Source organism: Sinohyriopsis cumingii, chromosome 14, assembly GCF_028554795.1.
Source record: "Sinohyriopsis cumingii isolate HCF-2022 chromosome 14, ASM2855479v2, whole genome shotgun sequence".
NCBI lineage: Eukaryota > Metazoa > Mollusca > Bivalvia > Unionida > Unionidae > Sinohyriopsis > Sinohyriopsis cumingii.
The window spans coordinates 37948393-38020481 of record NC_142974.1 but is presented as its reverse complement, the minus strand read 5'-3'; the positions used below and the strand labels follow the sequence as shown (position 1 = coordinate 38020481).

At 37.8% G+C, this 72089-nt stretch overlaps 1 protein-coding gene and 1 pseudogene across 2 annotated transcripts; both read left to right on the top strand.

Moving 5' to 3' along the window:
• The first annotated feature begins 35286 nt into the window (after positions 1-35286).
• Positions 35287-39842, top strand: LOC149783604 (E3 ubiquitin-protein ligase TRIM45-like). Its single transcript, XM_089931856.1, has one exon. The coding sequence runs from the start codon at positions 35397-35399 to the stop codon at positions 37359-37361; it is 1965 nt and encodes a 654-aa protein (XP_089787982.1). The 5' UTR covers positions 35287-35396; the 3' UTR covers positions 37362-39842.
• Positions 39843-41705: 1863 nt separating this feature from the next.
• On the top strand, positions 41706-45613 carry LOC149783603 (uncharacterized; annotated as a pseudogene). Its single transcript, XR_016413628.1, has 4 exons — positions 41706-42393; positions 43020-43250; positions 43631-43998; positions 44304-45613. The product of XR_016413628.1 is annotated as an uncharacterized LOC149783603 (transcript).
• The last annotated feature ends 26476 nt before the right edge of the window (positions 45614-72089 follow it).

The window sequence follows — 72089 nt, the reverse complement described above, 5'->3', positions numbered from 1 at the left end:
TCTAAATAATGATTAATTATTTATAAAATACATGATTATAAGCATTATGCACACCATAATTTTTTACTTTATAAATTGACTTCTGATGAAATATTGTACATTTATCAATAATATATAAGATATAATTTTTATTTTTTATTGTTTTCTTTTGTCATATAAATTTCTTTATTTTATTTTATTTATATTTTTTATATCTTTATTAAATGTGCATTATACATAATAAAAAAAAATATTGATAAAACTGTTTATTTCTGTTTATTCATAAATTTTAGATTGATTGAATGATTACTTGGATTTACGTCGAGTGAGCCCAAAAGTGCATGTGCAACGAGTTTATTCCCGCACAGCGGGATGCTAAATGTTCCTGGGGGAAGGAATTAGTGCCTCATCCCACATGCGTTTATGTGCTCAAGGAGCACTGCTAATTTAGCCGTAAGGTCGTACTATGTCTCTAACGAACTGATTGAAGGACTGTCATGAGTGGGAATGGGCCCAACACACACTCATGTAAACAAAGAGATGATTTCAGTCAGTTATTGACTGTACTAGGTGTCGACCCAAGCAGTATGTAACGTCCGTTGCGATTGGTCACAACGATGACGTCATATCGGGACACCTAGCTTTAGGCGGTTGGAAATTGTTCCACATCTCCGCCGTTATACGATGTCCGAGACATCAGCAGGCTTGGGTCCTAGATGTTTGCCAAAACTTCCTGCTAATTTTGTTTTTCTGGTTACGATGCGATTGATAATTTTTTGGTCCAGGCTGTTCACTTTGGGTGGTTTGATGGACCTATTGGTTTCTTTTATAATGGAGTAGAGTATCCTGCCTTTGGTAGTGATTTTCCAGTGCTCCTGCCATTTCTGGTTAATATAGTTTCTTGTTATGATTTGGGCTTCTGTTATGCTATATCTGAGTGGAGAAGGGTTAGGGTTCCCTAACATGTTTTTTTGCGACTTTGTCGGCTAGCTCATTACCAGGGATTCCTATATGCGAGGGTATCTACATGAGTTCAACTATCTGATCCGCTGTGGATAATTCCTTAAGCATATGGAAAGATCAAGCCAAATATTGCTCTCTTGATTTGGTGCTGTGAGGATTGAAAAAAATTGATAACACCAACACAGTTTCCATCAAATTGAAACAAAGGAAGTCATCTAACCTCTCAACTCCAACCACAACAAAAATAAATTCACCTCCACTAAAAACTAATCCGCCTCAAACTGTACCAAACTCTAAAACCAAATCAGCAGGAATAATATCAGGAAAAACTTAAAGCCATAACAATACCAACAACAACAAAAAAAAAAAAACAATCATACACCCACCCACCCCAAGGTTAGCAAAACATCATCACAAGGCAGATGTGGATTGAACTGTTTGAAGAGATAATTAAACCTAACAGCACCAGACCCCCACATTAGAAAACATAATAGAATACCTAAACCCAAGTGTTACCAAACAGTATCATGCTCAACTCACAATTACTCCTCAATCCACCATCATAACCACAACCTCCACTAATCTCAATGGATAACATAACTTAAAAAAAACTTACTATCTTGCAATTGAATTGCAGGGGCCTATAACAAAACCTACCTGAGCTAGTACACAAAGTTTATAACGCAATCAATAAACCTGACATAATCTGCCTCCAGGAAACACACTTACCAGAGAATCCGAAACATATACCCAAAATCTCCGGATACTCACCAGGCATATTCAAAAGTCATAGCAATGGGAAAAAGGGAGGATGACTTGCAATATTTCTAAGTGACTCCCTGCCCTACTCTGAAACATTAACAATCCCAATACCAATATACATCAATAACAAAACTGAAATTCAAACTGTATTAGTCAACATTGGAATGAATAATTTAATAATAACTAATATATCTGAGCCAGGGTGCAATGACAACCCAATCAACTTAGAATCGTATCGACAAATCTCGACTAACCAGTCTGAAAACCTAATCATTTGTGGCGACTTCAATGCTCACAATGAACTGCGGGGAGAATGTAGAAGGGATAAAAGAGGCAAATTAATTGAAGAATGGATTGCCAACCTAACCATACTCAATGGCGGGTCTAAAACTCGACTTAATTATGAGGATGGCTCCCTCTCAGCAATCGATCTTACTATATGTGCACACAAACTAGCCCAACTTACAAACTGGTGGGTTGATCAAGATAACACATTAGGTAGTGACCATTTCCCCATCATAATCTCCTTCCAAAGATCAGTTCATTACAACCACCATGAAGCCACACCCAAATGGAGATATGATAAAGCTGATTGGGATAACTTTAGAAACATACTAGCCGCTATTAATACCAAAGAGCTCGAAGACCCAGATATAACAATATTCCATGACAATGTTATTAATACTATACTTAATGCAGCTACGCGAAATATTCCCCAAAAAACAAACACTCAAACTAAAAAATCAGTACCATGGTGGGATGATCAATGTCAAAAAGCACAGAGATAAAAAAAGAACTTAACAAATATAAGCGAACAAGAGACTCAATAGATTTCATCCAATATAAAAACAAAGAAAAACACCTTAAAGGGATCATAAAACTAGCCAAAGAAACAATATGGCAACGCTTCTACAGCAAATTGAACCTCAAATCTAACTCTACACAAGTATGGGATAAAATAAAATCTAACACCTAAGCTGAAAAATGCTACAACTAACCATGATAAAGCTAACCTACTTGCTAACCATTTCTCGGCCATGAGCAGTAATAACAATTACACTGGGAACTTCCAAGAACAAAGACAGAAAGCTGACACCACAAGTAGTAAATGGGGGCACCCTAGCGACAATGGGAATTAGCATTACAAGACCCCTTGGGCAACTCTAGCGACAATGGAAAATTAACATGGAGAAAAATCGTGGGACAATCTGGCGACAAGGGAAATTAACATGGAGAAAAATCGTGGGTCACTCTAGCGACAAGGGGAATTTAACATGGAACTATAGTGTGGGTCTGTCTAGCGACAAGGGGAAATGAACATGGGAATAGAGTTTGGGTTTGTCTAGGGACAAGGGGAATTGAATATGGGATTTTTTTTAATTTAAATTTAAATTTAAATTTAAAAAAAGGGGTAGGCAATGGAAAGGCTATCTCTTTTCGAGAAATATGGCTGGCCCTGAAAAGGGCCTTTGGGTTTATGTTAATATTAATATTAACATAAATGGCATCTGTCACATCTTCTTCTTCTTCTTCTTAAACTCCTTCTAACTGTCGGTCCATACACAAGTACCCTCTTGAGACATCCTTGTCTTTCTATGCAAACTCTCCTCATCCATTGACTAGTATCTGTCCTATCAACAACAGTCCACTTGGACCTGACATACATGAGCATGTCCGTCCTAAACATCATGGAAGACACAAGGGTGGATGACTCAACTGTGGTCCACATCTTGAAGCGACGAGAATAGGTGAATCAATGCAGTGAACTGCGCTTATTTATAGGTACAGGAAGGATTGAAACGGATTGAATTCATTCACCAATCCGAACACGCGTTACAAAATTCAGTCAGCTCGCATCCAATCCGAAGACAGCAGTCTGTGACGTCACGTGGTCTATATAGATTCGTTAGCGCTTGTGTGCAGTCAATCTATGCGACAGTGATTCAACATGACGGAAATTCAGAAAACGATCCATTGGGGTGCACCAGCAGGGGAGACTGCCCAAGGGAACCAGGACTTACTTTCAGAAGAGGTACATTGGGATTTTGTGGATTTTCTTACCTCGCAAGAATTTGTTCCGGAACCTTCGTTACCTTCTTCATTACCACAAGTGGAGAATTTTAGACAGAGACAGAAAGAAGAATTGGAGAAATTTATGCAACGACAAAAGGAAGCGGAACAAGCTTTTCTCCTACAGCAACAGCAACAGCAACAAGAAGAGGTAAGAAAAAAACAACAGCAACAACAGCAAGAAGAAGTAGCAGCAAAGAAACAAGAGGGTGAAAATCAAACGGCTACGGTACTGTTGGACATTTTAGCAGAGTTAAGAAGTCTGAAACAAATGTATCAGACTTCTTTATCACGACCGAAGAGAATACGACCTTCCCGAGCTAAACACGCCAACCCTGTGACTAAGCCTATCGTACCACCCTTAGTGATTTCAACCCAATCATCAGAAGTAGGCCTTGGCCGTGGCAAAGGCTTAAGGCAGTTAAAGTTGATTGGTTAAACTCACCCCTACACCAAAATAAAAAGGCCCTTTTCAGGGCCACCCACATTTCTCGAAAAGAAATACAATTTCAATTTGACAATAACTCAAAAATAAACCCCACCCATTTTACCCTTATAGTACGTGTCTGTGTATGAGTGCGTGAGTGTAGCTTCTTATTTTAAAATCAAAACTCAAAGACACTTACCTTATATCATTCATGTATTCTTTTATCCATTTTTTACAATCCAATTCACAGCACAACACTTTAATTAAAAGTTCATTGACTTCTTCTTTCTCCTTGCTTAGTCTCTCTGTTTTTTGAATTTCTTCACCGTTTTTTCCTCATTTTCTTCCCTTCTTCTTTTCTTCTCCTGTTTCTTTGCTTCTTTTAAATAGAATTGTCTTCTTTCTTCCTCTGAAGAATCCCTCTCTTCTTTCGAAGAATCCCTCTCTTCTTCCGAAGAATCCCTCTCTTCTTCTGAAGAATCCTTCTTTTCTTCTGACTCCTCTTGTTTCTTTTTTGGGCAATCTGGAGACCAATGTCCTTTTTCTTGACAATAATAACAGGTATCTTGACTTTTGTCTTTTTTAGCCCCTGTTTTTTTTCTTTTTTGACGGTCTGGACACTCTGAAGACCAATGCCCTTTCTTCTGACAGATATAGCAAGTATCCTGACTCTTATCTCGAAAGGAAGGAGAGTAGTCTGTCGGCTGGTCTGAAGAGAATTTTCTAATGACCCCTCGCAAAGCTCTGACGAAACGTTCGATTTGGCTAGTCTCTTCCATCGTTCTCCTCGGTTTGAGAGTGAAATGAATAGTGAAAGGACAAGACACACCCTTTTTATATACGCTGGTTTGCCATGACTATACATTAGTCTATGGTGTTTGAACTTGAGTCATTTGACGTTTTGCACTCAAGATGAAACGATCCTATTCATTCGAGAAGAAAGAAGAAGAAGAAAGTAAGAGGCAGAAACGTGATCTATCGCCTCGTACCAGGGCTGAAATCTTGGCACAAATTCATGCCAGTGATTTTGAAGAGGACATGAGTGAACCAGAATCCGAACCCTCTAAACCAAGTTCACCACCCTTAGTCAACCCTGAAAAGTACTATTCCATTCGAGAGACGGAAAAGCGCTCCTCTAGAAAATTTAGAACCACGGCTTACACCTACACGGTGAAGTTTAAAGATTTCAAGGCCGACGTACCCTTGGAGAAAGCAGAAGGGTTTATCACCGAGATGTGGGATTCTTTGCTCACCGCACTCAAGCGACAATGTCAACCCAAAGAAGACGATCGTTTGACACTATCCATAGATCACGACGGTTTGAAATCCCCTGTTTGGATCGAGTTTAGCAGACCCGCAGAACTAACCCCTTCCAAAATCATGGACAAGATTCAACACGTACAACAATCTAATGACCAGTTTGACATCACCGATGGTAAAGCCACACTGAAAATGGCCCACGTCTCTCTTCCTCAAGGGACAGGACGCAAAAAGATGTTATTGGTGGACAACCTTCGCAACACCAAAACAAGTCTCGTCCTAATTCACAACCCTCAAGACCAGATGTATTTAGCCCGTGCCATCGTGGTGGGACGAACCTATGCCAACAAGAACGACACGGTAGAATGGAAAAGAACCTGGAAAACTATTCAACGATCCGATCGAGCCAAACAACGAAATGAAGCAGAACTCCTGTTACAACAAGCCGGACTGTCCAAAGACACACCCTGTGGCATTCCTGAGACGCAAAAATTGCAAGATGCCCTAGCTCCCCGCTACACCTTGAAAGTGCACCCTCAAGAAATGCGTGGAACTCTGTTGTTTCGAGGCCAATATTTTAAGGACGGAAAATACATTCATGTCTATTATCACGATGAACATTTCGATACCATTACCAGTATCACTGGATTCCTGGGATACAGTTATTATTGTGAGAAATGTGATTATGGTTATAACAATCGAGAGCAACACAAGTCTTGTGGATGGAAATGCCCAGGATGTTTGGCCTCTCCACCCTGTCTGAGCGAAGAACCAGTGCCTTGTTCAACTTGTCTGCGTACGTTTGTCAGCCCTACCTGTTACCAGCAACATTTGAAAACACAAGGTTCACAGAAGAAATGTGCTTGTCAACTCCTGAGATTGTGCCCTACGTGTGGACAATGCATACGTACCAATAGTACCAAGGCACACGTATGTCGAGGAAAGAAAAAATGTCACATTTGTCACCACATCGTGAACTTGGAACACGAATGTTACGTGCAAAAATACCAACCCCCACCAGAGGAAGAGGACGGTCACAAGAAGAAAGGCAATTTCATCTTTTTCGATTTCGAATGCATGCAAGAGACCTGCATTCACATTCCTAATTTCTGCGTGGCTCATCGAGCGTGCGAGAAGTGCATTCAAGAACCTATCTTCAGTCATTGCCCTCACTGCAGCAAGATTCCTGGAGGACGTGAAAAAATCTTTCGAGGACCAAACACGTTAGTCGATTTTGCCCAATAGGTCTTAGACCCCATCGACAAGACATGGAGCAAAGAGGACATCGAACGTTACGGAGATTGTCATCGTCATGCCACGGTGATGGCTCACAATTTCTCCGGATACGATGGACAGTTTCTTCTCAGATACTATACGGAACAAGGCACCGAACGTCCTAAAGTCACTTTGAACGGAGCCAAAATCATTTTCATGCAAGTGGGACAAGTACAGTTTAAAGATTCGATGAGTTACTTGGCCATGCCTTTGAGTCGAATGCCTAAAACGTTTGGAATGACAGAAATGGCTAAAGGGTACTTTCCACACTTTTTCAATACGGAAGCCAATCAACATGCCGTTCTACCCCATTTACCTGAGGCTCACTATTACGACCCCGACAACATGCGTACCGAACAACGAGAAGCTTTCTACGCTTGGTACCAGGCTCATGCCTCTGACCTCTTCGACTTTCAGGAAGAAATGTTATAGCATTGTCGTTCCGACGTGGACATTTTACGACGTTGCTGTGGAAAATTTCGAGAACTGTTCATGGAACACGGAGGGGTCGATCCTTTGAAAGAAGCTTGCACCATTGCCAAAGCGTGTTCCTTAGTGTACCGCCAACGATTCATGCCTGAAAACACCGTGGCTGTCATCAGTCCTCAAACGACCCACTATGTCAAGCGTCAATACTCGGTCAAAGCCCTACGTTGGTTACATTAATTGTGCGACAAGGAAGACAAATGGATTCAGCATGCCCGCAACGGAGGAGGCGAAAAGACCATCGGAACGTATTCGGTAGATGGCTGGGACTTAGAAAACCCCAAGATCGTGTACGAGTTTAACGGTTGCTTATTTCACGGATGTCCCATCTGTTACCCTGACCGTGACACTAAAAATCAGTTTTTGCAACGAACCATGGAAGACTTGTACCAGGACACTTGTCAGCGACGCCTAAAGTTAGAACAGCAAGGATACCAAGTGGTGGAAATGTGGGAACACGAGTACGATCACCGTTTGAAAACCGATCCCGAGTTTAAACGCCTCGTGGAAAGTTACCAGTTCATGGACCCGCTGAACCCGAGGGATAGTTTGTACGGAGGAAGGACCAATGCCACCTGTTTGCTGTACCAAGCCGACGAAGAGAAAGGAGAAGAAATCAGATACTTGGACGTGTGTTCGCTGTATCCCTACGTGTGCAAATATTGTCGCTTTCCTGTAGGGCACCCGCAATTGTTCACGGAACACATCGACCCGAAAAACATTCGACAATACGAAGGCTTGATCAAGTGTAAAGTTTTGCCTCCCACGAACCTATACCATCCCGTCTTACCTCACCATTGTCAAGGCAAACTGATGTTTCCCTTGTGCCGTACTTGTGCCGAAACGTGCAACCAGGACCAACCTTGCCATCACAGCCAGGAAGAACGTGCCTTGACGGGAACCTGGGTCAGCCTGGAATTGTTCAAAGCTCTGGACATGGGATACCAACTGTTAGAAGTGTACGAAATTTGCCACTTTCCCAAGACACAACAGTACCACAAGGGTGACCCTACTCAGAAAGGCATTTTCGCCGACTACGTGGATGCCTTTTTGAAACTGAAACAAGAAGCCAGCGGCTATCCTTCCTGGTGTCACACTCCCGAAGACCAAATACAATTCAAAGAGAAATACTACGCACAAGAAGGCATCTCTTTAGACCACATCGAAAAAAACGAAGGCAGGCGATCGTTTGCCAAAGTGATGTTAAATTGCTTGTGGGGTAAAATGGCACAACGACCGTGTTTACCCAAGACGGAATATTTGACAGAACCTTCCCGCTACTTCCAGATGATTCACGACAAAACCAAATACATGAAACACGTGGACGTCGTTCGAGAGGATTTGATCTTGGTCAATTACGAAGAAGATCTGGACTTTGTACAAGACGACCCTTTTGGAAATGTCATCATTGCGGCTTACGTGACAGCTCATGCTCGCTTAAAATTGTACGAAGCTTTAGAACTGTTAGAAGAACGCGTCCTGTACTTTGACACGGACAGTTGCATTTACATCCATCACCCGATTCAACAGCACCCTGACATCGAAGGAGACCGTTTAGGAGCCTGGACAGACGAGCATCTCGACGACAAGATTCTAAGTTTCGTCAGTGGTGGTCCCAAAAATTACGGCTACGAATACCGGGACAAACAAGGAGAAGTGCACACGACGTGCAAAGTGAAAGGACTGACTCTGAATCATCGTACCAGTCGAGTGGTCAATTTTGGGGTATTGAAAGAAGTCTTGCAATCGGGAGAGGATGGAAACTTTAAAGTGACCACTTATCAACCGAACAAGATTGTACGTTTACCCAATCACCACATCGTCAGTCGGCCCCTGGAAAAAATCTATCAAATCGTGTACCAGAAGCGAGTGAGACTTCCCAATCACTTTACGTTGCCGTACGGTCACATCGATATTGGTCAGCATATAAAAAGAGACAACGTCCAAGACCAATAGTTCATTGTTCATTGAAGTAACTTACCATGTCGTTGACGAATAAGAAACCAGATTGGTTAGGAGTCAAATGTTGGACATCACCGAGACCAGGGTTTTGAGGCTTGGACACAAGAGGTGGCCCAGTATGCACGAGAGTTATTCAAGGAAAAAAGTTACTTTTCAACTTGTGTTAGTGACGGTGCCAGAAGAACCCGTCACCCAGGACAGGACTGTCGTGGACAGGCCTGAAAGACCCTTTCGGGAGGACACTTGTGTGACCTTACCCCCTACTATAGAACTGGTTAGAACTTTACCCAAAACATGTGGTTGTTGTACAGACACTTGTTTCTTATTCCACGTTCATGTGCCTCTTATTCTTGTACTTAAGCCTTTGGCTTTTATGTATTTTTGTCTTTCGTATTCATGTTTGAAAAAAACATTCAATAAACGTGTTCTGAAAAAGTATATAAACTCTTGTCTTGTTTGTTTTTTCGTGTCACAAGTGACATTCCTCACACCATGGCTACCTCTACTGTCTCTGCTCCCTCTTCCTCTACTGTCAAAGTCATCGACGAACACTTAGATCGTGCCAGTTGGGAGGCTTTGTATCTTCGCCATCCCTTTAACATGCTCATTGCTGGACCTAGCGGTTCTGGCAAAACTGAATTCGTCAAACGTTTGATCGAACATAAACATCATTTGATCGATCGGCCCTCTCAACGGATCGTGTGGTGTTACAAAGAGTGGCAATCGGCGTACAGCCTCTTGCGAGAAAGTCAAGGCGATTCCATCGTGTTTGTGGAAGGCATTCCTAAAGAAGACGACGGCATCGTCTTTGACTCCCGTCAAACCCATTTGGTCATTTTCGACGACATGTTAGGAGAAGACGAAGAAGAAATTAAACTGTGGTTCACGCGCAAAGGGCATCACCGTAATGCCAGTGTCGTTTACATCACCCAAAATTTGTTTCAACAAAGTAAAGCCCATCGCACCATCAGTCTCAATGCGCATTACGTGGTCTTGTTTAAAAGCCCTCGAGATAAATCGCAAGTGCAAGTCTTAGCCAAACAGTTAGGAACGCCTTGGCTGACTCAGGCGTACGACGATGCCACTCAAACGCCACACGCCTATTTACTCGTCGATTTGAAACCTACGACTCCCGAGGATTTGCGATTTCGTACCCACTTGTTTCACCACTGGTGCCAAGACGGAGGGCCTGTCCTGTACACGTCTCCGTCCTCGACTTCTTTTCACTCCCCATAAAAAAATCTGGTTATGATCTAGGTAAGATCAATTTTATGTTTTAGGGGGATGTTTTCCATCACGTCCGCGCTTTCACTATAAATTGAAACTCGCTGGGCAGTCTAGCTACCCTTGTTGATAGATCAACACAAGAATGAATAGCAGAATAAGCAAACTTCTTGAACTCCAGATACATCTGGAATATGTCAGGCGCCTGTTAAATGAACTGGCCGCGGAGGCTATAGTAGAAGAGGAAAGAATGTAGAACGAAGAGGAGGAGAGAAGACAGAGGGAAGAGGAGGAAAAGAAACTAGAAGAGAGGATGTCGTACAATATTCCCGAAACAGAGGATTGGGGTGTTGAAGCGAATCATCCTCCCTCTGCGCTCCCCAGAAGAAAGGTGAAAGGAGACTGGGGAAGAAGATGCGTGTGTTGCGCCAGGCCAGGAAGGTGCAACCATTAGATAGGTGCATCTGGAGTTCAAAAAAAAAAACAGCCCTTTTAAGGGCTACCCAATACTCTAGAAAAGAAATAACTATCGATTTGCCAATGTGTGTGTGTGTGTGTGTGTGTGTGTGTGTGTGTAGGTAGAGTAGTGTGATTATAAACACTAACTCTTTTTTCATAGTGCGAGGGTATGTGTTTGTGTGTTTGTGTTTGTACCCGCTCACGTACGATTGTGTGAACAGTAGATTATGGATTTGTTTATTGTTCTTAGCGTATGTGAAGAGTATAGTTTGGGTTTTGTAAGCGCTCACGTAAGATTGTGTGGATAGTAGATTATGGATTAGTTTATTGTTCTTAGCGTATGTGTTTGTGTGTTTGTGTTTGTGTGTTTGTGTTTGTGTGTTTGTGTTTGTGTTTCTACCCGCTCACGTACGATTGTGTGAATAGTAGATTATGGATTTGTTTATTGTTCTTAGCGTATGTGAAGAGTATAGTTTGGGTTTTGTAAGCGCTCACGTAAGATTGTGTGGATAGTAGATTATGGATTTTGTTTATTGTTTCTTAGCGTATGTGGAGAGTATAGTTTGGGTTTTTATTATATGAAATGAGAAAGTATAGTTTGGGTTTTATTATATGAAATGAAAAAGTAGGGGGATGTTTTCCTTCACGTTCGCGCGTTGTTTGGTCATGATCTAGGTAAGATCAATTTTACGTTTTAGGGGGATGTTTTCCTTCACGTACGCGCTTTAAGTATAAGAACCCATAGTATTCGTCGTTCAAACCATTCTGCAAAGAATAAAAAAAGAAGATGGCTTCTAACCAAATGGACAAAATACAAACATTACAAGACGTTTTAGACAACTTAGGAATGATGGAGCAGATGTTAATAAGACTGGTTGAAGACTATTATTCCTATAGTCCCCATCGTGTAAAGATGGAAATTAATAACTTAAAAAAGGTAAAGGACAAGATTAGTGGTGTCATGAAAGAGATAAAGGAGGAGAAGGAGGATGAAGAGGAAAGAATAAGAATAAGCAAATGGAACGAAAAGATTGAAAAAGAAGAAGAAAATGAGAAGAGGAAGAAAGAAGAGGAGGAAGAGAAGAAGAAGAAAGAAGAGCAGGAGAAAAAGAAAGAGAAGAAGAGAAAGAGTGTTGGAGATAAAATAAGAACTTGGTGGAGAAAAAGAAGAAATTAGAAGCAGAAGAAGAAGAAAACCCAAAGGCCCTTTTCAGGGCCAGCCATATTTCTCGAAAAGAGATAGCCTTTCCATTGCCTACCCCTTTTTTTAAATTTAAATTTAAATTTAAATTTAAAAAAAAATCCCATATTCAATTCCCCTTGACCCTAGACAAACCCAAACTCTATTCCCATGTTCATTTCCCCTTGTCGCTAGACAGACTCACACTATAGTTCCATGTTAAATTCCCCTTGTCGCTAGAGTGACCCACGATTTTTCTCCATGTTAATTTCCCTTGTCGCCAGATTGTCCCACGATTTTTCTCCCTGTTAATTTTCCATTGTCGCTAGAGTTGCCCAAGGGGTCTTGTAATGCTAATTCCCATTGTCGCTAGGGTGCCCCCATTTACTACTACCACACTTCCTAACCTCTTTAAACACCTTTGGTTCAAGAACTCAGATTTAAATTCCGAAATCACCAAATACGAATGGAAAATAGCGCTAGGGTCTAAAAAAGAAACCTCACCTGGGAAAGATCAAATTGGATATATCATATACACAAATCTTCAAAACAACATTACAATAACCATTATAAAACTGCTCAATCAAATTTGGCGAAGTGGAAAACTACCACTCAGCTGGGAACAAGCAATTGTCATCACAATCCCTAAACCAAGCGGATATCAAACTTGCTCTCAACTCCAAAAGAAAATTAGACCGACAACATATAGCAGTCTTCCTTGACCTTGAAAAAGCGTTGAACCTTGTCTGGACCAAAGGATTGATTGCAAAACTCAACCACTTCGTTATTACTGGACGCATGTTTAACTGGATCGAAACTTCCTAACAGATCGCAGAATAATCACCAGAGTAGGAAATACCACCTCAAAAGAATACTCCCTTGAAAACGGTACTCCACAAGGGAGTGTACTCAGTCCTACGCTCTTTAACATCATGATTAACGACCTTGACCTCAACCTAGCGACAAAACGGGTTAACATTACTCAATTCGCTGATGACAGAGGTATCTGGAAGGCAGGAAACCCTGCTAGCAATCAAGTAGTGAAACGAATCCAGAAAAGCATAGATAACATAGGGAGATAGGCGGATAAATGGGGTTTTAAGATCTCACATGAAAAAAACGATAACAGTAATCTTCTCCCCTGAACGCAATAACCATATGATTTACCCCAACTTTTCTATATTCAAAACCAGTTAATCAAATATACTAAGGTAGTAAAATTCCTACGTATGTTCTTCAATAAGCATCTATCTTGGAAACACCAGACTGAACAACTAATTCAAAATTGCAATAAAGATATTAATCTCTTAAGAAATCTTAAAGGGACAACCTGGGGATCCAATCAAGAAACCCTATTAACCATCTATATATCATATATATGGTCGAAGCTAGATTATGGATGCCAAGTTTACAACTCTGCGAAACAAACGTTACTGAACAAACTGGATACCATCCAAAGGAAAGCATTATCTGTTTGCACTGGCACTCTACCATCGACAACTTCAAGTCCTCACCGGTGAACTGCCGATAAAAAATAAGAAGACAGAAAATGCTCCTCCGATACTCCAATCGATCAACAAATCACCCCGACTCTCATGATACAAAAGTAACCATTAGCAAATGCAAAAAAAACCCCAAAAAAAACGTTTAGCCGCAATCTAGTTCCTAATCCACCCGGTGGCAAACAAATCCTAGAACTCAGGGAGCCAACACTTGCTCCACTAGAAGAATACACTCACTCCCCTGACCTCGCACCTTGGACAAACTCTATCCCTAGGATCAACACTAGAGTCACCAATTATGGAAACAAATTGGAACAATAATCTAAACTCAAAACCATCGTAGCAATCGAAATACAAGACACCTAGTCTGGCTACGTAAATATTTTCACTGACGGCTCCAAAACAACCGAACACCCCAGAACAGCAGCTGCAGTGGTTATTCCCAAATTCAACATACAAATGGGATCCAGGTTACCAGACCACTGCTCGTCTTTTACCATAGAGTTCTGGGCAAAAATAGAATCAGAAATAAATTTCCACTAGCAGATGGGCACCTTTGAGAGGTCCTGGGGGACCTGAGTACTCAGCAAGGGTGTCCCTCTACCTTAAAAATAACAATCTGTAAAACATACATAACACACCCAAATACTCTCTAAAACCAAATAAATATACGTACAGACGGGCGCTTTTATACGTCCCTAAGGACCTCAGTACTCAGCAAAGGTTCCCGTGTTCTTAAATCCCAAATATATCCTTAAAAAGTAAACAAAAATAATATTTACAAAAAAATCTTCTCTGCTCTCTTCCTAACCCTAACATGAAAGACAGCCAAAGCAATACTGCGGCTTAGTTCTGTGATACAGACCATACTAACACTAAAACAGCACAGAGTGTTCCATCCAATGTAATCTAGCTCATCTTTAGAACAATTTCAGACACAAGAACCAAAACTCAAAATTCGTGTAAGTACATCCATTTAGACCAGTACCCTGGAATGAGCGGACTCCTGCCTGCAGATGGTCGCTTGCCTTCCTGGTCAGTACCTCCTTTGTCTGACTCAGACACAAATAAGCGTGCAACAGGCGCATTAAACACCTAACATAAATAAAAGCAAGAATAAATGAATAGCGAGTGGCACTATGGCGTCAGAAGCCTTAAACAATTCTATCAAGAGGCCTACAAGAAATACCCAGTACAGCAGATAGTAGAAGCAGCTAACTACAATTTTACGCTACACAGCTACCATTTCCCCGAAATTACCTGAGAGGAAAAAGGTCTGTGGAAAAATGCAAAGAAGCAGAAGAAAAACGGGGAACTTCTGCTTAAAAAAAAATGCCCTTCTAAGGGCTACAATTACTGCCTCTTATCCAGGGAAGCATTTTGGCTCGATAAACCTATTATGTACACTAACTTGATCAGTTAATCCACCGGTTCAAAATTCAAACCTTTTATGACCTAGCAGAGACCAACTTATGATATGTCGATCAAACATATTAGTTATAAAAATTTTGTAGGGCATCTACAAAGTACACTATGTACTAGAATTGTTACGATTGTTAGGACGTAGGAAAATTTAACAACTTGTTTTGATTTGACCCAGTTGCACACGTGGCTAACACATTACTGGCATTTTTTATTGTCCAATAGTACAACTAGACTAAATTTGACTAAGTACGGACTGACGTTCTTGGGAGCTCACGACATCCATGGTTGGCTTGCTGAGTTCCTTGCCCTCTTGCCTCTCTCGGACATTGTATAACGGCGGAGATGTGGAATAATTTCCACCCCCCTAAAGCTAGGTGTCCCGATGTGACGTCATCGTTGCGACCAATCGCAACGGGCGTTACTTACTGCTTGGGTCGACACCTAGTACCTAAAATACGGACTGAAATCAACTCATTGTTAACATGAGTGTGTGTTGGGCCAATTCCCACTCATGAAAGCCCTTCATTCAGTTCGTTAGAGACAAATAGTCCTACGATTTTACGGCTAAATTAGCAGTGCTCCTTGAGCAAATAAACTCCTGGGGGATGAGGCAATAATTCCTTCCCCCAGGAACATTTAGCATCCCGCTGTGAGAGAATAAACCCGTCGCACATGCCCTTCTGGGCGCACGCGACGTAAATCCAATCAATCAATCAATCAACTTTGAAACATAATATATTTAATGACGTATGCAATGATATTGAATTCAGTTTGAATTCAGTCTGAAGAAGCAATAAAGCGAAACTGGTCACGCATTATATGTGTTTATGTGTTTGTGTTGTTTATTTTATTAATATATATATATATATATATATATGAAATTAAAGAACCTATTTTAATACTTTATATTAAAAAATATATTAACAGAAACATTATATCAAGAGGTCTACAAGAACTACCCAGTCCAGCAGCTATTAGGAGCAGCTAACTACTATTTTACGCTACACAGCTACCATTTCCCCGAAATTGCCTCAAAGGAAAAAGGACTGTGGAGAAATTTAAAGAAGCAGAAGAAAAACAGGGAAGGTCTGCTTAAAAAGCCCATATAAGGGTTACCAATAGTGCCTCTTATCCAGGGAACCATCTTGGCTTGGTATCCTGTTTCGATAAAACTATTATGTACACTAACTTGACCCTTCAATCCACCAGTTCAAAATTCAAACCTTTTATGACCGAACAGCGACCAAACTTTTTATATGTCGTTGCGACCAATCGCAACGGGCGTTACTTACTGCTTGGGTCGACACCTAGCACAGTCAATAACGGACTGAAATCAACTCTTTGTTAACATGAGTGTGTGTTGGGCACGTTCCCACTCATGAAAGCCCTTCATTCAGTTCGTTAGGGGCATATAGTCTTACGACCTGACGGCTAAATTAGTAGTGCTCCTTGAGCACATAAACGCCTGAAGGATGTGGCACTAATTCCTTCCCCCAGGAACATTTAGCATCCCGCTGTGCGGGAATAAACCCTTCGCACATGCCCTTCTGGGCGCACGCGACGTAAATCCAATCAATCAATCAAGCAATCAACAAAAAAATTAAAAGGTATAACAACGGATAAACCTTGTTTAAAACTGGCCATTCAGGATCAATAATGTACTTAAATGATACATGGGGAATAGTGTGGAATGTCGTCTTTACGGTGGTATAAATTATGGGTGTGGAATGTCGTCTTTACAGTGGTATAAATTATGGGTGACTACATGTGCAGATAGTACAGAAAAACTTAGAACGAATCAACCTGGGGTCAGATTGTGACCTGCAAGAGTTAGTTACCTTGGGTTAACTGAAGAGGGTGTTTTTCGTTATTCCCCCTGAATCAATTATATGTGTGTTAAATAGTTTAAAAAGTGTCAAAAATGTAATTTACTGCGACAGAATAGGTCAACTCAGTTCTACCGCTCTCTGAAGTCACGTATAATGTTTGTATGATTAGCCTATGACAGTGAGGTGAATTCACAGAAAGGTGATTGTGGGTGAAGAATGTTTTGCCAAAGAGTGAGTTTAATGTTATTGTTGTTGGCAATCCGTCCATTATATCTGTAAATATAGATCATTCTAAATTACCGCTGAAAATTCACCAAGTTTATTTCATACGATGTTAGTTGCAAATACATCTGAGAAGGGTACACTTTTCTTGCTTTCCGTCCATGGAATCCTGGAGGTAGTTGGAATATGTGTGTGTGTGTATGTGTGTGTGTGTGTGTGTGTGTGTGTGATATTAAGTACATTTTGGTTTCACACGAGAAAGTATTTAATAAAATGTGTAGGGATTTACGACCCCAATCAAATGAAGTTGCACAGATAGCCTAGACTGACATACAACGCCTAAAAACTAATAATATACTTTAGTTCATTTAGTTTTATCTTGTGGGTTTTTAAAAAAAAAAATTTGATGCCTTTTATGTAAATCTCAATTACAACGCAGGAATGGTGTTTTTGTTAGCTGCTTTGTTGTAACAAATAATTATACCTACCTGAGAGAGAGAGAGAGAGAGAGAGAGAGAGAGAGATCATTTGGAGGTTTAGGTGAGCATGCTGGAACATATGGTGAACGTTGATAGTGAAGAATGGTTTTTCCGCAATGCTTCATCGTTAGAAGGAGCATTCATTAAAAGAAATACTCTGAAAGAAGAAAACATTTATATTGTCTTATTACTGAGTAAAAACTAGGCTGCTGTCAATACACGAATCTGTAGTTTAGTCCTCCATGATTAGTATGTAAAACAGGGATGGGTAAACTACGGCCCGCGGGCCGCATGCGGCCCACCAAGGGCTTCAAGGGCTTCCATACGACCCGCCATGGGTTTTCATGCGGCCTAGGAACAAGTCATCATTCGCGCTGACTCTGTTTATTTTACTCTGTTTATCAAATAAATGTGCTTCTTTTGAAGTGTAAGTTTAAGTTTTCAAATATTAACAACATATTAACAACTGAAAATTAATTAGATGTTATTTACAAAAACCTTTTGTTTTGCTATTTCAAATATTAATTATTTTACTTAATGAACTATGCGGCCCGCGACAAGGTGTAAATTTGTGTATGCGGCACTTGCACTGGAAAGTTTGCCCACCTCTGATGTAAAGCATCTCATTCGGTTATCACGATGCCATCTGATGTCGTAATGGGACATAATTTATTGCATACTTCGTCGTGTTAACATACAACATTGTAACTTTTAGAATATGAATGTTTTACGAGCATAATACTTAACAGTGCTATAAAATGAATCTCTCATTCGCAAACAGAAATTTTAGAGTTTGAAAGACAGAATTAGTAATGTTAAAGTGTACATTGCGTATACTATTAAAAATGTTCATAAGCAGCAGAGAGACTGAGCCCACCAACTATTCCGTCCAACAGAACCCGCTATCGAGAACACTTTTGATAGAGGGTCTTATTTCACAAAATAAACCCTCTATTCAGAAAACTATGATAAATAAGCCTTCTCTGCTGACTAGAAGAGTTATTTCATGAAAAATAACTAACTATAAAAATACTTCTTGACTCCGGGGTCTACTAGACGAAACACTTGGTGGCTCAGTCTCTCTGCTGCTAGAAATGTAAATATTTTTGATCCTTCAGGATTTCTAACTAAAAATTGTATCTAACCCAACTCGATACCGTGTCCGAGGATCATGTAAATTTATCGTTACAAATCCGTATGGTTTTCGTTGAGCACGACTAAAGAAATTTCTGAATTTATTTATGTCCATATCACCGCTGCACCAAGTCCGATGAATATTTTGTAACGTGTGTGCGTCAACACCGTTAAATACCGCGAGATCGTTACAGTTATCTCTGATCACTTTTGGTATTTGTGTATACCGTTGAGTTACATAAATCACATCGGTGTTTTTATGCCTGCCGCGGGAAAATATCCTGGCAGGGTTTGATTGTTTGCCCAGCATGATATCATCGTACACGACTAAATTATTAATACTCCCATCAATATCATCAATACTCGGTGCTTCATCAATATCAGTTATAAAATCAACAACATCTTCTTCACTTATCGATTTTGCACTTTCGTTAAAATCTTTTAATACCTGATAACATCGCTGATCGTCCACAGACGGGGCTATCAAATATAATTTATCCCACTTCATCCACTTCATTATTAAATTAAGTAACAACTGCGTCTTACCCGACCCAGATGGGCCTATAATAATCATTCGAATTGAATTTGGTAGCACTGAGTTATGTTTAATTGGCTCTCGTCGCTTTGACGCAGAAAAGTCAGTGATCTCCATTAGATATATCATAAAATAAATATGAATTTATATTGTGTGAAATGCCGAGCACATACCCCAACTGCGGATATGACAACAATTACAACAAAAAATAATCGACAAGCGCTTACAGGCAAGTGTGAACGATGCGGTATAAAAAAAGTTTAGATTTATTAAAAAAAAAGGGAGGTGATATCGCAGCCAAGTTAGCCATGCTACCAGGAACACCGTGGGCTAAATACCCAGGAGAAAAACATCTTCCAGGATATAATTATTGTGGTCCAGGAACCCGACTTGATATCAGGCTTGATGCTCAGGATCAACCAAATCCAGGTGAGTATCCGATAAATGCTATTGATAAGGCGTGTCATGCTCATGATGTAGCTTACCAAAGTAAGGATTTGCAACAGCGCCATCTCGCGGATGTGAAATTAATTCATGCGTTAAATGCCATCCCTGATAAATCTTTCAAAGAAAAGTTAGCTAGTTGGTTAATAAAATCCGCAATGAAAGGTAAATTAGCGCTAGGTGCTGGTATATAATGGAGTCGATTTATTATTCCCCAAGTGGATATTGGAGAGGTAACACAGCAATTAGTAAACTCGCTGAAGCAGCAAAAGTTACAAAAGTTACTGCTAAAAATTGGTTATCCCGACAGGCAATATGGCAAATTTATCTACCGCGTCCTAAACAAATTCACTTTGCACATTTTGATGTTAGTGTGCCAAATGAGGTTCATCAGGCCGATATATTATTTCTGCCACATGATACTATCCGAAGACGTACATACAAGTACGCGTTAACTGTAGTTGATGTTGCAAGTAGATACAAAGATGCTGAACCGTTAACGACTAAAACAGCATATGAGGTTGCTTCTGCGTTTAAACGAATTTATCAACGTGGTCTACGATGGCCAAATTTATTACAAGTTGATCCTGGCAAAGAATTTCAGGGTGCAGTATCATCGTTGATGAAACAACATAACGTTACCATCAGACGAGGACATACTGAAATTCACCGTGATCAGGCAATTGTTGAGCGATTCAATCGAACACTTGCTGAGTGGTTATTTGGATATCAATACGCGAAGGAATTCATTCAGGATACGAGATCGCGCGAATGGGTTGCAAGATTACCAAGCGTGATAGCTGCACTAAATAGCGAGATCACACGAACAACCAACATGAAACCTGCCATCGCAATCACAAAAAAATATATACCCGTACGACGTGATTCTTCAGCGCAGCCAATACTGGGTAATGTTACAGTTAGATATTTATATGAACCGGGTGAACTTGAAGGTGGTAAACGAAGAGCGACTGATCCTATCTGGAGTGTTACCACACACAAGATAACCACCGTGACAAGATCTACTGGTAGACCAGCAATCTACAGGTTGGATTCAACTGCTCCTCAACGTGGATTCACACGTGAGCAACTACAGATAATTCCCGAGGACAAACAATTACCGCCAAAATCACTTCAGTGATTTCGATCACTTAACTAGCGCCAAGGTTGCCAGCACCCCGACGTCGATTGCACTCAAGACAGGTCAACATGATATTATCACTTGTATGACCGCGATTGTTATCTTTTCTGTCTACGGTAAATTGTCTTGAATTTTTATTCGAATACTGCCATAGCATTACACAATTACAGCTCGCGCAGTGATTATTCTGCTGTTGTTTTAACTCAATAATAAAGTCAACATCAAGGTCGAAATCGCGATTATTTTTTTTGTCACTCTGTTTGTAACCGGCGAGTTTTTTTCTTATTACATCACCATCGCTGTTGTTTTCATTATTAATTTTATCAGCGTTTGATTCATCCAAGACAATTCTTCGCAGTTGAGATATTCTTCTGACTCTGGACACCGCTAGGTAGACTAAGTTTGACCATTCGATTCGATCATCAACGATCCAGACAGCTGTATCACTGATAGTTAGTCCTTGAGATGAATGAATTGTCATTGCGTATCCTAGCGTCCACGGGGATTTATTCATTTTTAGTGCATCTCTGACGGCATTAATATCAACTAACACAATATCATTCAATACTAAATTCTGTTTCCTTGACTCTGTCAAGGTCCCTGACGCAGTCAGGCGTCCTGGAATATCAACATCTATATTCTGTAACCGCAAATCAGCTGGTCTATAACATAACGGCACTGGCAGCATTGGAAACTTTTCTTGTTGTAATTGAAATAACTGCTGTTGAAGTGTGTCTCTAACTATCTTTCTACTTGCCACTATCAAATCGTCTGGTTTCCACACATTCCAAAAGTCGCTCATTGAAGTTTCAGGAATTATCTCGCGCATAATTTCACGTTGAATTTTATTTGGTTGTAATCTGATTAATGTTTTAAATTCTTTCAATGTTGCATCAAGTGCTCTATGATCATCAGACATGTCTTCGTAATAATCAACAAAATCTTTTAACCAATCATGCGGAGATGCGCCGACAAACGGAGGTGGTTGACCTTGATCGCCGCACATAACGACTGCATTATTTTTCGTTAGCAGCCAATAAAGAAATGTTTTAATGTATCTAACGGTACCGTACATATCTCATCCCAAATTATTTTCTCGGGAATATATTTTGTTCCCATTCGATCTGACGTCCACACACCGCCGCTGTATTTGAAAAAGCTGTGATAAGTACAAGAATTGACTCTTCGTTGTTTCATCTCCCTGGCAAGCCTGTGTGTAGGTGTTAGCACAATCATATCCGATTTTCCAAATAATTCAATCGCTCGAGTTGTTTTACCAGACCCACCCGGCCCGTTCAAACAAACGGTTTTGTGTCTAGTGATTGGATCATACACAGATGGTGCGGAAGATATTTCTGACATTTCTGATTTACAATAATCATCCTTAATTGCAACATCACCGGATTCACAATATTCGTGTAAAATCTCCGCTTTTATTCTCCACGAACTCCATGATTCATCAGTGCTTGTAAAACGAGCCAATAATTCTGAATATTTTGTATTGATGTAAAATGAATCCGTTGCAACTCTAACTGCGGTGTCAGGAAATCGATTTATCATTGATAGCAAATTTATAGAAACATAACCCAGCATTGAAGATCTTAAATGTGTGTATTGAGGCGATTCTCCGTCGATATAACTTACAATTGTGCCCAACTTTTTCCCGTCGGACAAGAACACATCCTCCCGATTACAAAATATATTTCTCGCAACAGCGTCAGCAATTATAAAATCCAATTCAGCATCATCGATAATCAGTCGCGAGTGATGCATTTTATGATCAAATGCTGCACCCTGAGTAAATTTACCGATTATTCTTCGTCCAAGATCTTTTGCTATTTTTTCACTATTGCTATGTTTGATCTTGAGAATTGTAGGAGCCTCACTGACAATGACATCCATCGGGGTATTTGGACTCTCTCGTGCATACTCGCCGATAACTTCATCTACACTGACACGCTCCGGTGTTGGCAACCAAACTGAGGTCTCCGGTTGATATGATATGATTGCTTCACTGACAGTCAACGATACCAGTATTCGGCTGTCAAGCATATATCGCAATAACACTATTGGTACCCAGCACTTTTCACTGAAGTGTCTGCCAAACCAAACATAACAGCACGGATGAAGCCCTTTAGCAAATTCAAACGAAGTCACACGAGCAAATCCCGTCAGGTCAAAGTCGGGTAAAGGACCGTTTATAGCAACTCGTGTCATCGAGTTCGTGGGATGTCCAAATCGCTTAAAGGATTCGCTGCACTCGCCGTTCCCGAGAAAGCTTCCTGGGTAGCAAGCAATCATATCCACGGAAATCATATCCCGGTAGTCATACGGGGTATTCCACAACCCGCCATGCCCATACACGACACAACTTAATTGTATATCCGAAAGAAACTGTCTTCGGGTTGGTCTCCACGAATTTCTTTCTCTGGCGGCGTGAGCGGCAACACCTGGAATTGTAAAACAATTAACCAATAACTGCTCAATGTCTTCAGAAATGCTTGCGTTTTTCACATACTTCTCTGCGAGTTTTTTCATTTGTTGTTGCAACGACTCCGTCCGGTATAATTCCCCACTGGGTTTTACAAATTGATCATACTCGGAATCTTCGGAACTCTTAAATAACCACACTGACACAGGGTCGGTTTTACTCAGCTTGTAAATGGCATCAAATATATTTCCGGAATAAAGTTTGACAATCTCGTGGAAATATTGTAACCGCATCAGTCCAGGCATGAGAGTTATGATCAATAATTTCAATCGGTGGTCCTGACTTTTTATAATGCTTCGAATTATATAATATTTCCCCGGTTAGTGTTTTTACTGTTATTGAAAATTTTAATTTACTTGATAGCACAGCAACATCATTTATTGATGCCCCAGTATCCTTAACCGATTCAGCCCATGCTGTTATTTTTTCACGTCGCAGATCGGTTAAACCCTTTCCTCGTTTTGCGTTTTTAAAATGTTCCATTACTCGCTCGGCTACACAATTCAGCGCGAACGTTGATGACGTCAACGACGAAGACGTCTTCATCGGGGTGAGTTTATCAATTTTTTTTTTTACCAGATAGATTCCATAAACGACTGCGGTTACTGGATACGCTCGAGCGTAATATGGTTTATCAATCCCGGTCAGCATTCCTGGTTTGGAATCATTGCTTAACAGAATGGTCTTTCCGTTAGCAAGAACAGGGTCGAGTTTGTCACGGATAATCCATTCATCGGAATCTGTTTGCACAATAAATTTTATTCTGAAAAAATATTTCTTACTGTGTTCATCACTTTGATGAATATCAAATAGATAATCAATAATTGTTTTTGCTCGGGCATCAGTCATTGTAGCATCGATGATTTCGTCAATATCGCGGATAATTTTAAATGACGACCATACCTGAGAAGCGCCGTCGTCGCGGAATTCTTTTTTACCCTCCCTGATAATATTAAATAGATCAGTTAGATTCCGCCGTCGTGAGTCTCTGTTTAGCCTGTCAAGATCGAATCTCCCAGCGCCAAATAAACCCTTCATATTATATTTAAGACAAATATTTAAATAAGAAATATATATATATATATATATATATATATATATATATATATATATATATATATATATATATATATATATATATATATATATATATATATATATATATATGAATAACTGCAAGTGGTTAAAAGTTGGATCCGTAACAGTCTGTAATAACCCTTGCAGGAAGGAATTCTGCGGTGAACATATACAAAGCATCAAACGAGGAAGCACAGGACCTATCCCATGCCTGCGATGTGGCATTGGTGTCAGGGGTAAAACACAATTATGTGCGGGATGCGAGGGGAAACGATACCGGGAACTCAAGCGATACTACAATAAAAAAAATAATGGAGATGCGCTGAAATCCGAGAGCGATTATATAACTAAGTTTTCAGACAAATTATAAATTAGACAAATGTATTATTATATAAATGAGCCAAGAATTTGTCTCACATCCAACCATTAAAAATTATGAAGCATCACGTGAGGGAATAGTTAGAAATAGCAGGTTGAAAAAACCAGTTGGTAATGTTAATAATACTGGTTATCTTAAATTTGGGGTTTCTGGGGGTAAAACCTATTATAATCATAGGTTCTTGTTCGAGTGTTTCCGCGGAGAGACCAAAGATGGCCTTGTAATTGATCACATCGATGGACAGAAACTTAATAATAATTTATCCAACCTGAGAGCTGTGACGCAGAGCGAAAATTGTAGGGCTGGTAATACTGGGGGGAAGAGAGAGTCTAGGGCAGTTGTTTCCATAAACTTAGATACAAATGAAGAAATAATATTTCAATCGATATATGCAGCTGGCAAGCATTTTGGTATTTGTGCATCCTCAGTACAAAAAGTCGCAGAAAATGTGTATAAATCCGCGTTGTCAAAAACATATAATAAGCAGAAAATTATTTTTCGTTATTGTTAGGTAATTTACTATAATCCGAGGATTTTCCAAACGGAGATAACTCTACAGCGACTGTGTGAAAATCCGAAGGATTTTTGAAGTAAATGATACAATTATTTCCCCCTTGTCACCTTGACAGCGTCAAGGATGACAACGCGCTATAACACTTCCGCATTCACAGGTAACGAGCAGACGATTTTCTACACAAGGCCTACCTATATAAATTTCACAACAGGTAGATCGGTATATAATAATTTTTAAATCCTATATTATCAGATTGGACAGTGGCACAGTGGTAACACGTTTGACTTTCGTCCCGACGCTATCAAATGTCATGTTCGAATCCTCGTTACGGACATATTGTTCGACGGGCCCGATTTATAGGGTTTTTATAATAGTGGGGGCTCCAGCAGGGGCCTTGTGTGCATATCTCCTCCACGTCGAATCGTGGGGGTACGTTTAACCCCTGGGATTCGATGGGGGGGGGGTATGCACACGGACAGTTTCACTTTCGCTTGGAGCCCCCAAAAATAAACAGCAGTCATTGGATGTATAAGCTCTACGGTCAAAAACAAAATGGCTAAAAGAACCGATCACGAGGATACCGAGAAGCTATAAGAAAAGCTCTGTAAGACTGAGATAAAAAAAATCTGAAAATAAAAAAGTCACCTAAAACACAAAGTGTTTCAAAACACAAAGTGACAAAATCACCTTGACAAAATCAAGGAAGTAAATAATCTCAAGTCTGAAAGGACCTCGTGGAGACCCATAAGCCAATATTATTTTTTTATTTTAAATATATAAAAATATATAGAAATATGAATCGAGAAAATATCAATAATGTGATCGATGCTATTAAAAAGTTAGAAAAACAAGGATTTAATTTATCACTAAATCCTGAAACAATTCTGTCTGATGCTGAATCATTATATGAATCTAAATGCGCAGGGCGTAACATTCTTCCTGCTCAATATCGATTCATAAAGATGATCCAAAATAATTTGTATAAATCGCTGACCAGCGTAGAAGAAGCACAAATAAATGAATTCGTTCCACTGTCTCGTGCAATCGAAAGATCAGGCTGGCACTGGCAGCCGAGTATGAAACTAAAAAGATAATAAATAATCGCGTCCGAAAATTGAAACATTGTATGTCCGCTGACGAAGTCATCGCTGACTTTGTCACTGACGAGGAAGTAAATACATCACCTTGATTTCGTCATTGACGAAGTCAAATACCTTGATAAAATCAAGGAAGTGAAATAGAGTACTTGGAAGTGAAATCGAAAGTAAAAAAAAAATATTACTTTTTTTTTACTGTCCAAATTATGCAATTGTCCGATTTCGTTGGTTGCTACTAGCAAATACCCTATCAAAATCAGCGAAATTGTCAGTGTTAAAAAAATATATATAATAAAATTATGCAATTGTCCGATTTCGTTGGTTTTTACTAGCAAATACCCTATCAAAATTAGCAACGTGGACAATTTCTCTGGTTGCTACTAGCAAATACCCTATCAAGATTAGCAACTTGGACAATTTCTCTGGTTGCTACCAGCAAATACCCTATCAAAATCAGTGAAATTGTCAGTGTTGTAAAAAATATATATAAAGTAAAAATTCTTTAGAATTTTCAAATATTTTTACTGCACAAAAAAATAAAATTATCGTGAAATCGTCCGATTTCTGTGATTTTTCCCCCTTGACTTTTACTGCAGTATTTTATCAAGATGATCCCGCGAAATACACGAGTGAGCATAATTCATGATTTGGTCTGGAAAACATGTGATCGCTATGATATGATTCTCTTGTATTTGTTTCAACTGCGATTCTGTCAGTAAAAAATCATCATTACCGTATTTATCAATAACTATTTTAACTTCACCTATCAAATGATTTTTATCGCTGAATATTTTCCTGATATATTCTTCAAGTGTTTGTTTGTCATATATGGAACATTTCACGTGCTGATACATGCTATATTTTTTATCATTTAATATAATTTATTGTGACAGTGCTGTCATTGATGGTGATGTTACCAACAGTGCCATCATCGTCGTCACTGTCACTAACAATAAAATCACTGTCAGAGACATCTTCATCACTGACAATAAAATCACTATCAGAGACATCTTCATCACTAACAATAAAATCACTGTCAGAGAGATTTTTATCATCATCATCATCATACTTCGGGTAATTCTTCGAATTTTTCGGAAACGCTTTGCATTTCTTGTAAGTCGAAGATTTTTGGGACATTATTATGATATGATATTATTAAATGAAAATCGTTTCAGGACTTGAAAATCGTTACACGATTTCACCAGCAAATTAATACTAATAGTTTCATTTCTCAGGTCCAAAAGTCTACCCTGCTGGTCAGTGACTTTAAAATTCATCCTTGTCAGCGTTGGACACTGCAGAAATACTGGATTGATTGGCTCTTGTACAATCAAAAACCCAGGTGGTTCTTTGGGAGTAAATGAATATAATATAAACCCTTGCTGGGCTTGATTTGATACTGTTGTGTCTATGTTGTAACTGCCATCAATTGCGTCACACACAAGATTGACCGCGACGACATCAGTGATATTTACGATTCCCGGAGAAATATGTCTGCCATCACTGGCTGTGGAATTATCGTGTCTGAGGATAGTTGGCGGTGGCAATATTCCCTTGTGCTGGTCAAGTATGTCATCGAAGTATTCATCGATGATATCAGTAACAAAGTTTCTCAAGATGACCGGGGAAATATATCCTGGTAGTTTATAATTCGGTAGATCAGCTTCTTTGATTTTAAGTTTATCTAATGCGGCTCGGAGATTACGTAGGTATTCTTCTTCTCTCTCTCTTCTTTCCGTAGTTTTTGGTCAATCAGGGTGTGGTGCCCAGACATCCCCTATCCTATAAGCCTTCTTTTGTCTTTCTTCACTTTATAAAGCATTTTTTTCCCTTGCTTTTTGACCCTCGATCGCTTCGACCATAGCAGTAACTGCTCTGTTGTTCAAGGTGTCTATGTTACTCGCGATTTTATTCAATAATTTGATCTCACCGATGATATTGTCACGGGAACCTGTTATATCGCTGATATGTGATTGAAAATGCTAACGTAAAATATTTAGTCGTCGATTATGCAATTCACGAAAATAATTAAGTAAATTAATAAAATCCTCCAGCGAATAATAAAATCTTTTACCGCCGTAATTTACTTCCCAGTTTTTGTCTGTTGGGGGAGAAAATCAACAAGTATTTCAAAAACATCCGTTATTACGGGGGCGAAACGTTCGAAATTGATGGCACCATCTTCTCTAGCGGTTATAATTCCGTAATATGCCTTCGCGTCAGTGATATAATCAGACTTTTTTGGTTCTGGTGGTATCGGTGGTGTCGGTGGTGGATTTTCAGGCCATCCCAATACTGTTCTGATTGAACTGTTATAAATGTCTACGTGGTAACCCGGTGAAGCGACTTCGATGATCGTTGACAACGTTGGCTCGTGTGCGATTATTGATATTTTTGCTTCTTTTCCCGTGATACGCTTTATTTGACGCTGTATTTCTTTGCTGATTTCTTCTATCTGATAAGACCCTGTTGGTAACGTGACAACGTTCCAATCTGGTGTGCCGTCAGTGCCATCGGCACCAGGTTTATTCTGATACGAAAATACAAATGAATTATTTGGCAACTGTCCGTGAAATGATGTCGACCTGATGTTGGGCCAACTGTGATATACTCGAAATTGTGCCAACGCGATTTCTTTTACTGGAATCGCAGTTGGAAAATTAATATCAAACTCTGGTTGCGTCGAAGATATTGTTATCATTGATGTTTTTGCCGGAGCTGTGTTTGCGGCTATCTGCTTAAGTAATTCCGTCATTATTTATCTTCATCGTTTTCAAATCAAAGTACTTTGTTTTTTTGTAATCGTTGTATGCGCTGGACATCAACGTGAATTCGGAATCTGATATTGTTGTATCGTCAAGGCTGGATGATATCAACGAGGACAATGTCGAGTAGGTGCTTGTGGCCGCGTTGTTTAACTTTTCATTTTCGTGTAATTTTGTTAGCGCACACGAGAATATTTTTTTTTTGCAATTATATTAGCAACTCCTGCAATTGTCGTTGATGCTGAAATTGTGATTGTAATCGCGATTGCAGTTGTCACTGGTGTCAGCGCTGATAATAACACACCCGTGGATGCAACTACCGCGGATACCGAATACACTATTGTGTCCAATGCAGTTACACACCGTTGTATTTTTTTATCTTTGTTGCACAATTGTCAATAGTGGTTTTTAACTCTGACTGCCATTCGCGTACCTGATCATATCTATATTGCTGAGCATTTAGTGTTGTCGTTGACGCCGAAACACTTTGCATTTATTATTTTACGCAGTTACCAATTGAGGCGTTTCAGCTACAAATTCCAAACACCACCAGTAAGATGTTGCGGTTAATTTCTTGTCTGCGGCTTCCAGTATAAATGTTTCTTCGGTTTCCTTGTTTAATATGATAGTCACAACCCCGGAATATTTATCAGTGGAATGTCTCCAGGGATATGTTGTGAAGATTTCAAACTTAGCGGCACTGAACACAGACAGTCTATACACGCCAGTGGCTGTTGCTGTATATTTGATAGTATTATTTTGTTGGGACCATGTTGCGAATCTGGATGATACCGTGTATACTATGTTGGTGATATGCCCCGGGGTAACTCCAGTGGGGACTTTAATCAGACTGGTTTTGCTAACGATCTCAGGAATACCCGATACGATATCTTGCTGTGTTTGTTTGATCGTGTCAATGTTGATCTTGATATCAGAAAGTTTTATGTCAGCGATGAGCGGAGTGCCGAAGAATTTATCTATAACCTCATCAGCTTTTTGATAATTTCTGCGAAATCTTGTAAACGCACCCACGTGAACATCATACTCTGATCGCAACGTGGTTAGTTTACTGTCAATGGTGTCTACATATTGTTTGTTTGCGGCATCTTCTGGCGAGGTTGGATCTCTTAAAACGGTTATTTTGTTACCGTTCATGCTGAGTTCACCTGTCATTGTATCACCGGTCTTCGCTACACGTTCCCCTGCGGCTTTTCGTGCATCATCTCGAAGCGCCGCGATTGATATCAGCGAATCTCTGATTCTGCCGCTGTCATTGAATACAACGATGTTGTCTGTGGTAGCTCCAATAACCCTGCGAATTATGTCATTCAACTTAATGTTACTGGTTTTTAGCTTGCCATGTCGATCTTGAAAAATTACAACCTCATCTGGGTCTATTCCGGTTAACGTTAAAAGATTATCAATTTCATCTTTGGTCGCATACTTTGATAAATCGATATCTTTTCTTTTCTTCCTTTGTTCTGCTTGATCTTCCGTAAATATCAACCATTATTAGTTATGGGGTTGTTTAAATTTGGAAATCACATCTGTGGTGTATTTATGCACGACTTTGTGAGGAGAATTCGCTGATTTCGAGATTGCATCAAGAACATTTAATACTTCACGGCCACATATCGGAGGATCGGTTAGTGTTTTGTGTTGGCAGCGTTGAGTACCAAACCGCTGCTGACGTTGTTAACGGGGATACATATCGAAGGAATTCAACTGGTGGTGCTAGCCCGTACGAATCAAAATAGATAATTCCACGTGGATCGATCGCGTAAGCAACCCAGTGAGTTCCTGGACCATCGCCGTTATCAAGATTAATAATTCCTGTTTCTGGATTATTCGGTCGTGCTGGTAATTGATCTCGTATAAAGACACCTCTGAAATGTTTTACGCGTAATCGTTTAGCGGCATCAAGTAAATCAAAGTTGGACGCTGGAAGTGAAACAGAAACACCTTGTGTTTTCAAAACCTTTTTGGGTACCATGATGGCGGAGTTCCTGGAAGTCTTAGGCCGGCCCCCCTCTTTTTTTTTGTATCCGGATGCTGTTCGTTGTTATAATGCTGACAAAACATCAGGCCTGGAAAGTAGATGGGGAATCAGTGGTCCATGTAATGGAGATGTTCCAACTCTGCGGTGTGCTGCTCTACCGAGTGCTGCAGCTGCAAGTGGTGCAACAAGTGCTGATAGTATATTTCCTCCTTGTTTCTTATATTTTCCACCAGTTGCTTTCTTTAGTGCCATTCCAGCTGCGGTTCCAACTGCTCCTAACGCCGCAGCTTTGACGACTGCTGGTGCTGCTGCGGCAATCAACGCTGGTATCGCGGCGAGAAGAGGAAATATACCGCCTGTTTTAACCATATCTTTGACCGCGGCTGGAGAGAGATCAAGTCGAACTCCAGTCGTTGCCTGCGCTGCTTTATTGAAATGTTTTAGTTGGGTTTTAGTTAATGACAGTTTGTTTGGACCGCCCATTAGCTGATCGTGTTTTAGTGTTATCGCTGTCCCACATGTGCTCGAGTTCTTCGATTGTAATTTCTTCACCTGACCAGGAGTCAGTGTGACATTAACATGACTGTATGACATTTTATTTCATACGAGATTGATCTAATTGTTACGTATCTTCGGAAAATATTACGTATTTTCTACTGGTGCATCAACGAGTATCATTCGGCCGCCAGCACCTTCAAGCAACATTGCTTTATCGGAAAGTATGACCGTGATTGCTCTGTAATTAGCTATAACTCCTGCGTCTCTATTCACGGTAGCCCGAAAGTGAATATCAACGACAGACTGTCTGGTTAAATCAAGATGCTCCAGCGAGAAGTAATAGATTGGATAATGAGATATAAAATCCAACTGTGATATTTGCAAACCAGTGTCGATATTTAGATCACGCGCTAGATACTTTGTCAATCGTTGATATGCACGTGCAACATGATTATTACCAAAATTTAACAGTATGTTCTCAGACGGTTCTTGATGCCCGTTTATTCTCAGAGAAACGTCAGTGATGCCAAGTTGATCAAATATCATATGCGAACGTGTTTCATTACCCACCCGTGCAGCATCCTGAAGAGCAATGAAAATATGTCGCGGCGCGGCAACCCCCTGCTGTGATGCTATATGCCATGTGAATAAACCGTTATTGGTACTTTGAATACTATCTGTGGTTGTTGTAAGCCACGATAGCAGCACTTTACCACCTTGATCCATAAAAGAAAGCAGTGGCTGTTCTTCAGTAATTGCAGGAGTCATTACCGGCATCCACAGTGATAGTTTTGTTATGTTTACCTTACCAGCGTCACCTAGAGGTCGCCATAGCGCATCATTGTCGTCGGCTTTTCTAACAAGCACGACTGTATGTTTTGCTCCAAAAATCACCTTTCTGACATCTCTGCAAAATCCAAAGATATGCGACAGCGGAATCGCACATGAAAAATTTCTACGATTACCTTTTAGCATTTGTTTACGTGCAGCGAAACCTAAATTAAATTCTGCATTAGCACCGTGAACCACCGGATTCACATCAGCGTCAGCTGCGTTGGCAAAGTTTCTTGGTCGTCTAATATCGTCCTGATCACTGTTAGGATGATTATAAGTGTCCTTGGCAAACATCATTGATGGACCAGCTGATCTTGTATAATCATCAGAATATCTCGCTAGACCAATTATTGTTGTAGCAACATCGACATCCTTCTGAATTGATTCAATATTTTTTCCATCAATCATGTAGATAGCACTATCAAACAAGGCCATAATTCCGTTATTGACAAAACCGATTTTAACATTGGGTCCGTATTCTGTGTCATCGGTTTTTATAATTTCACCTTCTACCTCAATAAATGCTTCAACGGGCAGGAAATATCTACTTGTATCCTGAACCTGAAGTTCAATTCGTCCTCGTTTATTTGGTTCTCGTGCGTCATAAGAGTACTACTGATAATCACGCACTAATTCATTTTTAAGAACCGGTTCGTCTATGTCGAATGCTGGGTCGGATTCCCATTTAAACATTTTATTATAGAAGTTATCGTCTAAAACGAAGACCACTTCCCGCAATCAAACTTGTGTTTATTTGTTCAGGATTTATCAGCGATGCTAGTTTTTGATTTGCGGCTTCATTTATTACTTTACTAACATTTGCTGGCATGTCTGCGGTGGCTGGTAATTTTATCGGCGGAGGTTTTCTACGTATCAGTCGTGCTAGTCTATCCTTGACTGATTGAAATGCTTTACTGGCAGCGCTACCAACAGCGCCAATAGCTTTATCTTTAATAACATCAATGGCTTTCATCGATAATTGTTTTGCGATCGGTATTGCTTTAGGTGCCATCCTCGCAAATAAACCCTGAACAACATCGCCTAATCCGTTTCCATAAGTCATCCTGTATACGGGTACTCGTGAATTTACCACCCTGACCATGACTGGTCTACGATGAGAATTGTGTACGATCATTTTATTTAACTGTTATTTCTCTAATCGTCGATGAGCTCTCGATAGATGTGAGTATCCATGATGCCGCCGCGAAATAATCGCTGACAGATATCAGCCGCTTCATTAATTATTTCTGGTGAGTTATTTCCGGCACGCCTTCCTCCTAAGAGAACTCTAGCCGTGATACATCATTGATGATATTATCAGGACAAGTAATGTGACCACCAAGACCACTACCTGTAGCTCCATATAAGCCAAGATCTTTGAGAATATCATCATCTTTTTCATCTGGACGCTCCTCCAATGGCGGTGAATAGGGAGGTGGAGGTCCTTGTCGTCTACTTTTGTCAAGTTTCTTTATTGCATTTGTAAGTTTTGCGTATGTTGGATCGTTAGATTTGACCGTTTTCTTGTCGTAGTATATACGATACGCCCATTTAGCAAAATTGTCATTAATCGTGGACTCATATTTCTTGTTTAAAACTTTTTTTTTGCTATATAAACCAGCTAATATCACTTCAGGTAATTTTTCTTCTGGTGTGTTTTCAAGGACTTTAATAAAACCCGGATCAAATTTTGCAGTTAGTTCAACAATTTCCTTTGCTGCTTTGGGCGCAGCAGCTTTGGCGACTTTAGTGCTTTCTTCAGCGGTGGGTGGAGGTTGAGCTACAGCGGTGGGTGGAGGTTGAGCTGCAGCTATATAAGTTGGAAGCTCTCGTAAAATCTTTTTTGTTTGTTTGGTTCTCCTTACAATCTTTTCAGTTTGCTCAGCGGTTCGTTTTAACACTGGAAGAATACCCTTTTCATCTCCCAATAAAGCTCTTTCAGTGACCACCGCAGCTTTTTCAGTAGCTGTTGTGACGGGTTTAAATAATTCTTCTCCTCCTGTTGCAAATTCAACTTGTGCTTGCTGCCGTGCTTGTAAATTTTCTCTGACACTATCTCGTACAGGAAGAAATTTTATTATTGCTTCTAGTCGCTCTCGAGCTAGTCTAGCGGAATGTGCTTCTCCGACGTTGGCCATTATTGTTAACTTAAATTTTTAATTCACGACAGAAATCCTAGAATATTTAAATCAATAGCAGCAGAGAGACTGAGCCACCAAGTGTTTTGTCTAGTAGACCCCGGAGTCAAGAAGTATTTTTATAGTTAGTTATTTTTCATGAAATAACTCTTCTAGTCAGCAGAGAAGTCTTATTTATCATAGTTTTCTGAATAGAGGGTATATTTTGTGAAATAAGACCCTCTATCAAAAGTGTTCTCGATAGCGGGTTCTGTTGGACGGAATAGTTGGTGGGCTCAGTCTCTCTGCTGCTTCATACAATCGCTCAAACGAAATCAGAAGACAGGAAATTGCAGTACTGCATACTTAATAAACTCAGTAATAAATATTGGCAGATGTCAAGATACAATCAAGAAAGTGAATTCTACACATATCGAAAATGCACAACAGAATAATACAAAATAATATACAGCATAGAAATAATGTAAATTTCAAATCGAATAATGCAGGATAGAATATGCAGCATATAATAATAGAAAATGCATGCACATGATTATTAGCATATATGCATTGAATTATGGGATCAATCGCCTCCATATTAATATAGGAACAAAAAATATCTTCTTTAAAGGGAATAATTATTGTTTCTACTTTTTCCACCACTCATTGACATAAACGCCCGAGCGTTTTCTGCCTGCGTCTTATTAATGTAGCGAGTTCCATCATAATTCGGGTACCAGTCTATCTTTATCTTGAAACAAGAAACAACGGTGCAAAGCAAGCAGTTTTTGTTTGTGCAACTTTGACAACGTTCTAGGTAGTCAGAACTACCTTTTTCAGCAAATCAAATCAATATTCGTATTATTAATGATGGAGACTACCCAAAAAGACACTGACGATAAACAACATTGTTCTATATGTTTGGGGCCCTTCAATCAACCCAGACTGCTACCATGCGCTCACACTTTCTGTCATAGTTGTCTGCAATCCTATATAACAACAGAAGCTACAAAGTACAAGAAGCTGCGTTATATCCACTGTCCGGTATGTAGAAAAATGGTAAGTCCTAAAAAGCGTGATAAACCGACAAGTGAATGGGCTTCTCTGTTTTCAGCTAACACAGTTCTACAATCAATCTTACCAGCGAAATCGAAAGTAGACCGTTTGTGTGATGCCTGTAACGCTGAAGGCGCCACGGTCCCGGCAGAAGGGTTCTGTGCAGTATGTAAGGAGGCCATGTGTGCAGACTGCATGAAATTTCATAGGAAACAAACTGTCTCAAAGAATCATACCATTGTTAAGATTAAAGATTTAACTAGTAACATGGAAAATGTTATGAAATGTGCGGAGGGTTTTACCTGCTCAGAACACGATCGAGAGGATATCAAATTCTACTGCAGAGAGCACAAGTTTGCATGCTGTGCCATTTGTTATTTCAATAGCCACAAGACTTGCCCCAAAGTTATCGATCTGAATGATGAACTCCATAATCTGCTGCATGAAATTATACCAGAGAAAATCAGTGGAGAACTGAAGAACATAGAAACTCATTTAAAGAAGTTTATTGAGATAAATGAGTCCAGTGTAAATGATTTGAAGTCCCAAGTTAATAGACTCCAGAAAAACATTAGAGACATGCGAAAGAAAATGAATGCAGTCCTAGACGATTTAGAGAAAACGGTGAAAACAGAAGGGAGCAGAATCTACAAAGAAGAGGCTATGATAAAACAAGAAACTAATCATCAATGCCTGGCATTAGTTCATGCAGTAAGGAATTCTCATTTTCTCTTTGAAACAGTTCACAAATACGGGAGTGACATACAAAAGTTTCTAATGACAGAAAAGATCAAGTCGCAATTATTGCCTTATTACAGTCAGATCAGAGAAAACTATGAGATGACTAACACAATTACAGTAGAACTGGAATTTGCTCCTCAGGTGGAATCCATTTTGACCCTTTCTTTATCTGATGTTGGAAAAATACTTTCCAAAACAAAGTCGGCCTTGTTGCCTATATCATTGCAGAAGCAAATAAAAGACTGTCAGGTTGAGAAAGCTGATGTAATAGATGTTGAACTTCCTAGTATAAGTGAACAATGTTTTACTGGTGTTACATTTCTCCCTAGTAACAAAGTGATGCTGGCTAATTGTTCCAACCAACAATGTATTCTCCTGAGCCCTTCCTATGAATTTATTGCAAGCTACAAACTGACAGGAAGTCCAGTGGACATATGTGTAGTAGATGATCACCAAGTAGCACTGACCATACCTGATCAGAACAAAATCCAGATTATGTCCATTAGGAATGATATCATCAGACCAGTCAAGATGGTAACCACTGTCCATAGTTGCTATGGAATTGCAGATGGTATGAAAGGAGAAATGTTTGTGACAGGAAACTGTGGTAATAACATTTATCAGCTGAGTCTGATTACCAAGGGTGGAGAGGTAAAGTCTTGTTTTCAGTATGATGCTCCATCTGGACACTGGAACTATGTAGCTTTAGATAGTGCTAGAACAAGAGTTTACATCACAGTGCCTATCAAGAATTCCCTTCTCTGCTTTAACATGGATGGCACCAAGCAATTCACATACAGTCCAGACAGTCTTGTATATCCGTTCGGAATCAGTGTGGACAGAGATGACAACGTCTGTGTTCTTGGATACAACTCTAATAACATTCATCAGTTATCTCCTGGTGGATCTGTACTGCAGCTGATAACAACTGGAGTGCCTAACAAACCTAGGGCAATTTGCTTTGACAGGCAAGAATGTGTGTTTCTTGTGACAAGTGATTCAGATAAAAAACTTTACACCTACAAACTAAAATGAGATCAGTGTCTGTTAAAATCTTATTAACCATTTTATTTTGGCATAATTAGCAGGCAGTATGTTCCATTAAATACATGAACAGATTTTTTGAAACTCATGATATGAGAAAATAGAACAAATGAACTTGAGTGTATCACTTAAATTGAATTTTTTCCAGGTGTTTTTTTTTTTCCACTGTTGACAAGAATGAAAAGGACCATTATTATCAAAATTTTTGCAATCGTATTGTTTTTAATAATAATAAAATTATGATTATTATGATTGTTATCACTTTTCTGTTGTTTTTATTATTCACAAGATGATGATGCTTTGAAATTAATTTGTGAATTTTTGTATAATCTTAATAAGACAACTTTTGAAATGTTTGAAGTATTCCCAAATAATTCCTAATACAGTACCATTTGTTGCAAGTAGATCTCTACATGATATTGATCTAGAAAATATAAATTAAGACTGTTTATAGTGTAATGAGTTGTTGGAAAGATTTATAGTTTTATCCTTGATATTCTGGCATTTTCTGTCATGACACAAATACAGAATGTTTAGGTCATTCCATCAGTTTTTCACAAAGAGATATGGATGGTTATTATTATTAATATTGATATTCACAGCTAACCGTTATCTTAAAATAATAGTAGTAGTAATAGCAGTACTACTGTATAACGGTTATACTAGTCATATACTAGTGGCCAAGGTCAAAAGTGCCAGCCTTTATAGATCACTGCCATCTTGCATCTTCCCATGAGGGTTGGAGGCTAGGTCAATGTAGTATGTGGAAAAGCTTGCTAGTAGTTTCCAGTGAGTCAGGGGTTTTCCTGGGTTCTTCCTCCTGACCACCATGTACAGCCTATCATGCACTGGAAAATGGTGTTAAACACGAAACAACAATAACATCCACAACTGTTCTTATACCAGAAGAGCTGCTGTGATGATCTTTTTTCCTGCATCAGGTTTTCATTGTTCTTTCTACTAATCAAGAGCTATAGACACATTTATTCCAAGATCCAGTTACTCCAAAATGAAAATGGTGATATCTACCATGATAGCCATTTCCAAAATCTTGTTATACCCATAAACCGCTGATCATATTCTAAGCAGACTTTTAAGAGAAGACTTCTTGTACAATTTTGTCTCGGAACGAAAAGTGTGTGGATCAGATGCTTCAAAGATGTCTACTATTATGTCAGTTATTACAATAGTTTTTAATACCTCTCTTTAATGGATTGACAAACCTGCATATCATGTTATATGTAATATCAGATAGTTTAATAATGCAAGTATGCCACAACATATTTCTTTTCAACATCATACTCTACAGAGAATATCAGGAACTCATTGATACTGAATGGTTGAAAAGTATAAAGTCTTTGCTTGTAATAATTGCTATAAGAAACAAACTTGTTATTAAACTAATAATCACCATCATCATCGTCATCATCTATTTTCCCTTGTACATGATTGGAGATGGAAAAAATATAAATATAGCATAAAATAATGCAAATGAGCCTTAAACTAATTTTGAATACAACTTGACATTTTAGTAACTGCTATTTGTACATACATACATACATTCATACGTACATACGTACATTTCATTCATTTTTCATTAAATTTCTTCCATAACCTGGCTGGTCGTAGGGGTGCCACTGATGACTTTGCAACAATCTCCATATTCTTTGGGCCTTTTCGAAGTCCATGTCTGTCCACTCTTAATATTATTTTCCCATCTATTCTATTTGCTTCGTTTCTTATTTACCCTCACTATGCTCTGTAGGATTCTATTTGACAGGTTTGTTGAGTGTGAGATGTGAGCATACTGTCTTAGTTTGCGTTTCTTTATGGTAGTGAGCAGATATTGATAGGGTCCATCTGCACCTTGGATTCTAATGCGCATCTCCTCATTTGAGATGAGGTTTATCTTTTAAGGATCCTTTGATAACATCTCATCTCTAAGGCATGGATTCTTCTCTCTACGTACATACATACATACATACATACATACATACATACATATATTACTTGATTGATGGGATATGTTAGTCACTACAATGGTAAAACTGCATAACATACTGTTAGTTACAATGTAGCACTGTTATGGTTGTAAGTAAAATGTTATTTTAATGTGAATTAGAACAGTTTCGTTTGCTACTGTGTTGTTATTTAACACCATTTTTCAGAACAGTACAGGCTATACATTTTGGTCAGTTGGTGGTGGAAGAACCCAGAAAGACCCTAGAAGAACCACTGACCATTGTGAAGCTACTGGCAAGCTTTCTCACATACCCACATTGGCCAAGTCTGGGATTTGAACCATGAAAGCATGGAAGACATATCTACGGAACTCCCATTCAACCCATAAGTCTGTGTTGACTTGCCATCCAATGCCAGAGGAAACCCAAAATTTATATTCATTGCTCCAGCAGTTTCAGTTCAGCTGTATTTGCACAATGGTTTATACTTTCATTAAAGCTAATTATATTATTTATTTGTTTGTTTATTCTTCATAAAAAGGTAATGGAGAATCAGGGGTCTGTTCGTTACAATCTCAAAATTGTTTTACAGTGAAATTCATGCTGTTTACATAAGATTCACAACTTCCATCATCGCAAGTGTAATGAAGCTGTCATTTTTTTAACCAGTTCATCACAGCGACCTACATTTTATATGATGGTGTTTTAATTCTGAGGATTCACGCACATCAAGTTTCATGATTATATATGCAACACTGCATTAGGAACTGACCTAAACTTAAAAGGTGTACAGCAGTGTTAATGTTAGGTCACAATAACCTACCCTCTGATTCAGTACTTCCCGTGTCATAACACATACATTTTTTTAATGAATGCCTAAGGACCAATGCGAGAGCTGCTATACAACAAAATTGTGTAGAGCATCCATTGAATTTCAAAATACGGCTATATTGACCTACATTTGATATCATAGTGCAGTATGAATCCATATATATGTTAATAATTAGTTACATGACTGACGCTGATGTATGATAGGTACATGGAGGCCAGTATAACTGATGGAAGAGTAACACAGGAAAACCCAGTACAAACAGGATGTTAGCTCAGCTACAGTGTTTTTCACTGAGCACAAACTAGATACCAGAAGACTTCTGGTGAAAACCTTGTGCCAGTATTACATCTGTTCAGGAGAAATAGTGAATAGATTTTCAACATGTTCATTGCATTATCCATATTCCATGTCTGCTGGGCAACCTTCTGATTTCGGTTCAAAGAGAAAACCTATCTTGATACACCGCTCCCTCGATAACTCGCGCCCGGATAACTCGCGATCCCGCTTATAACGCGGTGTCCGTCTTGGCTCCCGATTTTTTCCAGAGAAAATGTATTTAAAATGTCTTTAAAATATGCTGAACTTGAAAAAATTACGATAAGAATTGATAAATTAAACCTTGATACATTGCTCGTTTTATCATCGAAAATGGTGATTAATTCCCGTAAATCCATATTTTGAAATTTGCAAGTTCTAAAGAAGAATTAATTTCAGAGATCTCGAAAACGCTTAATTACGCGTATTTGGACGCCACTTTTTGATCTGGGACGCAGAAAATCACTGAGGCGGGAGTCCTCCATATGCATGTAATAGGTGCGCGGGAAAATTCAAAGATTTGCCGGTCCTGTTTCAGCCACCTGCTTTGTGGGAAAATGTGTTGATCAGTTAACTGTGCTGATATTTACAATGACAGAATTCAGTGACTGAAAGACTCTTTGATGTACTGTTGCCATTTTATAAGAGTACATTAAAAAAAAAAGAACATGATGCAAGAGCTAGGCGGCTAGTTCAAAGGCTTTGACTAGCGGCCGAGTGAGAAAATGTACCGATATTTAGTGATTGACTTCAGAGGCAGAAAGACCCAGTTTTAATATCCTAGCGAGACCTCTGTTTAAAGATATCATATATTATGTAAGTTTTTATGATAAATAGTTGTCAGTATACTGTAAATAAACTATCTGGTGAAATAGCTATCAATGAAAACTTCTGGTAAATGCTAACAGGTGGCAACAGAGAATGAAATAAACACCAGTTAAACGTCTTCCTGTGTGAAAGTCACGTTCTAATCCTTTAATTCCGTTTCAGTGTAAACATTATAATCACAACATATTATGTTCATTGAAAACATGAAAAGAGTCAATCGACCGTCACATCGAAACCCGTGAGTACTTCTGCGAGAACCTAATTACATGTATATGCCGGCTTTGTTTTGATCAACAACTTGGGGAAGTGTTTGTTGCATTAAAAAAAATCGATTACAAGAGACCTCGGGTGCTGGAATAAGGGTCTTGGAGCTGCCTTTGACGTAAAGCAAAACAGCAGACCTGTTTACCCATCCGTATTTGACCGTATTTGTACGGAATAAGGCCCATCCGTACGGTCCTACGGTCATTGATCTGAAAATACGATTTGAGGTTGCATTTATTTTTTTTATTTTTTTAAATTATTTTTTTACGTTTTTTTTAATTCCGGTTCGTTTCGTTGTCTCGTCTCTTTGGTCCGTGTCCGTGTCCGCAATTTGCGCCACATCACTGATTTTAACATGCTCAACATCCGGTTATTTAAACAAAGAAAATGCCGCCGACAAGAAAGTGTCAGCAGGATTCTGATGATGAAAATGCAAAGTCGAAACATAGAAAACAGCATTTTCTTCCAGTTTATCATACTCTGTGGCCATGCCTGAAACCATCGTCCAAAGGAGAACATTTTGTGCTTTGCACTGTTTGCAACGTTGATTTTTCCTGCGCACATGGTGGAAGGAATGACTGTTCACGGCATGTGGAATCCGAAAATCATGCGAAATTGGCATCATTAGTGAAGGGAAATAGAAATATTCTGTCGATGATGAAGGGAAAGGAAGTCAGTGATCAACACATATTTCAAAAGCAAATAACCCGTGCTGAGGCGATTTTATGGGAGATTATCGTAAATATGAATTTGTCATTGAGCACAGCCGACAAGTTGACGGAAGCAATGAAAAATATGTTCCCAGATTCCAAAATTGCACAAGGTATTTAGAAACAATCTCTCTCTCTCTCTCTCTCTCTCTCTCTCTCTCTCTCTCTCTCTCTCTCTCTCACACACACACACACACACAAACACAGATGCACACTCTTAATCTTATAACTTCAGATTGACACATTGTCCTTAGACCGATGTGGGTTCTTTTTCCTTTCATATCAGATCCAAACTTGTTTTTTTAAAAATAGTTTTTTAAAATAAAAATTAAAACGGAAACTAAACAATCACAGTTTAAGGTCAAAGAATCGCCGCCCCCCCCCCCCACTGCTGTGTTTGCTAGATGCATGAAAGCTGCTAAACTTGTTTAAACATTAAATATTTCCATAAATAGCATTGACTATAAAAAAAAAATTATCAAAATAGGATAGAATTTCATAGATGTAGATACTAAATGCAATGATCTCGGTGTAAATGTTAAATATATTAAAAAATTCAGGTTATGCACGTTATTACAGTTGTATGTATCTTCGCTATACTCTGTCCTTAGTTAATTAGTTTGCAGATATTAGAATAATATCTGAAATGCTTTGGTTTTTTTGGTAAATAATAGGCTTCATAATATAAACTTTCTGCCAGTGGTTTCCATTTTGTAATGTTATTGCTGGCGTTCTTTAGGAATGAGGTGCTGTCGCAACAAAGCAACTGCTGTTATAAAGGAAATGTCAACAATTCAGATGAGTGACCTAACTGCACGCATGATAAAGTTCCCATTCAGCATTGCCACTGATGGAAGCAATGAAGGTGACAAGACACAGTTTCCTCTTGTGGTTCGAACCAAGCAGTCAGAATTAGGACAGGTCAGCTCAGAGCTATTGGCACTACCTGTATGTGAAGGTTCTGCTACTGGTGAGAAATGTTTTAGTTACATGTTTTTAAAACTACTTTTCAGGGAGGAGATAGTGATGCCTTTCAAAGGACACCTGCTCAGATCGGGATTATTGATAATGATAGGTTGTCTTGCTAGTTTCTTTAAATCATTATCTATAAAACTAAAGATCGGACTGAACATTTTGTTACAAGGTATAGGCTTTATGTGCTTCATTTTACAACATTAGTATCTTGTTCCCTTGATATGGTATTTCGTTATTTCTGTTCAAAACAATTTCATCATTCTTCTCTGTATTGATTTTGAGAATATTAAGTGTCAAAATTTCTTTAAAGTTATTTTTCTTTATTGTCTTTTCCACCATTTGCATTCTGATTGTTTATGTATATGTCTTTTTCAGGTGAAAAGATCTTTGATCTTGTGCACAAAGAGCTTTTCATCCGTGGGATTCCATGGAAGAATTGCATCTCATTTGGATCTGACAATGCCAATGTAATGACTGGGAAGAAGAAAGGAGTTTTATCCTTTGTGGAGAAGGAACAGCCTGAAGTCTTCTTGTCTGCCTGCACCCTTCACCTAGTTCATCTTGCAGCAAAAAGAGGTGCAGAGTGCCTGCCACCAGTTGATGAAGTCCTGGTAGACATCTTTTACTCCTTTAAAAAAAAGTACAGTCCGGCAGTCAAATCTGAAAGAACTTCAGGGACTATATGACGTCGAACAAAAAAAGATGCTCAAGCATGGAAGAACCAGATGGCTGAGCATTGGAAGGTATGACACTGATGGATTACTATTCGCAATAATATTTGTTAGCAAACTGTCGTTGAGGTTTTGAATGTAATGAAAGGTTCCGATTTGTTGACTTCCTGATCAGAATCTTTGTAGTTTCATTAGTTATATGCCATCAATTCATTTACACTGTAATAATCATTTCCATGTTTCAGCTACATGTACATTGTTTAAATAGTTAATCTACTATATAGTCAATGCCCTTAATGTCAATTTCTGGTCAGAATAAATTTATAAATATATTGATTTATGCAGTTTCTCAAATTTGTTGCCTTCTTGTTTTTCAGATGCCTTGCAAGACTGCTTGAAAATTGGGATCCATTGAAGCATTTCTTCCATGAAGAACAGAAGAAGAAAAAACCAGGAAAATCTGAAGAGAGGGGCTACTCTGCACAGAAGGTTGATGTTATTTTCCAGTTCGTTCGTTCTCCGACAAACAGGCTATATTGTTTATTTCTCAGCTATACCATCAAGGCATTTGAAAAAGTCCTTTTGAAATTACAAGCAGAGGACCCCATGATCCATGAGGTGCGGCCATTGCTGTGTAATCTCTTAACTGATCTATACAGCCGTTTTATTAAGCCAGATGCTATTTTGAATCATACTGTGGAGGAGGTCCGTTTCAAAGATCGACAGAAACAAAAGGATGATGAAGACCTTTTAATTGGAGGAGAAGCAAGAGATTTCCTGGGCAAAGCAGAAGAAAATCATCTGCGAAAGAGCAGAATAACAGACTTTTATTCCTCGGTGAGGGCTTACTTTGAAGCAATCTGTGCCTATCTTTTGGTGAAGCTGCCACTACAAGACCCCCTGCTTCAACACATTTGTGTTGTGGATCCTAGGAATCAAGTAACAGCAAAATCAGTAAATTTACATTACTTTCTGAAAAGATTTCCATGCTTGTTACCACCAAGTGTAACTGCTGATACCATCATAGAGCAGTTTTGCCGGTACCAGTCAATGTAAATCTCAGTGTGTTTGAAAAACAGAATTGATGAATTTTGGATTGCTGTTTCTGCCAAGGAACCTGATCTCCAGTCTTTGTGTGATGCCATGCTGAGCTTACTCACTGTGCCTCATAGCAGTGCTGCTTGTGAACGCATTTTCAGCTGTGTTAGGAAAAATGTTATTGATCAGAGATCCTCAATAGCTAATCAGACCATTGAGGCTTTATTGGTCCTGAAATCAAAAGCAAAGAATTTTACCAAAGAGTTGACAGATGACCAGCTGGATAGGATAAAGAGTGCCTATTATGTAGCCATTAAAAACCCATAGACTAACTAAAGCCTTCATTAAAGTCAGTGGTGTTTAATTTCTGACGATTTTGCCTTGATACACAGAATTGCCTGAATACCAGCGTCTTTACAAACGAAGACTTATTTATAGAATATTATATAGTCTGCATGTTGTGCAATAGTAAATAATGGTAATTATAGTGTATTGATAGTGTCTACTATTTGTGAGCAGTTTCACAGGTGACGTGTGCTGTGTTGTGATGTTAGAGACACTGAATGAAAATACTGACTGCCATCTTAAAATACTGACTGACATTGCTTAAAATACTGACAAGAAAATATATGGGTAAACAGGTCTGAAACAGTAACAGAGACAACGACGATGATAGTGACTTCGAATGTTTCAGTGAAACTGATGTCATTAATGCCGAGGCTGTTTGGGAGAAATTCGTACAGACTCGTGGTCCTGAGACGGGCGTTTCTCTTGATATGGAGGAGTGGATTTGTGCTGACAATGATTGCCCCACAGCCGAATACATGTCAGATGAAACTATAATTATTTCTATAGCGAACAAATTTGCAGCAGAAGACGATTCTAACTGGAGTAACACAAGTGTTGAAAGTGATGCAGACGCAGATGTTGCACCCGTGGGGGTGGGCCCTCTGTACAGGAAGCAATCAAATATTTTGATATTGCCATAAGGTGGCTGGAGACCCAAAATGTTGACTACGTAAAGCTCATGCAGTTGAGAAATCTGAGGGATTTTGCTCGGCGGCAGAGAAACCAAGGAGCAACACACACACACACACAAATAACTGATTTTTTCAAAAAGTGAATTGATATTTGTCAAGCGTGGCACTAACGGCAAGTATTAACTTGTTCTAATTTACATTGTTTTAAAATTTGTAGACCAATTAAATACGTCTGTACTGATTAACCCTTGTTTGTTTTTGTTTTCCATTTTACTTCTATCACATTTAAAAATATTTATCTATCTATCGTTCGATTGACACTGTTTCTCGAAAAGAGTCGATCTTTTGTATATAAAAGAACGTCTAATTTGGATCAAACAGTAAAACTAGAATGTATCCAATTCAACATAAAAATTACTGACGTAGTACACAATGTGTGAAGTGCTACACATGTTAAGCGAACGGAAACCACGTGGAATAATGTTTTCGATGATCGCCTCAATATACTGTAATTTATCCTGAAATTAATGTTGTCCTATGAGGAAATAATAAAGTACACTGTTATGAAGAGATATTTATTAACATTTAATCTCAGAATGATTATAAAGTTAGTATTCAACAGTATAATCTGCCAACACCCCCCCCCTATTTCTCCGTTATGTCGTCAATCACTTTATTGGTTTTGGGCTTATTTTATAGGTCCCTCGATAACTCGCGCCTCACTTATAGTGCGGTCGATGTTTCTGGACCCCGATGTGTGCGAGTTATCGAGGGAGTGGTGTATGACCATCAGTTCTAGCATAGTAGCGATACAAAGACTGTCAAGATTGCCACCATAATTGGTCTTCCAGTTGAAATTTGATGTCAGTATTACTTTCCATTTTGAAGGAGTAGCAACAAAATGGTTTTCAAGATGATCGCCATATTTGAGATCCTTGGTGGACCATTTTTATGCTGGTCAAAGTAGATACAATTTAAGCAGTATTTTATTGAAAATCCCAATGGTGTTATGAGGAATAGTGAGCACAAGTTTTTCAAGATGGCTGCCATGGTAGCCTTACTGGATGTTAGCAGATTTTCATTATGCACAACTGGATATTGTTAGAAGTCTTATATTGATAAACTCAGTGTTGATATGACTTTCCATTAAGAGGAGTAGCGATAATATCTTTCAAGATGGCCAATGTGGAGGATTTACTGGATGTTGGATGTCAGAATGGAACAGTATTTTTCTTACTAGAAGTCCTTCATTTTAATGACATTCTGGTCATAAGTAGCAGCAATATCAAGATTTTCAAGATGACTGCTGTGTTGGCCATATTGGATGTCAGATCAGCACCATTTTCAATTACGACCAAGTAGACATGAATGTGTTTAGGAAATCCCATGTTGACAAGACCATTCATTCAGCTAGAGTAGTGATAAGATTTTCAAGATGGCTACTAGGGTACTACCACACTGACTGTCTTAGCAGTACAGTTTTAATTTAGGACCAAGCAGACTTTGGGATGAATATGTACATAGAGTTTCATGGCAATCCTTCAAGCAGTTTAAAAGGAGCAATAATAAATGATCTGATGACTGACAGTTAGTGGACAAAAGCAAACTTTATTTTCTATGAGAAATTGATTCTTTTATCTAACAAAGACACATCAAAATAATTTATTGATGCATCCAACATAAACTATGTTGAATGGAGTAATGAAATATTGTAAAATTGACTTTTCTCATCAGAATTCTTTAGTACTGTTTTGCTGAGTTCATGAATGCAGGGTTAATGGAATTTCAGATATGGCAGGGCAACTGTACAAGGAGTGTAACTATTGGTCAGATTGTGGTTAAATAACCAAGAGACTAACTACAAACAAAGTCAGTCTATGCTCAAGAAACAAGAATATTTTATTAAATAATGAAGTTCATGTTTAATGGTTGTGCAAAAATAATGAATTCATTAAACTTTACAGTATTGGGTTATTTTTCATTCTGAAAAATAAAATATTGTTGAACGGAAAAAATGTTCATTATTCTAAATGAAATTTACAAGGAAAAATGTTCATAGATGTGTCTTCTTTACAAGACTTACACATTATATAGGTGGGCATTTAAATTTACTAAGCAACTGGGTGTGTAACGTTGACAACCTTGGTGGACCCTTAGCCAAACCTGGTCATGTAACCATCTGGTTGGGTTCCCAAGTAATGTGAAAACTTAACCAAAAACAAAAGCCAAGCAAAACAAGAAAGTAATAAAGAGAATCTGGTTGCTTGCAAATTTCTCTTCAAAATCCTTACATAACATTACTATTATATTATGGTCATAATCCAGGAGGTCAACCCAAACACTTGCTGCCTTTGCCACGTTATAGATGGACTGTTACCTTTATGAACATTTTTACGGAGTTTGTAAAATTACCAGTGGGGACTTCTACAAAGTTGGGTCTCTCATCCAAGTTCTCTCTTTATATCTTTTAACCCAGGTTATTTGTTTGCCACTAGACATACAAACACACAAAAAAATATTATTAACTGTTTTGACTGTCAACGATTCATCCTTCATAATTCACGCTTTGAGTATCTATAGTCCTAATCAACCAATCAGAATCACGAATTTCCTCACCTGGTTATGGTTGCGCATTACCCCTGAGAGTTGTATTCCCAAGAGATGGACCAAATGATGCCCATAGAAATCAAAATAAAAATTAAAAGTGACAATGCTTGGAAAGAATAGTTGCACAAAGACACAGAGTAAAAACATATTTATTCATGGATTATTATGAAGAATTATTTAAGATATTTACTTATGAAGCTGACATTGCAGAGAGTGTTCTAAAATTAGTAACTCAACACGAGGTTTCATATTTCCATGGTAAAGCCAATAATTACATCATATAGTGAAATTGATAAGCTCTGGTTTATATTAACTTAGTAAATAATCATTATTTTTATTTCTAATAATATTATTTACATATAGTTTCTATGATAAATGAAATTTCATTAATCAGTTCATAGCAGTTGTATGTCTTGGCAGAGCATTAGTTTGGTAGCCCCATGAGTGAGAGTATGCAAAACACAAATTTAATAAAGGAAAGTTGGATGATGGCAGAAATTTGTAAATTAAAGATGAATCAACATGTTAACTTGTCAAACTTTAAACACAGAAGAGATGGCTCAGCATGTGTAATAAATGAAGGTCAGGGCTAACTTTAACTTGACCCTGCCCTTGGCACCAATCAATACACTTTTTAATAACATTACATTGCCTATCTAAATGGCAAAACTTTTTGATGTCAAATATATATTAATTTCAATCAAGAAGATATGCATGAATCAATGTGAATATATATATCTGTGTGTGTGGACAAATCTAAAAACCATACGTTTAATTTTTTTTCCACCCTGAACATTAAAAACATGAAGAAATTCAAATTCAAAATAAAAGCATGTCATGAAACTCTAACTCAAAATAAATATATGCAATGAAATTAAAGTATAGTATACAAAAAAATCAAATCCATATTCATAATTTGAGCAAACTCTAGGCTCTATGATAATCTTGCAACAAAAATGCTAAGTATCAACAATTATGCATGTAAAAAAACACCAGTGTTGTATTAAAGCAATAAGATAGTGAAAACAAATCAGTGTTTTAAATCATGAGATATGTATTCACAGATATACACATAATCAAATGTGACATCTTTTTATTAACATGACACCTACACCTATAACTAAATAATGTGTCATTGCTCCATTTTGCCTAGCCCAATTTAACATCATTCATTCCCAAACAGAGATATACAGTTTATTCAAGGGACTTGTTTAAGCAATATATTACAAGTAGTATAACCTTTATTTCTCACTGCACCTGGTCCAGTCATTAATTTGTACACAAAACAGATATAGAGAATGAGTTTATTAAATATGTATTGTACAATCAATTATATCTCAGACTGTCACTAATAAGTCAGACCAGTTTCATGATTTTAATATGCCCTCAAATGGGTTTCAATTCCATCACACAACACAAATCCATTACAAACAATGGCCTCACAGACTTAATTTCAAAATTAATATATATGCCAATTATAACACATATCCATTACAAGCAATGGCCTCAGAGACATAATTTTAAAGTTAATATATATGCCATTTATAACACACATATCCATTACAAACAATGGCCTCAAAGACATAATTTGAAAGTTAATATATATGACAACTATAACACACATATCCATTACAGACAATGGCCTCAAAGACATAATTTTAAAGTTAATATATATGCCAATTATAAAAGTACACCTTGTTATGCAGCACTCAAATGACTCATATAAATTCAAGCTTGTATAGCACCTTGCTTCACATAGAATTTCCTGAGGATACTTTGCATGCTTAGATGCAGGAAAATCCAATCTGGTCCCATTCAAGTAAGTTGAAAGTTACTACAATATTTTAATTTCTGTTGTCCCCCATCCCTCAACTTTCAGCAAAAATTGTTGCAACTAAGCCAAATGTACCTAATTTAGTTTGTAATTCTTATTGGGTCAAGAACCTGATGGCATAGAAATACGAGCAGATGCTATAACTTGCATGGTGGTATAGATAGGTACTACAGGTGGCATGGTTGTACTGACAGGTGCTACAACTAGTATAGGTGTACATACAAGCTTTAAAACTGGCTTGGTGAAACATACAGGTGCTATTGTTGTACCCTTATAGGTCGAGTATGATGACCATTTTGTGAGTACCACCACCAGAATATTCTTCTTGCCTGGAACATGGCTGACGTGGATACTGATTGCCTCCAAGGCTACAAACGTCAATGTAAAAAGAATAAGAATGTGTGCCTCGCATGGAAATCTATCTCTAACTCAATGAAATACAGCAAAAACATAAAATTAGTAAAACCTACATAGCAGCACTAGGAAAACATCATGCAAGGCCACATCAGCTTAGCAAAACCTAAGGAAAACATCATGCAAGGCCACTTCAACTTAGTATAACCTAAGGCTTGAGAGGAAAAAGGAGGAGGAGAAAGAGTGACAAGATGAAATGGATGAGAAGTCAGATGGAAAGTTGTTGTTGTTGTTGTTGTGGGGTTTAACGCCATTTTTCAGCACACGATAGGCTATATATGGCGGCCAGTATTAATGGTGGAGGAAGAACCTGGGAAAACCCCGGAAAGAACCACTGACCCACGAGAAGCTACTGGCATGCTTTCTCACATACCTACATTGGCTGAATCTGAGACTCGAACCGGCACAGACAGAGGTGAGATGGCAGTAATCCGTAACGGAGAACGCTTTAGACCACTCGGCCACTCGGGGCCCCCCAGATGGAAAGAAAACATTGCCCCTTATAAGGATCTAGATTTTCTGGCTGGGCTCTTTTTACCAGGTGAGGAAACTTAGATATAAACAATGTTTGAAGGATAAGGTTATGATCCAAAACAGCTGATAACAATGTTAATCAAAATTTATTTAGGATATAATATGTATTATTAAAAAAACAAATCTTGTGTTAATTTTGCAGGGAAGCAATTCACATTCTTTCTATGCAATCATTGTTAGGCAACGTGACAAACTTTTGCCACTATTAAGGGTCCCGAGTGGCCGTGTGGTCTAAAGGGCTCTCCGTTACGGATGACTGAATCTCATCTCTGTCTGCGTGGGTTCAAGTCTAGAATTTGGCTAATGTGAGAAAGCTTGCCAGTAGCTTCTCGTGGGTCGGTGACTCTTCCCGGTGTTTTCCCGGGTTCTTCCTACACCATTAATACTGACCGCCATGCATAGCTTATCATGTGCTGAAAAATGGCGCAGAAATGATGCACTCGTTTACAAATTCAAAGGATCAGCTCGTCACCAACCGCTCCGGTGGCCTAGTGGCTAGAGCGTCTGCCTCGGATGTGGGAGATTGTGGGTTCGATCCATACCAAAGACTTACAAAAATGATACTAAAAGCTGCCTCGCTTGGCACTCAGCATTAAGAGGTTAGTGTTAGGACTGGTCGGCCTGGTGTCAGGATAATGTGACTGGGTGGAACATCATGCTACATGTCTGCTGCATGATGCCCCAGTGCTAGACATCACTATAAACTGCCACACTGCAGACATCGTAGCGATATGATTGAAAACTTGTTAAAGCTACGTTAAAAATCCAAATCACACACACACACACACACACTCAGCTCGTCACCAGACCGAACGACACAGTACCTATACATTCCAGTCGGGTCTGATTTTAATGCTCGGCATGTTGTGACAATGATTGCCTCTACGTTTGATGAAAAATTTAGCACAAGCCCTGGAGAAAACAAACAAATCTGTGAAGAAAATCTGCCGTCCAATTGTTCCACTGATCCTCCGTTGTAAGGATAACAAAACGCTGGTCCTTAGTTTTTGTCCTAAGGTGTTTGTCATTTTGGATATCATCCCCAAAAGTGATCTCAAGAGAGACATTATGAGCAATAAGGAATTTTTTTAAGTATTTTAAATACCCCGTGAATCTGAGCGAAGGTATGAATTTGATGTTTGTGTACTCCAATGTGATAGAGTAAAGCTTGGTGGGGGACACAGCTGTGAGGTTAATGAAAGTCATTCGTTTCAAATTGGATTCTGCCGTAGCTATATACGAGGAAGGTGGAAAAATGTATCGCATTCACCGTGGATTTGTACATCCTCAATATTTACCTGTTAGCAAGCCGTACATTGACGGTGTAAACATTGCTATAAATGAAGATTTGACACAAAGTGTTCGATTCTCGATCAGACAAGTCACAGTGGAACTATATTTTCGAAACGCTTGTCTAGCGAATTGTTATCCATGTATCATGTGTACTGAGGAGTCACTCGACAACAAGGACATGGTTTAGGAGATATATTCAAATCTGCATTTCGCATAATAACCCCCGCCTTAAACAGATAGTGACTAGAGGGTCAGACGATTTGAAAGATGCCGCTTCGACCCAAGCAAAAAATGCTCCAAAATGTCACCATCGACAAACAAAATTTCAAAGAAGCCTTCATGTGAGCTGGCAAATTATCTTGCTTCTACCCAGAAAAGATCTTTTGGCTCACAGAAAACCCCCTAAACATATGAAGCAGGCTCCTAGCGAAAACATTAATTCCTCTTCTACGCTGCGGCAATGAACGGCATAAAGAAACATTGACACCCCTGCAGAGCCCATATACACGTTGTGAGAAAGACAAAGAAAGAAGAAAAAACAGAGAATTAGACGTTTTTGATTACTAAGAAAATGAGGCACCGAGATTGTTGCGAATGTGTCCGAGTCAGAACTTGATCTGTTTGACAAAATGTTGCTTATGATCATACTACTCGTACGTACAAAAGAATTCAATAACAGTTAAAATGTCTTGAAATAAGTAATATTGCAATAAAAAGCCTAGCACGTGTGCGGATCTAACACCCACTGGTTACTCCATCAAGTTGTTCCCCCATAATTCTCACAGAGGTGGAATTGCTGTCATCACAAAGAACTCCATGATAAAACGTCTTAACCACACCACAACATTCAGTTTCGACCACACATCGTTTGAACTAGTCCAAACCACACTCACACTGGAGCAAAGGTCAGTCCATTTTTTCTGCCTATACCGCCCTCGTTCTAATAGAAAAAGCAAGCTGGCTGACTCTCTTTTTGGAGCAGTTTCCGAATATCCTGGACTATGGAAATTCGATAGCAAGCAACCTGATTATTCTTGGAGATTTCAGCTTTCACTTTGACTGTCTCGGAAGCTCAAATACATCAAAACTCGTAGATATCCATTAATGTTTTCAACCTCAAACAGTCAGTTAACCAACCCTCCCATAAACATGGTCATGTTTTAGACTGGATTCTTCATAGATCTGATGATAACAGTCTACGGTCCTCCCTGGTATCCCATGACCTTGCATCAGATCACCTCTGCATTATATGCCATCTTGACGTATCAGTCCCTAACCCTCCACCTTTATCTGCTACTAAGAGAAACCTTATGATAAATAGAACCAAACTAATGCACGACATCCAAGCTAACCTAACAAATTGCTTACCTCCTACCGCAGAACAACTCTATAACTGCCTGCGTTCATTGCTTGACAAACATGCCCCAGCTACCAAGTGCATAGTATCAATTCAAACGTGTTCTCCATGGTATAGTAGTGTTAGGGACCAGCTTCGCACTGCTAAAAGAGACTGCCGTAAAGCTGAGAGGCTCTGGCTTTCCATCAGACTCACTATTCATAAGCAAATCTATGAAGCCACTAAGAAGAATGTCACAAATATAGTCCATGCAGTGAAATCAGCCCACTACACTACTAAGATCATGGAAAGTTCCAGCTGCAAAGAGCTCTTCGAGATTACTAACAAGCTAATGGCAAGGAACAAATCTACACCATTTCCAACTGCCTTCTCTCCAGTCGACCTTCCGGACATGTTTGCAAATTTCTTCCTTGACAAAGTACAAACCATTTGAGATAAGCTTGACTCGACAATTTCAGTTGACTCATTGTCACCATACAGTTGGGATACAGAATTTGAGCGGCAACCGTTAGCAGCATTTGAAACTGTCTCTATGGATTTCGTATGTACAATCATGATGAAGAGTGCATCAAAGTCATGTGAACTTGATCCAATTCCAACATCACTGCTGCTTGAGTGCTTAGATCCAGTATTGCCTTCACTAACTGATGTTATTAATACCTCTCTCTCATCCGGGGAATTCCCATCATTTTTAAAAACTGCCATTGTAAAGCCTTTGCTGAAGAAACCAACACTAGATCATAACAAATTAAAGAACTACCGCCCAGTTTCTAATCTCCCATTCATATAAAAAATCTTAGAAAAGGTTGTTCTATGCCAGCTTGTATCTCATCTAAATTCAAACAGTCTTTTTAGCAATGTACAGTCTGCATATCGCCCTTGCCACATTACTGAAACTACTCTTCTCAAAGTAGTTAATGACATTCTCTCTGCATTGGATAGCGGAAAGATTACAGCCCTCACCCTCCTTGATTTATTTGCAGCATTTGACACAATAGACCATGATATATTACTTCACCATCTCCAGCATGAATTTGGCATTCATGATACAGCCTTACTGTGGTTCAAGTCCTACTTGGTCAACAGGACACAAATTGTATCTGCAAATGGAATACACTTCAGCAAAGTTGATCTATGTTGTGATGTTCCACAAGGGTCTGTTCTTGGGTCTGTTGTCTTCATTCTGTACACTCAGTCGCTCTCAAGTGTCATAGATCATCATCCAGTGTCTCACCAATTATACGCTGATGACACACAAATATACAAATCTAGCCACCCAACTGAAGTTGATGCTACCATCCAAGGTGTAGAGAGGTGCATTTCTGATGTAAAATCATGGATGACATGTAACAAGCTGCAGATGAATGATGATAAAACTGAGGCCATTCTGATCACAACACAAAGACTTTCTCATTCACTTCCTTTACCTCAAACAATAAATATCAGCAACACTAACATTAAATTCACACAGTCAGTACAAAACCCAGGTGTCACTCTAGACAGTAGTCTCACATTGTAGCAACATGTCATGAACATATGCAAGGCTGCATATCTTGAGCTGAGATGCATCAGCTCAATTCGCAAATATCTTTCAGTTGATGCCACTAAAACACTTGTGTTTTCATTAGTACTTTCAAGACTGGACTATTGTAACTCAATTCTGTCTGGTTCATTTCAATATCTGCTCCAGAAACTTCAAAAAGTTCAAAACACAGCTGCTCGGATCATACTTAGAGTACCATGATCAGAGCACACCTCCCCGCTGCTCTGTACCCTATACTGGCTATCCATTCAATCCAGAATCAAACACAAAATTTGTTCTCTGTGCTACGTTTCACTGTTGGACTCTAGTCCAACATTCCTATCCGATCTCACCCATGTGTACACACCAGCAAGATACTTACGCTCCTCTTCTGACAATCGTATACTCATTATTCCCACTATGAAAACAAAGTCTTTCGCATACCAGGGCCCAGCAACATGGAATAAATTGCCCACCGAACTTAGACACAAAGACACAGTGATCACATTCAAGAAGGCTCTCAAAACTCACTTATTTCGACTGCAAGAACAAACTTAAAGACCTAAGAATGTTTCCTACCTTAAATATTCTCAGCGTGTTTTTTTTTATGTGTTCTAATTTCATGGTGTTTGTTTTTGTAAACATATCATTATATGTTTTTTATCTTATAGGTGTTGTTTAATGTTGTAAAGCGCTTAGAGCTTCTAAAGATTAGGCGCTATACAAAGTCATTATTATCATTATTATTATTATTAGTGGCATCTTTTAAAATAAATTTAAAATTTATGCCCACACTGCATTTAAGATTCATATAAATTTAAATACTAATTGTTTTTATTTTGTGATGTTGTTTTTCGAGGATTTTCACTTTAATTACATGTGTTTGATTTGATCATTGGATCATTTTGTTTATTGTGGAAATATTCTGCCAGTACAAGTGTGGACATTCGTTTTAATAGGTAAGTTGCAATTTATGTTTATTTTAATACCTGCATACTACCATACGTATGTTAGGCAAATACCGCAATAATATAGAGTTGTTCCCCCATAGTACGATAATCTGGGTCAGTCTTTACATGCTTTTTTATTTACATTTATATACTTCGATTGACAACGATTTTTTTTTACAGGAATAAAAAGAGGGAAAGTCATAGAATCTTTACAAATTATAGGTAAGCAGCAATAGCAAAAAATTTTTAATATGTACCGATAAGAACAATAAGTACCGTGATAATACAGCGTTCCGGGCTATCGTTGCTTACAATTTACCACTAATACATGTACTATATAATAGCAAGTAGTTATTATATAGTATATTTATCACAGGTAAATTGTAAGCAACTATACGATCCCCTGTGGTTATACTTTTTTTTTCCTTCTTTTATTTCGAGGGTGCGGTGGGGTGGTACGGATTTTTTTTCTGCCCGTGTCCGGGCATTTTCAATGCATAGTTACGACAGGTGGCAGGGGCCAATTTATGAAACTGGACCCTGGCAAATTTCTTAACTTAAGGGTATGGTGTGAGTTTTTGAGCTACTATTGTGTAATAATTAAAGATATGGATAAATTTGTGAACTAGGTTCTTCAGGCTTGTGTTGTTCTTGAAAATGATGTCAGACATGTACACCTTCCATAGTTACTCTGCAGTATGTTGATAGTGAAATACCAATAGTCGGCTAGGAAGAAGAGCTAGCCTCCCATAGCAGTAGACACGTGGGTTCAAGGCAAGTAGAATATCTAAAAAACGGCTTGGATGACAACTATTCTGAATTGCATCAAGCTATTTAGTAGACAACGTTTTTCAAAATTTTCATCCAGGGAAAGGCCTTGCGTTTGCACTGTGAGCACCACATGCTGTCAAAAATGGCCTTCGGATGTGAAAAATGCATGTATAGAATAGGGGTTGGGGTGCATAAACATTTTATTCTAAGAACTTCATTAGACTTGTCAGGTCAAGTGTGTGATATGATTATGTTGCGCTACATAATACCTATCCAGAAATATGGACCTTTTTGACCTCACTCATGTATTATATTTTTAATGAATTTTTATATTAGGCAGGTGCATGTGACATTAAATTTGTACATAAAAACTGGACCCTGCCCCCACAGGCAAATGTGAAAACAACCGCCATTATTCTAGGTGACCTACATAGCGTGTAAGTAAGATATGGAGAAGATTTGCAGAACTTTAAACATTATTGTAATATGTTTAATAATAATAATGCGACTAAAACTTTGTAACAAACGACTACTACTACTACAGTGTTGTTGTTATTGCCATTAAATTGGCTGTGTATTCTATTCTAAAAATTCATGGTACCGTACTTGTCAAAAAAAGTTAAGAACACAAGCGACAATGTCACTTTACATTCCGAAGACTAGACTTAATTGGTTTCGTAAACTGGCGAATAAACATGTATTGTAAATATTGGATACTAAAGTAGCACCAATTTTTATTTATGGATACCCAAATATTGCCCAAGTACTGTCCAGAGACAAGCAACTGATACCTTTACTACTAAAAAAATTAATTAAATTCATTGTCAAGTTAAGTTCTGGGTCAAAAACGAATACTTTAAATGACTAAAGCAATTAGAAATTCGTTGTACGATACGTTTTGTACATCTCCAATTACCATTTGCTCGGAAATTATTGACATAGTCCGGAACGACATATATATGTCCCTAATTTGCATACTTAATACTTAGATATCTATATTCTATAATAATGTTAATTTTTATTTGTGGACACACCTTCAACATTTATATATAATTAGCTATTGGCCTTGAATGTGCCCCCCCCCCCCCATTGCCCTTTGTTCGAAACATTCAAAGACTTATGTGTTCCTGTTCCAACTCTCTGATATTTTGTGTTGTTTTTTCGCTATGTATATGCTATAATGTTTTGTCTGCTATATAGTTTCTGTGTCTGGACTGGCCTTTGTGTGGTCATTAATTCAACCCATGACTGTCAATTATCAGATAATTATTTAAATTGTCGGAGATTGCATAAAATAGAACGAAACAAACTGCCAAACGAACTCAGCAGTGGAAAATACAACTTGAATTAACACGAATAAAGAAATAATTATCAGGCCTATGAAAATAAAGACGGAAGTTGTGAGATAGAATAGAAACATCAGAGTACATTTAGGTATATTTATATATATTTGAGAGCATTTTGATGGTATCGGCATGTTTTAGTAGCATTTAAATATATATTTTTAGGAGGTCTTCAGAAGTATTTGGTTATGTGTATATATATATATATATATATATATATATATATATATATATATATATATATATATACACACACACATATATTGAGCATCAGAGTAATGTACAAAATAATTAGGCAGATTCCACCTGGAACTTAAGCAGACTCCAGGCAGAATCTGCCTAAAATGTTAAAAATCTGGTTAATGCAAAGGTGGACATGGAAAATTTGAGAAGTCAAAGATGAATCCATCTAGAGTCCGTCTAACTCTAAGATGGACTTTTGTCAAATTCCTGCTATAAATGCATCTTTAGGCATAATTTTGGACTTGGTTGATTTTCCACCCACCATCTAGGTGGAATTAGGAACTTAGTCACTGACAATTCTATTATATGAAAGGAGGAATCTGGACTTAGTTTATTTTCTAACCAACATCTAGGCGGAATGAAGGACTTAGTGAGTCATTTACATCATTTAAATAAGGCATAATTAGGACTTGGCTTTTGTGTGTCTGTAAAGTTAAATGACTGAAAATATAGTGATATTTTGTGATTGTAATATCACTGACAATTCAATAAAAATATCAATAAGATATAATAAATTATTTATTGTTTCTTGTACATTTTGAATGATTTTCAGCAGCATTTATGTTTCCTGTTTCTGATAGCTGTAATTTTATTGTTTATTTAGGGCACAATTTATAACTTCTTTCCACAGCTTTCCTTGTTAAATTTCTTTTTAAAATTTGTTGTTCTTGTTCTATTTTCGTTTAACTTCAGTTGGATTTAACTGCCCTCGAACAAGATTTCATCTTGTTTTCCGTTTTAAAACATAATTTCGCTTTTCTCCTGACCTGAATTTCCTCGATATGGACCCATTTTTTAATATCGTCTCCGAAACATTCCACAACGAGCTTTCAAATAAGTATTTGTTCCGTTTATTGTTTAACAGAGGATCGTTGTATAAAGCTTTCTGATTGGTCAAAAATTTGTAATTGCCCAACGAATCGTCGCGTAACAGAAACTGATGGGAAAGAGCATGTTTGCTAAACATGGCGATTCGAATTTTCGAGAGGGACGAGAGATTGAATAACCATTTAAAAAATGTGCGGCAGTGAGAATACCCTGAACGCAAATTTGATGGGAACATAATTGGTCAAACCGTATGAAAACTGAACGCCTGGAGGACAAGCATTTTGCGTTTTGTGCCATAAAGAACTTTACAGTAGCGGCTAACATGCAAGGACAAGGAATTGAATCGGGAATCAGGATGATTTTGAAGTTATACAACTCCAAACTGATTAACTTCAGAATTTAAGGACGGACAACGTGTAGATCACTAGTGGGAAGTGTTGCCAGATATCCATGTCTATCAAAGATAGTCATATCTTTGCGGAATTTTCTTGGCTGAAAAGTAGAATCTACTTTCAATCTCGTGAGGCATTATTGTGTATATTATCAAAATATTCTTGGTGTGTTGGAATTCAGTGTAAAATAAGAGTTATTATATCATGATAAACGTTTGTCACGGTTGCTTATGGAACAAGGACTAATTCGAGAGACCACAACAGCATCATAGTTTGTGCAGTCAAAAATCCAGTCTACAGTACAAGTGACATAAGGCAGGCTCCTAGCTTTTCTTTTTGTCATAATCAAATTGTCTCAAATGGATGCTTTTCTGTAATGTTGCATTATTTTCAGGGCGGAATTTTTCAATGCAGATTAATATTTTATATTTTATATATGTTTATGTGTTCACAGATGCCTGTGCATATGTTCCAGGCTTGATACTTTGATTTTTAAAACCACTTATTTAGTGTCGGATACTTCATATCATGTTGTATATACTGTATATATTGTACATCACAGACAGAAGGCCTCAAGGTAGACTAGTTATGTAACTAATTGATTTACCTTCTCTAAATAAAGTCATTATTATTATTATTATTATTATTAACTCCCATTTCTCTTGCCTTGGATGTCATATAATTACACCATCAAGTATAATTGTTTTCATGCACAGTTAAATATCACCTTGGTTAATAAAGTCCTGTTTAATTCATATCCATTATTTCTTTGAATTCTGCTGAAATGTCTGAAACACTTAAAAAAACTTCAATAAAATACTATATAATGATCAAAATTTAAGTGAAACCTTACAAAAGTTTTAGTCAATTTTTTTGTCAAACCTCACAGATATTTCAAAGAAATTTGAGTGAGACCTCAACATAATTTCAATGAAAGTTTTGGTCCAAATATTTGTGAAATCTCGCCAAACTTTAAAGTGAAATGAAAAATACTTATGTGATGCCATGTTGGATTAGATTTTGTATGCAAGAAAGAAAATGGCATTGCCCCTTAGGATTAGAAAAACCTAAATCTTATTTGATAATGTCTGTCAAAATAAAATTTATGATCCATTTTAAAAATTTCTGTGAATATTTATCATTGATTCCCAAAAATGCTTAAAAATCATTAGGCAGTTTAATAGAAATCTGAAGTATATTTTTTATGGTTTAGGAAGAAATTGCTTAAAAAACCCGTCTGAAATCCGCCTTGATATTTTCATTATTGGATGGGGTTTCTGCAGGTATTTCCATCTAATTAGGCAGAAGTAAAGATTCCGCCTAGTAACAGTAATTTGCATATTTCGAGCTATATTCCACCCTGAATCTGCCTAAAAGTGATAATAAGGGGAATCTAGGCTAAATAAGCAGAATAAACAAATTCCGCCTAATAGGCAGAATAAAAAAATTCCGCCTAGTAATAGACAGACTAATTTGCATCTTTCAGGCTGTATTCCGCCCTGAACCCACCTAAAATTTATAAGTGGAATCTAGGCTTTAAGTGAAATCAGCTTTAAAATTCCACCTGAAATCTGGTTAAAGTCGGGGCGGAAGTTTTCGTACAGGATTATTATATCTTTTCTAAGAGAAATAAACAGCAAATTACCAAAAGACAAAATTTGACCACACATAGCTAATTGTATCTAAATGTCGAAGGTGTAATCCAGAACTTAACTTTGCAATGAATTTAAAATCTCTTTAGTTGTAAATGTATCAGGTGCTTGTTTCTGGGTAGTATTTGGGTATATTTGTACTGTATTTGGGTGTATTTGAGTAAATCGTGCTGCCATTTGGTTTGTACAAAGAAGTTGACACTGAAGTTATACATATGTCATTCTACAAATGGGAACAGGCTGATTAGGACCATGCTTATTTGGTCCAAATTACGGGCTGATTCGGACCAGATTTCTGGCTGATTCGGACCATGTGAAATATCAATAAGTTTCGTCTGAGATTTAAACGTAACACTTACATTTGTTTAAGACACAATATTTCGCATTATTTCCCAGGTACGTTGAGCAGTTCAAATATGCATTTAAGGAATCGATCATTAAATTGCATTTAAGGAATCGATCATTAAATTGTATGCAGATTGTTGGTGACAAAAATCGCAAAAACAGTGTCCATGCAGCAACATTTATTCATACATATTGATCTGAGTTTACATTATTTGTGTCCACACATACAGGTCTGGGTAGGTTTATGCCGTTGCTAGATTTATGTAGAATTTATTTATACTGTCTATTTTGCTATATAGTAATAGTACTACATAGAACTTGTATCTTAAAGGAGAAACTGAGGTGGTGTAAAATGTTTGATTTAGTTTGATCAAATATCACACGTCAATATCATACGTTTATATATTTATATGAATTCTTTATTTTGGTTGAAAAAATCTAAATGCTGTAGTTAATATTAGGGCATAACCGACTTTTGATCCGGAAATCGGATTCCACCGGATAGTATGAACTTCCGATTAATCGGAGTCGGACAAGGCAGGAACGACCGATTCGGATAATAAAAATAATAAAGTTGAATTTCTATAGCACCGTGTCTAACACTGCGTGTCATTTGATAGTGCGTTAATAAAGTTAAATAAGAAGTCAGAAAAGTCCAATATGGTCAACACAACGGGGTGAAACGATAATACTTGAGTTAGACCGAAAGATTTAAATTTATTAAAATATATAATACAGTCCTACCCGTTTATGTCAACATCCTCAATAATGAAGGCATAATATTGAATACATTGACACATGCTAATGAGGTATTAAAAGAAAATGATTCTTACAATCGTAAATATCAATAAAGTTAATAAGGAAACTTTCACAGCACAATAAACTTGTTTCAATCACCGATCACTTTGGAAAATGCAAGAATCGATCAGATTTCATTGCTTTTATTTAAGTCGCCGCAAGAGGCCAACTTTATAGGACCAAACAAAAGCCTGTTTTATTTTTATTTGACCGCGACATTAAAGCATGGCGGCAAGATCGACTAATTGTTGAATAAAGTACAGGATGGAACTGGCTGCTTGCCGACATAAATGATTAGGGCGGGAAAATTAAAGCCTGGTGGCAAGATCAACTAATTGTTGAACAAAGAATGGGTCGGCACTGTGGCTTTGAACTTCGTTGCATTTTGCTATAGTCCTGCCATATCCTTCCCCTTGTGACATCGGTGTGATATGCAAAACGTGTGTAACACGGTTTAATAAGTTAATTTGAAAAACCTTTTAATTTAGCATTTCCGATTAATTGAATCGTATCCGGAATCGGAAAAATTTCATGCCCAAAATCCGGAATCGGAAATCAGTAGAAAAATGCTAACTGGTTATGCCCTAGTTAATATGGACAGTGTATCCCCCAGTGGTGTAAAACTGAGGGTGCAAAAAACCCTTTGGTGTCAAAACTGGGGGTACAAATAAAAAATGTGGGGGTCAAAAATGTACTGATAAATTTTTATAGGACTCGTACTTTTTCAGCTTAAAATAGGATATTGCAACTTGCACAACATACTCTCTCTCTCTCTCTAAACATACAAATACACCAACATGCACAATTAACAAACAAATGCATTGTCCATTAAAAGAATAATTTTATTAGTTCATTTTCCTTTTAAAGTCTTAATTTTAACAGTCTCCTTAAGCAATATTATAGCCCAACACATTACACAGAAGCCAATACAGATAGCCAAATAAACCATTTTAACCAAATGGGAGTTAATTTACTGCCTTTCATACAATGTATACTATCATAGGTTTCATTGTACTTCATCCTAGAACACATTTATCCAAATATCAAGGAGGATAATGATTCATCTTCCTTCTAATAAGTTAAACTTGAACTTTAAGATCTTTCTTTTATTGCAGCAAAAGTTAAAAACCAAAAAAATCTGCAATGATTCGCTGACTTTGTAATCCAAATAACGCATTTGTCTCTACAAGTTTACTGATTTCTTTGTTGTGAAATAAGTATATAATGTCTTAGGTTATAATGTGTTCTCCAGATATCTTATGGCGAACAAGGGCAGATTTTTAAAAATTCTAAAATACTTTCACGAAAGGATTATTCACTTTTGCAGTCTTTGCAATCACGTGATTAGAAGTCACACTGGTAATCATAATGAATGTACCGTATTCAAGTCAAGGGAGTTATTTTCACCATTTTTCATTAAAGTTAGATTAACAGTTACTCTTTTGTGTTCTGCTTCTTTCACTTTCTTCGCTAATGCTTTTTAGTGCATGACGTTTTAATCTGGAGATCACTTTCTAGTGCAACAAGCCTTGAGGTTAAACATCTAGATGACAGCTTGCTGAGCTCAAAGGAAATCGCGAGAAGCTCGTGAGATTAGGGGAAGCTACTCCGTCATAACATTGCCTATGCTAGTCTGGTTCATTGTATTATATGTTCCCTACGTTGCACTTTGCTATACGAATAGAGGAGCGCAAAGCGGGGAACCAGTCAATGCCTATACTCAAAGTATATATGATGCCATCCATCGTCCAATGCATTGGGTATTAAATAAATTCTGATCATATTATGAAAATCCTTTGCGTAAAAAAAAATGCACGACAACAAAATGTGTGCGTCAGTTTTATCCAGCTTGCGTCCCTGACGCACAAATGTACGTAAAGGGAAACACTGATATGGAGTTTGTTCTGATTTCGGTTAGAAATTTGCTAACAACTGTCTTATCTAAATTTAAAGCCGAATATCAACTTTTTATATTCTCTTAGTATGTCTGTGAAAACAGTAATAACTACTAGACTAAATAATGTGTGTGTTACATGGTTTTTCTTATAATAGTTCACATGGTCCGAATCAGCCCGTCATCTGGTCCAAATCAGCCCGTAATTTGGGTCGAATAAGCCCGTCATTTTTGCCGAATCAGATATGGTCCAAATCAGCCAGCATTCCACAAAATGTATTGGTATTTAAAAAATATACACCAAACGCTTTTACTATAATGAATTGGGTAGAATGCCATTGCAAGTAGTAAGATTTTATAAGAATAAAGTACTGGTTCAAATTATTGAATGTCGCACGCTGTGATGTCACAATGAAAGCTATAATACATATTAATGAACAAATTCATACTACCCTCAATTGCTGTGATTCCACTTGACGCGCTCTTATTTTGACCCAAGTTTAGTACATGGCCACCATTGTAAAAGTCCATAGCAAATTAGCAATATATAATTTTCGTCTGGAAGTTTCTTGGTGATAATTAAGATGCAGAGCATTGAATAATCAGGATTGAATATAATTTGGTTAAAGAGAATTAGTGTTAAATTTTAAAAGAACGATTTAAATTTAATTTAAAATTAGTAAAAGTGCATACATGACCCACTTGACTTGTACTATAGTTTAGTAAATAAGTGCTCCATTTCAATGACATTCATGCATCATGCAGGAACAGCATTTAGAAATAAAACCAAAAACAAACCAATAACAGAAAAACAAACAACAAATGTTGATCATGCCAATATAAGAAAGACAAAATATGAAACGTTAATTATTATAGTAATTCATGCATATCAAATGTAAAATGGTATATTCCATCATACCTTTTTTATATGTATACAACCATATGACTCGATCCTTCTCAGAAAGTTTGTATACTGGAGTGCAGCTGTGGTATCATGGGACTTAACGTTTGTGATGGGCAAATAAGTTAAAAAAAACACTGCAGTTCAAGATAATATATGTGCCTATTGTTCTTTGCTCTGTATTAAAATGCATTTAATTTCCAGTTTAAATCAGATGACTGTGGTAAATGATCAGTAAACGGACAACACGTAGATTCCAGAATTGTAAGGGTAGTTACTGTGATATCATCGTAATACCAAAGAATATTTCTATGATGGGATATACTTGTCCCAATTTTCAGATCTTGTAGTATATGATGGCACAAAGTGTAAACCAACTTGAAAAATGGATGCTACTTCCCATGGCACTAATTCTGCCACCTATGCTGTCCAACAGAAACTTATCAGAGAGAGTTAAAGAAATGCATCTGTAACCACCTGTGACGGGGGTGGTAGTACTGGGATTGTTGCTGAGAATGGACCACTAACATGAACATGAAACTATGCATCAACCTCACACTTTAAACAACTCCATCTGTTCGAATGAAAAGTTATAAGTCATATTCACCAAACTTTGAAAGTCAACACCAGTCAATTTCAAAAGCCACAAGGAAACAACAGCCATCCATACTTCACAGTATGACTCTCATTTGTTACCATAGATTCAGTTTCTTGTTTCTTGACAAACACGGTAATCATGTGATCTAACTGATCTTGCATAACAACATTGGACGTTGTCAGATGACAAACTGGTTAACGATAGTGATTTTAGGAAGATATAGATTTTATTTGAGAATATGGAGTATGGCTATTACATGTATTTGGAAACAAAGATGTTTATTGGTGTAACTTTAAAATAGTGTATCCGTTAGCAATTCTGACATTTTCACGAAATCACCTGATGAAGCAGAACTAGTAACTTATGGTCATGTTGTGTATCTAAGATAAGTAGACGATAGGTGGTACTATGCAGAAAAAATACAGAAAACTTTGAATACCATGATACCGTAGAACTCACTATCTCATATAAATCTACTATATTTTATGTCACTTGTTTTAACATTTATCCCATTCTACTGGCGAGGTTTGCTATTCATGTGACTTCTGTTTAAAAGTAAGTTTGGTTTTGGTTTGTGCAGTTTAACCCCATTTTCAGTGCATGATATGCTGTACATAGCAGCCAGTATATTGGATAGAGAAAGAACCTTGGAAAACCCAGGGAAGAACCTAAACCCATGGGAACTAGCTACTGGTAAGCTTTCTCACATACTCACAGTGGTTGAGCCAAGACGCAAACTCCTGCTGAAAGATCTGAGATATGCGAGTGATTTGTAAGGGCAATCACCTTAGACTACTCGGCCACCCAGGGCTCTTTATGCGAGTGACTTGTAAGGGCAAACACCTCAGACTACTTGGCCACCCAGGGCTCTTTATGCGAGTGACTTGTAAGGGCAATCACTTCAGACTACTTGGCCACCCAGGGCTCTTTATGCGAGTGACTTGTAAGGGCAATCACCTCAGACTACTTGGCCACCCAGGACTCTTTATGCGAGTGATTTGTAAGGGCAATCACCTCAGACTACTTGGCCACCCAGGGCTCTTTATGCGAGTGACTTGTAAGGGCAATCACCTCAGACTACTCTTCCACCCAGGGCTCTTTATGCGAGTGATTTGTAAGGGCAACCACCTCAGACTACTTGATCACCCAGGGCTCTTTATGCGAGTGATTTGTAAGGGCAATCACCTCAGACTACTCGGCCGCCCAGGGCTCTTTATGCAAGTGATTTGTAATGGCAATCACCTCAGATTACTCGGCCACCCAGGGCTCTTTATGCGAGTGATTTGTAATGGCAATCACCTCAGACTACTCGGCCGCCCAGGGCTCTTTATGTGAGTGATTTGTTATGGCAATCACCTCAGATTACTTGGCCACCCAGGGCTCTTTTGTGTGCTTGATGTACCTCACTCAACTTGAGAATTGTTTTATTTGCTTTATGTCTTTTACCTGACTCTTATAATTCAGAAACATGTGTTTGGTAAATTCTTGTATACATCATAAATAAGGTACAACATCCATATAATTGTTGTCATATTTTGCATATATGTACAGGATGTTAAAATGGTTAGTGCAAATAATTCCTTGACATCTGCAAATTATGCTTTGGTTAGATATGCTAGTGGTCATAGATCTGTGCAGAGGCATTTAAAGTTGAAACAGTATTTCTATAAAATAAAATGTTATACACAAAGGACCTTGTGGCAGACAGGTTTCCAAAGGTAAATGATACAGTTTAAGGAAGTTTTTGCCAGTAAGCCATCCTGAATTATACATTTAAATTGTGGTACAAGTAATTCTCATCAGCTTAGGTTAATTACAATCATTGCCACATTCTTTGTGGAAATTATACTAAAAGAATTAAGAAGAATCCTATTTAACAGTCCAGTTAAGCAGAGATATAGAAATATATTATTTAATTGGAACTGGCAGTTATTGCAATATTGAAAACCATGTGCATGTTCATTGATATAGTTCCTGTATTGTGTAAAATCTGCAGTCTTATGTGAATCTTCTTTGGCATGTGACACTGTTGTATAAAAACATATCCCATGGCACTCTGTATAGTGCATGTAAACCCACAATTTATAGAGAGAAAAAAAAATCAAATGTAGCAGTCTAAAAGCTTTCTTTATTTGTTAGATCTCTTTGCAGGAGCTTAGACTAGATTAAAATTAGGAAAAACCATGATGATTTTAAGAAAATTATTAAGATGTTTGCCAAAAATATTTGATCTGGCTTATTAATCAGTTTTGCTTTTTATCTTCAGAACTGTCTTGCATTCTAATTACTTCTATGAAAACAAAAATAAGGACATATCTCACAGGAGGTTGGTTTTAAATTTTGTTTATCATTCTTATCACTATTTACTTATTAAGAAAATGAAATTGGCCAGACTGAATTATGTGTCAGATTTTGTATGTTCAGATTTTAAATTCTCAATAATTGTTGCAGACACTTCTGCTCTCGCAATCTCCAGCTGTAAGCCTTCAGGTCAGTGTAGTCTATTTATTTCATCGTTATCTGTAGTGATGAGTATCCAGTATCCTTGGAGTAGTTTTATTTTTAAATGTCACATAAATCTTTATATTTCTTGATTGAAGTTGAAAACAGAATTGGAGTGGTTTTGTTTTTGAATGTCACAAATATCTTCATGTTTCTTGATCAAAGTTGAAAACAGTAATGGAGTTTAAAGGCATTGGTCTTTTTCTGTATCAGTCAGTAAAAACTATATCTTCTAGTTTGTGTTTAGTACTCTGGATTTTTCACAATTTTAGAAAATTCATTAGAATAGAATCAGTGGCTGCCAATTCTTGGAACTAAATGGATTCAAACATAATATTAATTAGCATAAAAAGCATTTGATTGTGGGCTACTATAATTCAATTAATTGTCAAACAATTGTGTAGGTGCAGCTTGATATATTTGACCAGTGATGCAACTTAGCACAAACAAGTGCCTGATTATTATTATTCATCTTGTGCATTGTCAATTATAGGTAACCAATGAAAAATATGGAGATAACAATAGGACTGTTCGATTCATAGGTCAGATACTTCCCTTTGTACACACAAAGCCAATAGCTTTTAATACAGCAAGCAGATGATCATATCGATGTAAATGGACTTTCAGATCAAACCCTGGCAGGGAACTGTTATAGTAATTTACCAGTGTCTATCAGGAACAATCCCAGAAAATGCTGCTCGATGTTTCTTGTCAGAAATCAGAGAACATTAGTTTTGGATAGGCCCAATGGGCAACTCACAGAATATAAAAATGGCTTGATCTAGATTTAGAGTGACCCTGGGTGTAGTCATGACATCAGGGGTGGAGAAATCCAATCATCATCCTGGTACAACCAAAAATTAATGTAGGGAAAATATTTTTCCCACTGTGAAAGCCTGGATGGACAGTCCAAAACTAATTGCATTGAAAAATATAATGGAATTTTGTATATTTTCAAGTAACAAACATTTGGTCAATCATTTGTCCAACTGGGTACCTACAGCAGGCTGGCACCTACATTATCTGTAAGTAATTCCATAGGTGGGTGTGTGTTCAGTGATTGCTATTTGGGAAAGGACATACTTGTCTACATGTGTCAGTTACTCAGTTAAGTAATCACAATCTATATTTCCAACTACTTTGAATAACCTTAAAAAACAAGACTCATGAATGTTTGTCTTTTATCAAAACATCAACAAATGGTAGAAGTTTCTTTCATCTTCAGCTTGACACAATGAATGTGTATGATGTAATATGTACATTGTACTTTCTCATTAGTCTGTCAAAACATAGGCTCTAGCTATTGAACATAAGACAATTACTTTTGTTGGCTAAATTTAGTTAAAGGAATATGGAAATTAATAAGGAAACCAACCACAATTACTGTTGCCTACAGCATTGGTTTATGAGGTAAGGCAAAAGAACATATCCTTCCTATTGCACTTGTTTTAAAATTAGGGTAGTTAGGTAGGGTTATTTGTAGTGTTTTAAACATTATCTTTATATATTTATAATGATTAGTATATATAATGTACTAATCTCTTCAAGTACTGTACTAAACTGGATCAGATGCACAAATCAATTTCAGGAATTCATGCAAAAATGTTTTAAAAAATTTAAAAAACATTTTGGGGATTGGGGTACTTGGGTCAGCAATGAAAAATAGGGACAGTTGGTCGACCTGAAACATAGTTTTTCGTTGACCTAATTGATAAACAAAAATCCCATATGGAAAGTTTAATTTCCCAGACATTTTGTGATACAGATTTAACAATCATATTAATAATAATAATAATGATAATAATACGTGTACACGTAATAATTAAATGATAATTATTTAAAGAGGGTAACACAGTTGGCTGAAGAACTAATCTGCCTTGAGTCCTTCACACAAAGCAGTTTGTTTATTTTAACTGCATATCTGAAACCACTGGATATATTGGGTTTGGAAGAAGGAAATAGTGGCCAGGCATTTCTAATCTCAACTGAAATACTATAATTCCAGAGTAAAGTTCCAGAGTATTGGAGACTTATTTTGAATAATTCCTTATTTGGTTTGGGAATTTCATATTGTTTGCCTGACACGGATAACAGGTGGGGAGTACTAACAGGTAGTCTATATTGGAATAGTGATTATAAATATTCAGGAGAACTGTTATTGGATACATTACAGTAATTTGACTTTTCTCAATCAGATTCTGTTTTTACTATGTGATATTTTTAACTTACTTGCTAAATTTTCTTTGCTTTCCTTTTGGTTTGATATTAGTCCAAATGCTCTATTTTGAAGATGTGCTAAGCTTTGTGATGTTTTTATCTTTTGAACTACCATATACTGTATTACAGTAGTCTAAATAGGGTTGTGTGTAACTGTTATAAAATAGTTTTATGTGCATTTCAGTAAGAAAATGTTTTATCCTACTGAGAAGTCAAACATTTGAATTTACTTTTTTTTACTGATATATTTGATATGGTCAGTCAGTGATTTGTCATTATCTGCCAAAACACAAAATAGTCTATCATGACAGACCATTTGCAAATTTTTGTCCATGTCAAATATAGTTCATCACTATCAAGATTTGTTCATTTTTGTCATGGTGAAATAAGTGATATTTTAGTTTTACCAGTATTTACCACCATGCCAATTTGCATGTGCACCAGTCATCCACTTTGCTTAGGGCATTCTGTAAAATAGTGTCCAGTTCATGCTTTGTGTTTTGGATGTCTGACATTGTTGTGTCATCTGCAAAGAGATCTTTAGGTGAAATTTAATCCCCCGGTAAAAGTGGTTGGTCATTAATAAATAATATAAATAGTAATGGATGCAGAGATTACCTTGTGGTACTCCATATCTAATTGTTCCAGGTTCAAACAGAACATTATTTATATAAATGTGTTGTTTTCTCTTCCTTGAGTATGAAGTAAACTATCTTTTGCTATCATGTTGGTAGATTTTGAGTTTCTTTAAAAGGATTTCATGATCCACCATGTCAATAGCTTTCCTGAAATCTACAAATGCAGATCCTATTATTCTACCTTGGTCAAGTGCTTGAAGCCATTTATCTGTTAGGGAGATCAAGGCAGTCTCATGTGAATGTTTCTGTCTAAAGCCTGATTGATTATGGTGTAACAGCAAGTGTTTGGTTAAATATGACATTAATTTAGCGTATCATTAATTATACACGTATCAGTAGAAAAGGTCATAAATGATTGCTACATTATGGATAGATGGTTCTTACTGGGGTTTATCAGGTTCACCATATATAGCCTATCTTGTGCTGAAAAATGATGTTAATCCTACAGTAACAAAACATTCTTGAGAAATAAGTAGGAAACCTTTCACCTTAATACATTTATAATTCATGTC

Bases quoted from the DNA above. Each gene is read 5' to 3' on its own strand.
- LOC149783604 (XM_089931856.1), top strand. From the start codon at position 35,397: ATGATGGAGACTACCCAAAAAGACACTGACGATAAACAACATTGTTCT.